We start from the raw sequence: 72,089 nt of genomic DNA on the forward strand, positions 1-72,089 counted from the left end.
ATTGTTGTGTTCCAGTTTGAAGAGTAAGTGAGCTAGTGCTACAGGGACAAGTGAAACGTATTAGGTGGCGTGTTGGAGATATAAATAATGGTTCAGTGCCAATGTCTATGTGTCGTGGTCACAACCACTTATCATCAGATGGCTCCTACCCGCTCGCCTTTTTGTATTATAAAAAAGAAATTAAATACACCTGAGACAGAAATTCATCACGTATTTCTTTTTCTAAGTGGAGCACTTGGTGAAACCTATATACAAATCAAGCAAATGCTATTTTGCCTGCTCGTTATGATTTACATCGTATAACACCTGGGCCATCAAATTTCAACCAATGGGCGAACACTAGCATTAAGTAATTTGTTTGCTAGTTAATTATCATTGGAGCAACAACGTCCAATTTTTATTGAGCCTGTCAGAATAAAGTGAACCCTAATACATTAACAGGCACTAATACATTTAATAGAAAAATCGTTGACAACGTTGTGATCTAAATTAATCGCAACTGTTATTTTCTGGGCACGCTAACGCATACACTCTATGCTTGTGAATATATTTACGCATATGTACTATTCAGTATAAAATAATAAATGAATTATTCACGATATGCAATTTATTTCGCATGTCGGTTTATTAGATAGTTGATTGGATTCCTCTTGAAGGTTGTGTTGCGAACTTTGACTCTCGATGCGCATGCGTGGATCGTTGTCTAAGTACACGCTTTTTTAACATTTATTTTTATTGCCGTAGATACTACAATTGATTGCTAATGTGTTAAATGTTTATCGTTTCATTAGGGAAAATATCCTACAAGTATAATAAATTCATATTATATTTATTCATAGACTTGTCCATGTTGATATATTGACGTAAGGATAGCAAGGTGATAATATATTCTATTTCTTCCTAGAACTTGTATATATCTTGTATGTTAAAGATAAGATTTTTTGTTACAATTTTTTATTTTTCTAAATATCTCTATATATTTATTGTTGTGCTTGCGGTTCATAACAAACTCAATTATTAAACTAGTAATTTCTTATAATATTTGCAAATCTCCTCATCGTGGTAAGTACCACCCTCATAGACTTTTGGGCTAAAAGAAATATTAACCATTCCTTATTTTGTCAATGTTGTTGACCTTAGAAACTAATAAGTTTGTATGTTCTTTGTTATTGGCTGGCTCAATCACCTATCAAACCGGAACACAACAACAATTAATTTAGTTATTGTTGTGTTCCGGTTTTAAATCTGATTGATTATTCCATCTCTACGTATGGAGCTTAAGCTTAAGGCGATATAATTTTAGACGGTTAAACAACAGCTTCACTAAAAACGGGATAACAATTATAGGCCACATATTATGGTAAATATACCGGTTTATTCTGTACCTATAAACCTCTTTACAAAAATTTAAGCGTGGGCGAATCAAAACGGCTTTGCCTGAATTTGATTTGCTTACTTTTTCCACCGATAACTCGTAAATACCTTCGTTATTTATGAATATTAACGTAGTTGTTTTTATCCTAAGATATCTAGCTCTATCTATAAATGGAAAATATTAACCGGAACCTGTTTAGCATATCTCAAGATATATTAATAAATAATTTTATTTTTTTAAATAAATTAATCTAGTTTTCCATGGGGAGTAAAATAAATAATGAGTCCTTAATCCCTGTTTTGTGTTGTAAAGCAATCGTACAAAACAATATACACTTTATTCGTGTAGATTTTTTATAGCATCTTTTGAATCGTCACTGAATATAGGTTCTACTGAGAATAAGAACCGGCACCTCTATTCCATATGCAATTATTCGGGTTGTTAAAAATTTTATTTTAATTGTCATACAGAAATTACGATTACCAAAAGTAAAACCGATTATGTCTGAGGTCGAAAACCGTACTCGATTGTAATTTGGCGTTGATATTTCCGTGCTTTAACAAAAATATAAAGTCGTTGGTCCTGCTGAACTTCTCGCGGTAGTATCAGAATTGCCGTCCTATCGGATTATGATAATGAAGAGAGCACACCTTTATTAGTTCAAATGCTTGTGCGTTATAATGTCTTTTGGGCACATGGTTAGTCTCCTTTGACGGCCAATGTTCGATATAATAACATAACGCGTTGCCATCCTGACATATTATTTATGTCATTTCCGCACGATTCTCGCGAAACCTAAAAATCTAATGGAAACATTATAAAAACGCTTTGTAGGAATTAAAATTAGGCACTTCCTGCGATTTGGTTTAGGAATAAAATAAAAGGGAAAGGTCGCTACGACCTGTTGAGTCATTTTAAAGGTGACTCGAAACGGGCTAACGATTCGAGAATATTTAATAGTATCTGCGATATTTTTAAGTAACAACGCTTTCTTATTTGCGAATTATTTATTGCTTCTTTTTTAATTTTTTTTTTGTGTGGATACGATCTGTTCTGCGGTTTGATGACTGGAATTTCCACTGCCACTTTTGATGCAGTATTATGTACCTGGAATGCATGGAATTTAAGTATAGTTTTGTTTAACATTTATAAATGTTTACATATTCCATAAACTTATCTAAAATAAATAATTCTATAAAACAAACCACAATAAAAAATATAAAAAGAAATAATAATTAAGAATTACGAAATTAATAATATATGAAAGCTTTATCAGTTTAGTTTCATTGCAAGAATCATTAAATAATTACGTGTATTAACAACTTTTACTAGCTAATAATATAGCTGATATGCCTGATAATGATTTTCTTATCATAACTAAAATTTATTAATACGATAACTCAATAATTATGCTTATTAAAATAATTGGTATTAATGAATTGAAATAATTTATAACAAGAATTTTAAAAGTAGGTATGTTCTTTATATTTTAATATTTCTAAGATATTTTGGTTAAATAATACAGTTAGCGTTTGTAGTGTAAATATTTCGAGAACTAACCGCCAATTCAAAGGTGAGCCGAGATAAGGATAGACAAGGCAGTGGATAGCCTTGCGAGACGAAAGCTCGTCGTAGGCAGCGCTGGAATGTTCACTAGTTACTTTCCACTGCAACCTTGGGCTCACAGCGGTACCGATCGCCCGAACTTGTGCGAATATTGATCCGCGATTGTGAGATTTATCTTACTTACATCTAGATTTCAGTACCAAGCTGTATCGTTATACCAGCGCTATCCGCGGGAAGACTGAGTTGGGCTATGGTTATCAGTAGAAAGATCTTCTAAAAATCTTTTGTACAACATCTAAAAAAATCGAGTATCTGTGACGAACAAGAAATCTTGTTGATAGAACTAGCTTGTAGATAATGGTTTTACAGAAATTAATTCGAAGATTTTGTCAGATTAAGCTTTATTATTAGTTATAACACTACTAATTGTTTAATATTTTTTGGCCAAGTTTTTGATCATACATGTTACTTCCATATCGTTTATCCTAAGACTTTATAATATATTCATTAAAAAATTATATATTTTATATTTTTTGACAGTATGATTTATAAGATATTTTAAGGAAATTCTGACGTGTACATGCAAGGAATAAGCATTGTTAAAACATGAATACACGGGTATAATAACTCATCTTTAATTTATATACTTTTAACAACACAATTTCAGTGTTGCAACCGTTCAATTTACATGGTTAGAGTTGTTGACGCGGACTGGCTTAGTGACTACTAAAACTAATTAAATAGAAGACATTTAAATTAAGAAGGACCGACATGATCAAGTTAATAAACATAGATAAACAGAGGTAGCAAAGATAGCAGGACTGGAGACCTATTATTTGTTCTTCTACAATAATCAGAACGACTTAAAAACTGTTCCACCGAGACCATTATAGTGAGAAAAAATTCACATAGATTTACTTCCAAGGAGGTCAAACATATTATGAAAATCTAAAATCTATAACAAAAATACACTTTTTTGGCTTAATATTGAAACGATAACCAATTAATAATTTTACCAATGTTATTGTAATTTTCTTGAAAATAATTTAATTATAAATTTTATATTAACGTCAATGTCACAATATAGGATTCTTTGTAATAAATATGCTACTTTTTATGCCACTTATCATAACAACATAGACCTTAATATATATTAAAGTAATTCGAATCAACAAAAACATGAATGTTAATTTTATTTCTAATTATTAAATTCAGAACTTGTTAACATTAAATTGTAAATCATAAACGATCGCTTCTCTCAATAAATTATAAAATAAAAACAAGTACATAGAAAAGAAACTTCCATTACACAATTAAAACCAACGTGTTAATAGATATGTAATTAAAGCTATTAGTGTTGAAAACAATTTAATAGCATATCAAACTACAGAAACGCATTACGCTCGAGGTTTATAAATGGCTTGAACAGTCGGGAAACAATTGATTACATCGTAGTAACGCCTCCAGCGCGTGCGAAACCAAAAAAATAGACCATGCCAACCGTGAAGAAGACATCAGACAAAGATCACACCATATAAATATATTCTTGAATGACAAAGATAGAAAATTACCTATCAAAAGAACGAGATAGAAAGCGTTAAATGGACCCGGTGTGAAAGGGACGGAAGTTGAAGAGAAAGATAGGGTGGAGAGTGAAATTGCCGCGGTAACTTTCGCTGAGCTCGTTTCGGTTACGTCAGACCTGCGCCAGAGTTGCGCAACAAGAAGATTATGACTATTCGTATGACACTGATTTGAATGACGGCTGGAAGTAATCAATTTCTTCACGTTTCCTTTCCGGTACCGTTTGGTGCTTTGATGTTTCTTAATACAGATGACCGATAAGCGCTTTATATTTATAATGCTGATTAATTGATGATAAAATTCATTGCTCGGTCTATAAATTCAAATTAAATCACGTTATTGAAAATAAAAGTACTAAATTAACTTCTATGAAATTGAATGTGATGAAAATTAATGAAATAGGTACGACAAAAAAGGTGATATATATGGATGTACCTTATTTTACTTCAAGGCCGTCACCGGCTTGAAATGAAAAGATTGAGTCTAATGATAATAAGTGGAACGGTGAAGATAGTTAGCATAGTATTTCTGAATACGATTGTATAAGTGGAGATGGTTCATTGTGTGGAACATGTAAATATTATACTGGAGCTATTGAACAGGCATCGTCGAGAAATTAAGTACTCAATTTGTATATACAGTATATATGTATATATATATTTAACGGGAAAGAAAATCATGAGTATTATTTGATAATGTAATTTGTAATGGATCTTACATTTTGCTTTATCAAATAATAGGCATGTTTTTATTTCCCTACTGTTTATCAATTATGTTATCTCATTTATAAGGCTCATGAGTTTTACTTTATAAATAAGTGCTGATTATGACTAGTTTCATCTCTGATTTTGAGAGGGGTCTAAAATTACTTTCGTTTGGAGTACGACAAAAATACTCCTATATTCATCCATCATTAGTGCATTTATGCAAATGTTAATTAAATTTGAATAAAATGTAGATCCTAGAATCTACATTTTATCCAAATAAAACGCCTAAAAGTTCTATCAAGAGGACCTACTTACGATTATACAAAGTTACGAAAATCTTACCCGTATCATGCTCGTTTATAGTTTTACTTAATGCTCTTTTGATGATTCTTATATTTTATTGTCATACAATGACTGAATCAACTGACGTACAATTTACTTGCAATTACAAAGCATTTCTTTCATCATTATTCTATGTCGTTTGAATGTCTAATACATAATTTAGCTGATAAAAGATTCAAAGGCACGAAGACGTCTCGTTTGGAAAGTGGGTTGGATTAATATCAAGTTCTTACGCAACTCTTGTCCACTTCAGAAATGCACAATTACTTTCTTGTGTTATAAAGTGGACAGAAATATGTACGTTTTAATAAAGTAATAAATGCTCACGAAATTGGCTTATCATCATCTAAATGTTGGGCAATCGACTCGGGTCAGGGTTAACGGTATTAAAAGAGGCGCGTGATCTTGGTTACTTGTGATGGAATCGTAAGTGGTTCATATGAATATTAACTTTAAATATTTATTTCAGTTCGTTCGTGAATTACACAAACTCTATTGAAGGCATTCATAAATCATTTTGAATTACATTTGTCATAATTATTACCAAATCTCCATTTGTCTTAATCTAAAATTTGCGTTGTCTGGGCCTTTGGTTTCCAGTCCTCAATCGATCATTTCTACATTCCTGTATTTAATTATAACTAGACAGGAATAATGTCCTAGTTCTTAAACGTTGTCTATATTATATTATACGTTTCTTCTCGCTCTAATGCCGAAGCACAATAGTCCACTGTAACTCACCCATTTGCAAACTGCTTGTAATGATTTTGCATGTGTGCGTATGAATTCAAACATTCACTGTGGACATGTGTGTTATTTTATTAAACATTTTGTTATAATCTTATCTAATTACTCCATTTTTCTATAGTTTTAATAATTTAATTATTTCCAAATTTACAATCATCAGAATCTGTTTTCTGTGCAATTTTAGTCTTGAACAGTATGCAAATTTCTTTTGCGTACTTGCTTATGGAACGTTAGAGTTGTGTGCGTTAAAGTAAATTCAATGTGTAAATTTGCAGATGTGTGCATGTTTTGTGAATGTAAGTATTGTGTGTATATTTTAATGTGTGCGTGAGGTAGCGTTCACAATGAAAGTACTAGCAGTTGCGGGGATTTAGGTCACAGTTCCAACTTTGATTATAAAGATTACGAGTCGTGTGAATCATCGCACATCTTCTATGTGTGTTGTTATATAGCATGTATTTTATTAATATATTTAGTTTAAATGTAAGTATTGTTTTGAAATCTGTTATTTTAATATTCATTACTTCGAAACTGTAGGTTTTTCATATTATAGGTAAAATATAAGAAGTAGGTAAAATATAAAACGATATCTTTGTTTTTTTTTTTATAATATAAATATATCCCCGACTAAATACTATAAGATTATTAACGATTATATACGATTATCGATTATACTTACAACTAAAATATTATCAAATATATGATTAAATAAATATCGTTGCCAAACAGAATTCAAAGTAAATTGAAAATTATATTTAAAAACAAAAAAAAAACTAGAAAACTAGTTTACCTTCTCCATCATGATAATATTTGATTTTACCAAGAAAACTCGTTTAAATTGCCGATGTTTAGGTATTCAGTTATTTTTTCAATAACAAACGTGATCAAATGTTTGTAGAATGTGTGAAGGTTGGCAGTCCAGGGTCAGTGATAACAAGGGACGATTACATAAGACGTGCTATCGATATATTTGTTAAGATATAAACCTTATGTAAAATGTTCGAATACAGTAATATTGACATGAATTTGAGAAATATTTGAGTAAATAACAGAAGTATTTTTTTTTTTTGTATTGATTATTTTTACTCAAATATGTTCCAAATTCTTACAGTAGTTTAATTTGTATAAAATTGGATTTCATCAATATATATATGAGGTTATGAAAATGCTATTATCGTAAAATAAGAGAATATTTAATAAATAATTTATCTTTTTATTAATGTCTATCTATTTTATGCATCTTTTTGTAATGTATAAATATTTTATAATTGCAATAATTTAGCTTCTTTTAAGGATTTGGAGGTAAAATGTATTCTGCATTGACCGATGTACCTACTCATATGCTAAGTTTGTTAATTTTTTTTTGTTTATTCATCTCATATCGACTTCACACTTCGACTTATTTCTTCTTCTTTGATATTAAATAAGTATCTCTAAATATTTAAAAACAATTGTAATTTGTGAAGGCCCATTTGTACAATAATTTAATTTTATATTTGAAACGGCTTAGAGGACAACATAAAACAAAGACCCCAAACATTCCTGGACTCGGTCAATAACTTGTTTAACCTTTACGCTACATTTCATCATTAATGCTAAAATTATCTAATGAAGGTTCAACTCTAACATATACAACGTGATAAAGTTTGAGTTATGAAAATGAATGGAACGAAAGTGAATGCGCTTGTCGCAATAGTCTTGCGCAACGCATAGCGAAAGGGGAATCGTGACCTATTTCATTATAAGTTCAACTTTGACTGTCCTCGGGCTGGGCTGATAAGACTATATAATTTGATTTGCTATTGGTTTAATAGCTATATTATAATGCTGCAGATTCCAGCACCTAGGTTCAAGTCCCGGGTCGGACCAATAAAAGTTTTTGGATTTTTCTGTCAAGAATATATTAGTAGCATCTGTTGGAAGCTGGCATTGTTTCATTTCCATGGTTCAAAAAGCAAGTTTATCGATCGGTCCTGCATTAGAACCCTCTTCGGTCGTGTTGGATTGCCATCCTGTCGGATTATAAGGGTGCACCTGTTTTTACGATTACACAATAATATCTCCTAACTACCTTTCTAGTATTCTCTGAGAACAGCCGCCTAGACTGGAATCGTTCAGCAAGATACAATCATTATTATATCATTCAATATGGTTCAGTAGCCAACGGTAAAGTTACTCAGTTAAAAACCCAAGACAATTAATTTGATTGTTTTTTGTCGTGACATTCTCAGTTGTAAACTGGTGTTAGGTAGTGATACACTCCCTTGCGTCGGAAAGAGTGTAACTCGTAAGGCCCTGTGCCTGATGTCTCTCAGTCGTGTCGGATTATTGTTTGCTTGTCTTCGCATTTGCACTAGTTGCACTAAAATCTTGCGTAGATAGCCAGTTTTTGAGATCGAGTTACTAAAAATTCGGTCGAGATTACAAAATTATAAGTATAATCAATATAGTACTTTCTAGAATATCAAATGTATGCTAGAAACTTTTTTAAATGAAATTTCTCTGACGTTTTCAAAATTGAGTAACATTTTAACACTGTTACCGTATTAAGTTTCGACACACTTTCGCTATCCCACACAAGTTACAAAATAAAATTAGGAGGAAACGAGACTTAAGTCTTTTTTAAATTACAACTGTATAACAAATCGCATTTTTATCATAATTATCTGTTATCAATAGAAAAAGGTAATATAAATTAGTAAGTAAATATAAAATGAAAAAAGTAATTATATTTTTTAACGTAATACAGTTAAAACTGTTCAAAATAGTATAATTTTATGATGATTGAATTTGATCAAAGTAAATACAAAGGGTCTGTGACGGAATCTTTGAAGAAGAAATCTATTGGGCGCGACGCTTGCGCAAGCGCTCAGGTAGCACACGTGTTCAAAGGGCTTTATCTATCGCATGTGTGCGTATACACTTTCTATAGAATTTATTTATGAGTGGACTCGTTTTGGTATACTACTTTGTTTGTTATATTTAATTTTAAATAGTTTTTAATATTTATACTTTTTCAATTAAGTACACGTCTAAAGTTTTGACAGAATATTACAAATATTAGAAATTTAGACAAAAGTAAGGATAGGATTAGCTCATTACGATCCATAGATCCAACATGTAAAGACAAACACAATTCGATTTTTAATTCAGCAATGTCATCTTTGTAAGTAATACTTTATTCCAAACAAAATAATCACTAAGTATCATGACATTTTTCTCGGTAGAAGCTACAGTCCGAACCGCTAACTTTACATTTAATATTTTATAAGAGCTTGACAGATTCGACTTGAACAAAAAATATTTTGATTTGATTTTATTTAATGCTACTCGTCTGAATTAAATCCGTTCATACTATGGGTAGTTATTAAGAGTCGTATGTATACTGATGAAGTTTTACTTAACTTTGTGTAGTATTTATTATGTTTGTTTTTTTTTTTAATTTGTCGCATAATGAAAGTCTCTGAATACAAAAATAAATCTGTTATATTATTTAAATAAGTAATTAATGTCATGGTATTTTGAATTCTTAATATGAAGGTAAAAAATAACTTATCTATGGGAATTACATATTACGTAACTTATACAAATTATTATTTATATATAATTATGGTTATCATGTCAGAAGTTTTCTAATTATTAATTTATATAAGTATTATCATGTAATATGCAGTACTGAGTAAATAGTAGTAATATTACAATCGGATGAATGGTATAGGAATATCTGCGTGACAAATTTGTACTGATTCATATATTTTGTGAATAAGACTATATTTGTTTTATTTCTAAACGAGAACATGTAATTGATTTTTATATCAAAGCGCGAACTGCGAAACGTAGTTACTGAAGTATAAAATATACTAAAATCCTCTCTTAATACTAATAATAATAATAATTGGTTTAGTAGTTTTCTTAGTTAGGCATTACAAAAAAACTCGTATTCATTTATTAGTAGATAAGTGCATATAGTATGTCGATATAAAACTTATGATAATTTATGTCAATTTAAAAAAATAGGTTAAAAGAAACATCAATATATTTTTTTTTGATAGAAATATCTTTACGAATATTTTCGAGGTTAAAATCGTTAACATTTTATAACATTTCAAAACCACATCACGTGACCTTGTAAAATGTAAAATGTCACTATCAAGGGATCTGGGTGCTTAGAGAGGTTCGTTTTTTGCCTCGCCTACCTGGGTCTATTATGTTATGGGGAAAGTTATGTGAAAGACGCGTACATTAAAAAAACCTTTCTATTTTTTTGGCTCTCGAAAATTTTGATTAAGGTTGGGAACACACAAGTAGAATACCGAAAATATATATCGTTGAATTTGACGTTTAAATACAAAAAAAAATTATTGACATATATAAAATTATTATTAGATAGGTTATATTAAATAACTAATATATCTCTGCTTGAATTATTATACCAAATAAAAAACTGATGTAACTGAGTGTAAAAAAAACTCAATATTTAGAAACTAAACAACAGAAAAATAATTAAACAACATTTCTATAAAATGACGCATGACATCGGCTTTATGACTTAAAAATAACGATCTCTCCTTGAGTTACACTAAAATGTACATGCAATATTTGTGTCCTCTTGATTGATATCGGTCACGGTGACTGTTACCAAAGGGGAAAAAAAAGTACATTTTTGTCAAAGGTAGGCGAACTAGAAAATTTTCCGCTTGATAATAAGTCATCACTGCCCATTTGTACCGTATCTGACTTAGTTACACTGGCTCACTCATCTTTCAAACCGGAACACAACCATACTAAGTATTGTTTTTTGGCCGTAAAATTACAGTAAAAGTACCTACAGAGTAATTGCGCAAGCTTGAAATTTATTTTTTTACGCAAACACTGTCAAATATACACTCATTTGCTACGGACTGCTACTTAGAGTGTTTTGGTAAAACTCAATCCACTGCTCTAGCTTAGACTTTGAATTTCGAACCTCAGCATCTTATAATAATATCATAACTTCACGAGACAGTCAACGACATCTAAAGATTAAGAAGCCAAATCTGTTTTATTTTTCGATTATTTCGATTATTCTATTCGAATCATATAAAAATGCAAGTGTATAACCAGCCTTAGATCTGTTTTTGTCGTAACACAATAAAGGGAATAAAAAAAATCGCGTTTTATTTTATAAATTGCAGGGTTCGCGTGTCTATTGATAAATAGGTATTGTACGTGTTTGATCGAAGTCTTTTGAAATTTAAGACCCGAATTGAATTTTCAGATTAATGCGGGTATGCAAAGAAATAGTTTTTATAAGACATTTTAAAAATAGAATAACCATTTATATTAAACAATAAATTTAGATAAGCGATGTTCACAAATTATAATCTTTTATATATATCGAATATCGATTATAATCCATAACAATTTTTGAAGACTAAGGCCTTCTTAATTTCGCTACATAGCACTTACCAATTTCTTTTGGTTAGTTTATATTTTTATATTTTTATTATTGCAAAATATTTGTTATAAACAAAGAAGTTCCAAAAGAAACATTTTTATCAATTCCAACGAAATCTAAAACATTAGATAAATAACTATATAAATAAATTCGATTATTTTTGTTCTCGTCAAGAATCTTCTTAAAACTTTATGTTAGAAATCTTGAATTTATGTAATGTTACCCAATAATGCATGTCATTTTTTCCAAAATGAAATAGAAGTACAATTTAATCAACAGACAAAGTGTTACTTTTCTAAAAAAAAAAACATAATCACCAGAGAAAGTATTCGAAAGAACAAAGCATTGCTTTTCACTTAAATCATTTCAAGCATAACAATTTAAGCAGAGAAAAACCGTCGACTGGTCATTGGATTCGAAAGTCGTTCGTTGACAATTACAACCTTAATCCTTCTTAAATAAGAATGATTATTTATACTGCGCACACATCATGGAAATATGATTAGAAGGTGCTTAGAAGTGGCATAAAAAACATGAACGCATTTATACTATGAAACTATATTCTAAAAGTTGAATATCTATATCGTAACAGCAACACAACGATATAAAACGCGTAACGAATCAATACCTAAATATTATGAATGTGCATGCCATATCTGTGCTTTTTATTACTCTGTGTTACAAAACTCTCACTCTTTCCCCGATTAATTAGAGTCAACGAATCGTACACGCGATCGAACTGGAAGAAAGTGATGTTACGACAGCGCATCGGAACAAAAAAAAAACGGTGATGTTTTAGCGCCATCCCTTTCTAATCCACAGCTTACAATGTCGCCTCTCTTTTTAAAGAAAGTGCTCGTATTCATGTGTTTACGTCATAAGCAGTATATAAAAAAAAGAGATCAATTCTTGACCGAAACATATTTTTATACGATATGTAAGTATGTATCTATAGGATTGAAAAATAAAGATAATTGAATATATGAACTTATTTTGTTTCAGTAGTTTTTTTTCAATATTTTTTAAAGTATAATCGATTGTACCTTTTTTTACATGTACCTACTTTTATAGATAGTGAGAGTGAAAGATGACGTTGAAAGTGGTTTCGTTTGGAGAGATGGTAATGCAATTCGCTGTTGAATGAAAGGGACAAAGAATAACGTGCCAGATGAAGTGTGAGAATGCACGCAGGTAACATTTCTTTTGCTTACTTTCATGTGAATTTATAGTTTTACTTCAGGAAAATATTTCAATGTTTCAATATGAAATTTAATTAAATAAATACTAATATGTCAAATGTCAAAAAATGTAGACGTAACAGTCATGCTTAACCTGTAAAAATACTTAGATTACAATGAAATAAAATACATCCATACACATCAGTTAATACTTAGTACCCGCGGAAATTATTCGGTATATCTCTGATATACATATGCAGAAGTAAAAAACATGAAATTTAAGTAATATTAAAATCGAATAATGTTAAATCAAAGTATGCGTATATATAACAAATATATCAAGATAGAAAGTAAAAGCATTCCAGTTGTAGGCTTTTGTTCGATACAAAAAAAATGCCTTTGTGTCGAAATAACAATGCTGGACAATACGTTACGTAACACGTGCAAATTAAGGTCAATAGATACGTTTGCAAAAATATAAGAATATTAAAAAAAAACAGATTCATTTACATTTTTACGTTTACTACATTTAATGGAAATATTTTATTGAATAAATTAATTTATATTATAATTTTATTAATCTTATCGTTATTTTTAATTTTCATTTAATTAATGTGCTATTAATGTTCATTTTATCTTTCAGCCGTGTAAGGAAAATATCGTGAGAGATCGTGAATATTTTACACATATAAAGGCAGGAACTTTGATACTATCAAAAGATGGTCTTAAGTACGGTATTAAGATATAATGAAGTATGCTTCTCTATAAATATTTATCTAATAGCATGCACTTATATATACATTTACTATTTAATAGTACATAAATTATTTAAATAATATTTGTTGTTAATGTAGGGATAGGTTTAATTACCTAGAATAATATTATCACCAATAATTTTCTTAAGAGTAAGAATAATTAAATATGTGTGAAGATATTTTTAGACAAGAAAAGAGTTTATCTGTTCAGTAATTATTATTAATAGGAATTAAGAATTAGGAAGTTGGAGCTAAGCTCTCGTGTCTATGGACTTATGTGATCAAGGGAATAGAGCGCTCATTTCCATCACTAACCGCTGTGGTTGGATTCCAGTAAGGAGGGATCTATAGAACTTAATTTTATGAATCAAAGTTGAAATTGTTCATAAATGTGTTAGAGATAAACAAAAAACATTAATCAAAAATACATTAAAAAAAATACTGGCATGTAAAATAAAATATGTTATTGAACTCGTGAGACCAACTGAAAGAGATTATGTTTATAATTAACTCCTTGTTTATTGTCATATTTTTATTTTTATTAAAAAATATTAACCATACTTGGTAGTAGGACTTTGTGCAAGTCCATCTGAGTAGATAAAAATTCACGCATCAGATTTTCTACCGCCAAACAGCAATATTTGTTGTTATTGTGTGTGGTGAGTGAGTCAATGTAAAACCAGGCACAACGGTCATAAAATCTTAGTTCCCAAGGTCTTATAGCGTCTATGTATATGGTGGTCCCAGGTGGTCCATTTGCCATAAAAAAAAAGAAAAATTATATTATTATGCAAAATATATTTTATTCAAAAAAGGAATACTTCAAGAATTATAAATCATTATTTAACAAGATAAATTACATTTAAATTTCGAACGAGGAGAACCGGCAAAAAATTCAGTTGTTACTCATTTTCATTACTCATATAGATGTAATAATTATTTAAAAGTAAATTTATTTCAAAATCACGATTAGTTGCGGTTTATACAGACTACATATCACAAATATTTAGTTTGGTTTGCCATTGGTTAGCGGCGTAAGATGTCAGGAGAGCTCTTATTGCAATAATCTATGAGTTTGAGAGACCCATGTTCTTCTCTCTCTAAATAAGTAATAAAAAGAAAAAAAAGATAATTTCATTATTTATTTTTGTTTTTCTAGAGTATTGACTTACTTAAAAAAGTTTTGTTACAATTTCATAACCTTAATCGCTAGAATTATATAATAAGGCTATGAATATTAAATATAAATAAATAAGAGATCCCTTATAATATTTATAAACCCATTGACAAACTCATATACTGGACTACTGTACTAAGTGCAAATTGCAAATTCTACGAATAGACGCAAGTACGTAGCTATTTTGTAATTAACTAATTAACAATTTCAATAAAATATTTAGTAATAGATTTCAATACAAGACGTTAATACCGAGATGTCGACAAATCTCTCAGTATCCATTAAATATTTGACAGGTGTTTCGACCAGTGGATATAGCTTTTGTATTATTGATTCATTATAAATAGGAGTCGCACACATAAGACATTATAAAATCGGTTAAACTTATTACGGAATGGTTTATTATTATATTAATTCATAAGAAATCATGTTTTTTTTGTGATGATTTTATTTTAGATGCATGTGGTATTCCATTTGTAGAACAAGTGATTTAAGCCGAATATTGCGAATGGAAACCCGGCCATCACAAAATTTTCACGTGTCTATGGAAAATATTAAATATTACAAGGAAACCGGCATCTGCATGTGTATCTGTCAATCCGCGCTGTCAAAAGAATTATTATTATAGTTTTCTGAACATAATTAAATTTCAATAGTCTATGTAAACGTCCTCTACTAAACTAAATTTGTATTCTTGTGTTCTGGTTTCAAGGGTCAAGTCAATCAGTCGCAGTAAAGGCACAAGATTAGTATCTTAGATCTTATATTTTGGAGCGCATTGATGATGAAACGAGTGATATGTACATCGTGCAGAGTTTCTATGGGCAAAAATATTTTTTTCTACGTATTTTTACTATTTCTTAGAAACTATATAAGAATATAAATGTTGAATACTATCGGAAATATTATGAAATAATATTATTAATTAATACAATTATCTTACTATTTAAAATAATTTAATCGTAACTTTCTCGAAATTTTAAAAATAGAATTAGATATTACCATATTTAATGTTCTATTAAAAATCATTTATTTTTACATATGCATATCAATAAAAATACATATTATCAATAATATTATTCACAAAATTATTAGCTATCCCCAACATATTTTTTTTTATCACTTTCGAATTTTTAATCAAAGCAAGTAATTCGCAACTAACTAAAACAAATATATATTTCAGCTCCATATAATTTTATACGGTATGTCTTAAGACTGTCTTGTCTTGTACATGCGTAGGCCGCTAATCCACTCGTCGGTACGAAGGTCAACGAAGTCATCTTTAGATGCACTTTAGCGCATCGGTGAGACAATACGTTGACCCCTATGTCCTTATACGTTCTCCATATTGCAACATCTTACACAGGGTCGAGTGAATTCTATAATTTTGTCTATTAGAAAATTTATCTTATTGGAGAATATTACCTCGTATTGTCTGCAATGTATGATTAATTGTCATATAAGAATCATGTAACAATAATTATTGTTTTTTTTTTTTAATTATTATTGGGAATTTAAATAATATTGTCTGTTATTAATGTAAGGAATTATTAAGAATTTGTGTTGTCAGGTTAAAAAATTGACTCAGTTGGTATTATGTATATTAATAAACAAATTATTAAATACTTAGTATTGTTGTATTCCGGTTTGAAGGGTAAGTGAGACAGTGTAACTATAGGCACTATAAGAAAATCATACAGTACCAACGGCTATAGGCAGTGGTGACCACTTACCATCAGGTAGTAAGTACATTTACCAGCCTACCTACGATATAAAAAAAATAGTATCTCACGTAAGAGAATGAGATCATTCTTGGCTTGAATATGAGGGTGTGGATGTGTAAATGATCTGACTCGGATTTCTTGAAAAGATTGATTCTGCATTAATTTTGCAAAGAAAGTCTCACGTAAAACAGGGCAATCATCTATCCATTGCAACTAAAGTAGTATTTTCACAATGTATTAAACGATTACAAATATACAACCTTTACAATATTAAATATTTTCGCTCTTACTCTACAGACGTACTACAGCAAGTAATTTTTTTATCCTCCTACTGCGATACTCGACTTTATCACTAAAGAAAACCGGTCGGAATTAAATAAGTTGTTTTTGGTTACAACTTTTATTAGCTAAGAAAAAGTAACATTAATTAACATAATAATTATTTACGCTGAGAACACGAATAATTAAAATAATTAAAATTAAAAATAGCTACTGTATAAATCTGAATTTAAATCGCAATTCCGATTTTCGAACGAAACATCAAAAGACAATACATAATACTTAGTTACTACTATACTTAGTAATTAGTGTAGATATAAGCGACTTGGTGTAAATACTGTGATGCTTATATTTTTTTTTTTCAAAAAAATATTATTATTATTATTATAAGACAAATGATAGGACGAAAACGTAACAACCTGTATTAAGCGACATCCGTTAAATACATCTGAGCACACATTGTTGGGATAAAAAGTAACCTGTACTTTCATTGTGAATTTCCCACTGCTGAGCTAAAGGCCTCCTGTACCTTAGAGGAAAAGGTTTGGAGCATATTCCACCACACTGCTCTAATGCGGGTTGGTGGAATACACATGTGGCAGAATTTCGTTGAAATTGGATGCATGCAGGTTTCCTCATGATGTTTTCCTTCACCGCCGAGCAAGAGACGAATTGTAAACACAAATTAAACACATGAAAATTCAGTGGGGCCTGCCTGGGTTTGAACCCGAAATCATCGGTTAAAATGCACACGTTCTAACCACTGTGGCATCTCGGCTCAACCTGTACTCCTAAAAAAATTTTTATTTGCCACTAATTGTCTCCCGTGGCTCCCGTCATCAGTTGTTAAGCGTAGAAAAGTACCCAAACTCCTTCCTTGGAGTTCAATCTTGCTTCATATTAAATTTCATCAAATTCAGTTCATTGGTTTTGCCGTCATAGAACAACAGACAGACTAACAATATAAGTAGAGTTAAAATGGTTGCAATATCCCATTACTTTTAGTATAAACCAAAACTACTAGCAATCGGTCAAGTACGCACGAAGTGAGACACTGGTACTATAAAATATTAAGCGCTTCTTACACTGGCAATGCACTTCTAGTCACAAAATCTAGATATTATCTTCATCGTACCTGTAGCTCGCATAATCAAACAGGAACACAGATATATATATTATTGCTAAATTGCGTCATCTAGTGAGTAGTAGCAATGTAGACAGGCCTATTCGAAATCCCACCCAGGTTTAACAACGTTTTACTAATAAAATTAATACTTTACTTAGTTTGTAGAAAATTTTATCAAAGATAAATTCTATTTCAATCATAACAAAAGTAAATGTCCCACTTGGGCTAAAGCCTACTCTCCATTTTGAGGAGTTTGGAACATACTCCATAAGATTGCTCCAATGCGGGTTGATGGATACTCATGGCAGAATTTCATTGAAATTAGACACATGCAGGTTTTCTCACGATGTTTTCCGTCACCGCCAATCAAGAGATGAATTACAAACACAAATGAAAATTCAGTGGTGCTTTCCTTGGTTTGAACCCGCAATCATCAGTTAAGATACACGCGTTCTAACCGCTGGGCCATCTCGGCTTCTTGAATCTATAATCAATCAATTATGAAATAAATAATTTAAGTTATAAAATAGGAACAGCCTGTACATGTCCCACTACTGGGCTAGACTTCCTATCCTTTTGAGGAGAAATATAGTTATTTAAAAAATAAATAAGAATTTGACTAAGTATTATATATTCAAGTATTTTATTTAAAATTCACGTGTGAAATCGTATTTTATGTACATAATGGAGATGTGTTTTGAGATATTTATATTCAAAGTATGTTAATTTTGTCTTGCCTGGGCTTGCGTTTTATGTTTAACATATATTCACTTGAAATGTCACGGAGAAACTTCTTGCGTAAGTGTCACTCTTATGCATAGTTAGAAGACCAATTTATGTTTTTAAACGATCAAAAGATAAAATCGTGAACACTACTTGAATTCTTATATAATCATTATTTTTAAATACATCAACTATGTCTTTTTAACTTTGAACTTCAATAACACATTTATAATAATAATAAAGTAACATAACATCACAATAGGATAAGACGTTTTGGTTTTAGGGAATATAAAATATTAATGAGAATTAAATTCATTCACAATTAATCTGTTTATAACCTTACACAGGATTACATTATATAGGAAAACAAAATTACATTTGATGTGAAATGATCTATCTAACTAGTTGTCAAAATAAAAATGTTCATACGAATCTATAGCGTATATAATGAATTAAAAGGTAGATAATAATAATATATCATCCTTATAACAATCAAACAAATTCTACAGATTATATTAGAATTATTACAAATAAAAAAAAAATCTAAAGTTATCAGTGGAAATACATTGCATTATTGATTGATGCGTTTATTTATTAAATCACTTCTAAAACTCACTGAACAGTAAGTATTTACAAACGTAACATTCGTAAACATATCCTTTAGTTCCCAACAGATTCTAATGGCGCAGCACACGTGTGGACACAAGGGGCCTTTCATAGAATGTGGGACAGCCTTCCCCTCTAGATTGTAAGTGTTAGATTATTTCATTTACTTTTTAGGTTAGTGAGATAAGATGTGACGTTGTGGTCTATTTTAGATGTATTTTAGTTATAAGGTTATGTACTATATAATATAACCTAAAAGTACACATGTATAGAAGATTGCTTTTATTTGTAAAAACTATTTGAATACATTTATTGAGATACTTTGTATTTAATATTACATTTATCAATATATAGTTAAATTAAAATTTTTGGGTAAAAAATGAATGATTTTGAACGAGAATGTTACGAGAATAGTACGAGTTATTATTCTACTATTTTTATACATATATGATGTATACATTTAATTATTTCTGATTGATGAAAAAAGTAACTACCTACTGAGTTTCTTGTCGATTTTTCTCTGTCGGCCGGTGGGTCAAAAGTGCTCGTAAGTCATTCGTATAATGTAGGTATATTTTTGATTTTTATTAGTTAATATTTAAACAAAAACGACTACGATTATTCATAAGAAAAAAATGTACTCTTCAAATGATAGAACATAATAAATGGATTTCATTATTTTATTTCATTTAAAAACTCGCAAATAAAAGCAAGCAAGCAAGTTTCCAAGCCTCCAAAACCCGAAACGTCTGAGACTTCTTAGAAAACTCATCACTTATCACGACGTTGACGAATCTTCTACCACAACGAAAGATGTTTTATTGTTTTATGAAGGCTCGCCAAAACAATTACACGACTTATATTTGGTATAGCAACCTTCTTTCGTCCTATCTATAATTGACTTAGGTTATTGTCCGGCTCAAACGTACTGACTTTCAAATGATCCTTGCAATACGAGAATCATTTCTCGGTTTGCTTTTATTTCGCACTAGTTGCTGTCTGCTGGTTCACTTGGTTTTTATTTTAATAAATTTTTTTTTTGTGTGATTTACTAATGGAGCACTTTGGGGATACGGCCGATTCGTATACCGTATCGGCAAACGGCATGACGCCTCTCTCATACATTTGATCTCGATCCGATTTTCGATTCGATTCAAACATCGGTCATTTTAAGTTTTAATATGAAATTCTTTAAGATGTAATTTACAAAGCTTATTTCGAGGTCAAATATAAGTGACGAATAACAACGTTTGAAGTTCTGACTCAAAATGGGTTTACTCCAATTAAGAGTTACACGAATACCGACATTTTGCCGCAAAACAGCAGTACTTAGTATTGTTGTGTTCCTGTTTGAACGGTAGGTGAGCCAGTGTACCTACAAGCATTGGACATAACATCTTAGCTCCCAAGGTTGGTAACGCATTGGCGACCAAAAATGTTTTGACGAGTGTATATGTCATAATACATAGATATTTTTGTTTCGCTTCGAAAAAGTTTTAAACATAAATTATTACATTTATGATATATATCTATTTATAATACATAATAAAAAATGTACAAATCATGATTCCATGTCACGTTAACATATTTTTTTAATCAATTAAAATTGATTTATTTTTATAATTTATCGATAATTGCGTTTAATGTTCAGACATACGAATTACATATTGTATTATATTCGAAGGTGAAATAAAAGATTTGCAACCATTTCGAACTAACTTGTTTGTTTTGTATTTATTTCATTTTCGGTATGAATTAGCTTTATATTTGATTTTTGTTTCGTCAACTCTTACTATTAAAAACGAATGTGCAATATTTTACTTCCTTATTAATTAATAATAGTAAGTTAAACTCAAATTCTAAATAGATATTTTTCAAATAAGCATTCAAGAAAATCAGTTAAATGTTATTTGAATTATCTGCTCGAAGATTTGTTTAGAAACAATTAACATGTACATTTTATGTATTTTGGGTAACTTTTGAATTCCTTGTCGTCCCTTCACTCAATACGCTGATAGTAATCTTGTAAAATGATATTAAAGGCTACTCATACAATCTTGATTTATAGAAAAAAACGACTAATAAGTGCTATAAATAAAACTCTTCTTGGTTATCTGATTAGATTTCTGTCGTCTCGTTAAAAGTAAATTAATGCAAGCGGATACGATACATTAAAATTTTGCAATTTGCGTATGTATATTTTTAATACATTTAATTTAATCTATATGTGTGTGTAACCTATGTTTGTTTTATTAATCATATTATTAAACAAAAATCTATGACTATTTAATTACGCTTTGGATTGAATAGTGTTGCCATTTTTAAGTAACAGGCGGTCTATCTAACAGCTTGTATAGCGGTGTGATTGAATGAGCTCCTAAACTTTTTCTTTAGGAAACAGGCACTGGGACATTTAAAGGCTCTTATTACTACATAAATAAAAATAAATAAACAAAACTAAAATCAATCATTTTAACTGTTTATAAATAAAAAAATATAAAATTAACGATTAACACATAAAATTAACGAATTATAACACCACACTTTTTTAACATAATATATGTTCTATACCTACCTATATAAATATTTATTTATTTATTACTAAATATTGAATATTGAAATTATGTAAGTATCCCGCTTTGTATAAGTTGCGTGTTCACTATTGTTAAATAAACGAATACAAGAAAAAGGATGATTTTCTCAATTCGTCTCTATATGAACTATTTTGATTTTGATGGTTAATCTTGCTTTCGGTCCAGTACAGCTCTTAACTTAATTTGTATTAAAAACTATTTTACCAAAGTATTATCATTAAAATTATACATTTTTACACATCTAGAAAATTAATTTTAAAATATATCTCAAGGTCTATTTACAGTCGTAGTTAATATACACTTACCGAAATTCTACGGAAGCTCAATACCATTATATAAAATAACTAATAACTATAGGGAAACTTTGACAGTCCTAATAATTATCAAATCTCTGGGATTTACGAATACATACATCAGTGATGTCAATGAACATTTCAATGAAATTGTGAGTGTCTATCAGAGCAAATACAAAAGAAAAAGTTATTTAATAATTCAAATATAAGATATACTATTGAAAGTTACACTTATAACTCTTAAGCTATTTTATTACTACACTAATTGTATTCAAACAAAACCGCGCATTAAGCTCAAATAAATATCGTAATAAAGTATTTAAAACGACTATTCCGTATTAGGGTTCAATTTAAATGCAAATGATTGTATTTTCATTGACTACAAGATATCAAGTACAATTGCAGCCCGATTGACGTTTCTCTACTAGCGTGCTGCTTATAGATCGGTGATATTAGTCCAGTTTAGATCTAGGGTCGAACATGAACAGCGTATTATATATATTTAATTTGCTATATTTGTTCGTAAACGGCTATGATTCTAAGTAATTATTTATATTAAGTAAATAACAAAATATACAACGATGTCGTTCTGATTGATTTATTTGATTTCAAGCCTTAAACATAACAAGGCAGTGAAACCATATATAACAATCACACATAATTAGCTGATTTGGCCCAATAGTTAGAAATCAAATCTTAGTTTTCACCGTTTCCATTGGAGCAGTAACCAAACTTTCTCCTCAAGAGTGCTGGAAGCTTTTGACTACTTTACTATGACAATGTATGCACTGGAAAGCATACATATTACAAACAAACAAATAAGATCGAAGTGTCTGCTTGTGATTTATACAAAATACCCTTTAAGTTAGAATAAAATATTGAAATTTTAAATATAATAAAATCGACAATAATTGAAGTACAGAACATATTGGAACAATTTATGATTTCTGAAGAGGTTTTATATAGATATAACTAGATCATAACGGTATTAATCATTTCCAACGTTTGGTGCATCTGCCGTGGTCACGAGCTGGCTGGTCAGTATAATAATTATATTAAATGGATAATATACATCGTGAAATTTTAATGTGTACAATTTAGGAGAGTAATTTATAAATTCATCCTTGTTTTACTTTGAATTTTTTTAAATGTAAAATAAAACAAGGTTCTACGTTAGCAAATTATCAATTGATAAGCAATTTGTAAAAGAACGAGGATGAATATAACTTAAAAATATATATATTTATTTATGGAACAAATGGTATTTTACATTTAATAATAATACATTTATAAAATGTAACAAGTATTACTTGTTAACGTTTGTATTATAATATTAATACAAACGTTAAAGAAAAAAACATGCAAAATATACGTAACAAGTAATATAAAAATAAAAACTAACAAATTAAATAAAAGAGAGTAATAAACTATAAGAATAAAATAAATAAATTAAAACATAGTGACGTCCCGACTGATGCCCACCTCTGCGGGCCATCAAACTCTATACCTACACTAAAAATATAAAATTTATTAAATATAATAAATATTGGTAAACAGAAAAAAATTAAATTTATTCATGTGCAAGTGAATCGAGAAGGCTGATTTTCAAATATTTCTTGTGAGCTTTCTTCACCATTTATGTTTTTTCTCTTACATCCTGTCTGCAGTCAAATGTTTTATAATTCAATAAAAAGAATATTACTGGCTTAGATACATTTAAATCAAGACGTTCAAGGCTAGTTCTCTGACACCACTCTAAGGTCACTTCTCATAAATCACGCTCGAATTTAATAAAAGTGTAAATAAGTAAAACTATATTTATAATTAATAATCCTCTGGTAAAAATTTTTGCAAATTTATTATATTGTAACCTGCATAGGAGAATGTCCAAAATGCCACCATTTATATACAAACTCAAATATTCAAATTTTCTAAAAAAGAGTTCCAATGTTCTTACTATGCGGTGGCCCATTTGTTACTCTGCCTACCTATTAAATAAAAAAAAAAAATTCATTATCAAAGTGAAAACGACCACTGGTACGGAAAATAATTTCCTCGGTGGTTCTCAATACAACTAAAAAAAATAGCTAACGTTTCATTGCCGAGGTTTGCTTACTAATTGTTAAAAAACAGTGTATAAAAATGTTCCTTAGCATTTTTTTTAACTTAAAAACCGTTGCTATTGTAACTATTTTTCGAGTCGAGTTGTTGAATCATAGGTAGGGCAACATGCCCTACCAAAGAATTGCTGACTCCATGTACGTGAGTAACAGGAGTAATGAGTTGTTATTTTTTTTATCAATGACATAAGTAACACATGTTTGTTAATATTTTTCCGAACAGCCATAACGATAAGGAATTTGCGTTGCAAAATATATAGATTAAAGGAAAAGTAAGAAAAATATATATAATATATAAAAGTTAGAGGGATCTTGTATGCCTAACTAGATGGATAAGTGAAACAAATGATATTTTAGTTCTTTAGTAATATGTTAATCACAAACAATAATACATAAATTTTATTGCTCTACTAATAATTTAATCTTGTTGTTAGGAAGCCTACCAACTACGATTTTTCTTCATTACCATTAAAAAAACCTTGTTTGTACATGACGAATATTATAGTTTTATTACGATTTATCTAAACATCTGCCATAGTGCCATCAACATATCGGATATAATATGTTGTTTCTCAAGAAAACAAAGGGATTCTATTAGATAATATATCTTAGTAAGGTGATGGATTTCAAATAACTTATACACATATATATATATGAAAAATATTGTTATCTCGGGAAATACAAACAATCAATAAAAAATCGGTAACATTTACCATTTAAAACCTCCACGGTGTTCTTTATAATGCAGGTACCCTATGAATATTATAAGAAACTAGTTCAATCATTTAAAATATTTATTTTAACTTAATTTTATTACGAACCAATTAACTACTAAACATTTTTGTAACCAGGATCTGCATCTAAATTCAATAATTATCGTAAGGACAATTTCTCATTGAATAAAAATATCAAGGCCAAGTAACGTATATATAAAAGGAAGCGTATAATTTTAGTCATTACCTTGATTTTATATTATATTACAATATTTCAGTGGTTAACTTATAAATTATATAAATATTCCATTAAATATATTAGGTATGACATTGCCATACATATTCAAATATAAATACAGTATAAAAATCATAACTGCGTGGAATGCTGACAAGAATTGTAGCATCATTTCCCCTATTTGGTTTTAAACATCTCTTTATATTACAAAACTACTTACTATAACTATACACATGTAAAAATAAGGTTTTACCGCGTGATCAATATATACATAAGCAAGTAATTTTATTACGTTTATTTAAATCTCTTTAAATAATTACTATTAATATACTAAGTCTTTAAGAAAAAACTCGAAACTCACATTCGTCACATTGAGTACTATAAATATAAAATTAATAATATATATAACGTAGGGTACGCGCATGAAACTAGCGTATAACCAATAGTCCAAAAGTGCGATTCTGTAAGAATTCACTTCGTATGTATATCTCATTCGTGGAATATTGCGCCACTTACGATGATGCGCCATTTGATACCTGTATTATCCTATAAAATTTATAATTATTATTTCAATGTCGCATATCGTATTCGGACATTTTACGCTCGTTTTCTGCGGTGAGTTTCGAGTTTCTTCTTACAGAATAGCTACTGTTATTCAAAATTCACGAGTGACATATGAAATGAGTTCTTATCAATACTAGGTCTTATATTAAATATAATCTTTCAAGATATTCGTGTCTTTGGTAGATCTTTTTAATATTTGAGTTAAGTAATTTGATGCTCCTTCATATTTTTATTTCCAGACAGACAGGCAGACATTGTTAGTCTAAATTGCAAAGAGGTCATTGTGATAAGAATCAATAGTATGAAAAATAAATTGTACTAAGGTTACCTTCTATTACATCAGAGTTTTTAAATAAAAAATATACATTTGATTCATATTGAATATTCTATATGTGACGTATTTTTTATGTTCATTTTCAAGATCTAAAAATCTTACACACATATTTATTAATTATCTGTGATGTTTCAGTTTGTCCTGGATCATATTATATTTCATCATAAACATTAAACATGTGCGTATAACCCTCCCGAAGCGTTAAACTATCATAACGTGAAAAGTTACAAATTATCAATCAGATATGTAAGGCAAAAATTCATAAAATAAACTAAAAAAAAGTACTCTGTATTGTTGTGTTCCGGCTAGAAGGGTGAGTGAGCCAGTGTAATCACAGGCACAAGGGACATAACATCTTAGTTCCCGAGGTTGGTGGTGCATAGGTGATGTAAGGAATAGTTAATATTTCTTACAGCGCCTTTGTCTATGGGCGGTGGTGACCACTTACCATCAGGTGGACCTTATGCTCGTCCGCCAACCAATGCCATAAAAAAAAAAGAATAAAAAAAAAGGAAACTTACCTCTTAATATTAGTATGATAATTTGGTGCAGAACAGCATTTAACGAAGATCGACGCCAGTAAATTAATGTGTCGTTTATACTTGTTTTGATAAGCTAAATAATAGCGATATGCCACGAGTAATTACGTTTGAACGATTAATTTAAAGTATGCGGTATTAGCATATATCTGCAAAAATATATGATAAATTGTCCATGTGTAGCGAGTTTTTATAGCGATTTATTATTTTTGTGCTTAACGTTTTCTAGGAAATTATGTTTCCTCAATATACTTAATGTTAGTCAAGTTTTAATAGGTAAGGTTCTGATCACGTGTATTTTATAATATAACGTACTTGATAGAGATTGTATATAAGTTTTATTTTTGATGAAGGAATACATAATTTATATATTTTTTAATCTTAACAGTGAAGCAATGAAATAGAATATAATTATTCTTATCATCTCGGATCATCTTCCATAGCGAAAAGGTTATTCATAATTTTATAGAAAAAATATGTTTTTTTTTTTTTATCTTAAATTTATATAATTAATATAAGTTAAAACATTTTTTTTATATTTGGAAATTTTATTATTTATCATGAACAAAATAATAACTCGTTTCGTGTTTATTGATTCATTGAAAAAAATAATACTATTGGCAACCCTATGCAGCAGCAATAGTAAATCCATTAGGCACACTGGACAGGTTCGGTTCTATTGTTGTCTGTTACACACGTGGGGTTATAGGTTGGACTATGCATGTGTATTATTCGCTAGATTTCAAATAAAAATTCCAATGTGCACAAGCTCATTACTGTATACAGTAACGTAATAGACTGACATATAACATTTTTTGCACTTTTAACTTAGAGTAGTAACTGAACAGTATTTATTTGAACTAACTTTGTAATCTATACTAATGTTATAAATCCGAAAGTAATTCTGTATGTCTGTTTGTTGCTCTTTCTCGGACAAAACACTGAACCGAATTCAATGAAATTTGACATGAAGTGAGCTTAAAACTTAAGGAAGGACATAGCCTTTTTATGCCTGACGATTAACTCCTATAATTTGAGCGAAGCCGGGGCGACAACTAGTATATGATATTGTATTGATTACCCCGTTTTTCAAGTGGCTAGGTCGTAGAACTTCAGATACTGTTCTCGTATTTAATCGCCGCTCGAACTAATAAAATCTTAGTGAGATTTCCTGTAAAATCTCAGTAACGGCCTGAAGTTACGAAGTTTGCAGTGTTAACATTTAAAGAACGCGTAAAGCATCTTTCCTAATTACATGACATGATATATCGTTTAATCATGCTGTTGTGTATACTCAATAAAATCGTTCAATTAATTTTATAAAACATATACACATAAATAAACATCTTTATAAGGAAATATAATTTCCTAAGGATTTACAAAAGAAATATCTAGCAAAATTACGAATACCTCGTCCCACAAGCCTGAGAAGTAATTTTACAAGTGACATTTCACAGTTTGCAAATCGCTAATTTCGTTTTGCATTCTACATCTTTTATATATTTTCCGTCACAATTTGCCACGCTTTTAAAGATTACGTCAGAGCTATGTAAGAATTTCTAAACGTTTATTTGTGTGAGATAATAATCAGATTGTTCGGAAGAATCAGGGATTTTCCGTATGAGTATATTGTAAAAGTTTATAATGATCATTCAAAGATTCTTTATGACAATTTATTGTTGTTAATAACTTTACATTTTTTTTTTCTCAATTGGTAATGAATTATTGACTCTGCAATAAGGGAGATATAGATTGGTAGTCGTTTGCAACCTATTAGTTAGACTAGATCAAAGTGACAATTAGATATAAAGGCTAATAGTAGCAACAGTAGAAGGTTAGGAGCATATTCCACCACGTTGCTCCAATACGGGTTAGTGAATTTACATGAGGCAGAATTTCATTGAAATTAAACATATGCAGGTTTCGTCACGATGTTTTTCCTCACAACCGAGCACGAGATGAATTATAAACATAAATTAAGCACATGAAAATTCAGTAGTGCTTTTCTAGGTTTGAACCTGCAATCATCGGTTAAGATGTACGCGGTCTAAACACTGGGCCATAAAGGCTAAACCCATATGATATATCAACAGCACAACGTTAATTATTAATAGGTCCTTTATACAAAATAACAAATTTTAGTTGGTTTTTCTTGTTATCAATGGAATGTACCCAATTCAAACAAATAGCAACATTCCAGGTGGGCCTTAACACAGGTCAGTCTTACGACCTATGTCTTATAATAACAAAATGGGATAATTCGGTATTCTAATAAAGTATTCAAGGGTACACCTGCTTCCTAAAACGATTATGAATGTGTAATAATCAGCTGTATATGGTACAGAAATGAAGTGGCTGTTACATTATCTTAATATTATTCGATTAGACATTAAATGTAAAACTACTTTTATTTTTAAACTCTCCCCATTATATTGAGAATCATATCGTAGTACAGCGACGTAACTGCATATTACAGTGAAGCCTCTTGAAGTTTTGATATGGGCTGAGACTGCCATAATTGTCTAATGTGTATCTATTAAATAAAAACGTCGAGAAATATATTAATTTTTTTTTTAATGCTTAGAACAATCTTTATACTACATTTATTAAAAACCTGTAGTTGGATTTTAATGATTTTATTGTCTGTTTTATACCAAGATGTACTTTAAAAAAAAGCTTAGCTCTATGAGTATGTTGATCAAAATAGCGCCAAAGTAATTTTACATTGCCGTATACCTTTCCTGTCGATAATGGAATAAATGAAAGGTTTATCAAAACCTGTCTAAACCCAAGAGATAAAAAAATAATAAAACATTAATTGGTTTCTTAAATGGTGTAGACTAGGTTTTACTGCGGTTTTGTCTGCTACAAAATTGTTTTTGATTTTTAATCATTGTTTAAATTTCGAAAAAAAAATTGTATTATCACGTCGTTTTTGTACGGAGTAATAAAATGATTAATTAAAGTAAAGCTTAAACCAGTATACTTATTGTCTTATTTAGAAACCTTATTCAGTAGTCGTTGAGTCAAAAAAGATTTTTCTCTCTTTGTCATCATTTATTTGACATACGAAAGAAAGAGAAACATTATCGTAAATGTAATGTTGCTTAGTTAGTGACCACTAATCACTACCTAAGCGACATTTACATACAAAGTCGTTAATTTATGTTCCATGTATTAATGTTTAATAATTTATTTCCTTAACAACGGCGAAAATAATAAACTTTGTCGCATTCAAGTAATTTCTTAACGATAAGACAGATGTACATATAAATATTTTAATAAAGAACCACTTGAAAATCAATTGAAATCATATACAAAGAATGACATTGTGACGCGAATTTAAAATGCTATCTATAACATTATTTACCTTTTAAGGGTAACCGCAGTCATTAGTACTAACGACACAGCTGTGGACTGCAATCGTTCTAACGCGTTAGAACTAAAAATAGTGGGCAGATGCGGTTTTAATTGGAAAGGTCAACATGCATTTGTCTTCATTTATATTCATATGTTTGTAATAAGCGTTAAATATATGATTATAATAAAAAAAAAAATGTTTAACGCGTCTAATGAATTTATGGTCCAGTAATGTAAGTTAATAAGCCTCTAACAAGTTCTAGGCGATTTAAGTATTAAGTAATAGCCTCAAAATGTTTAACTGCTAAGCGAACGCCTATTCTCCTTTTGAGGAAAAGGTTAAGCGCTTAATCACGTAACCCCAGTGCCAGACAAAAATGTGAAAGATTTTCAAACAACATAATATGCAGGTTTAACCACGATGTTTTCCGTCGTCACAGAGCGCGATATAAATTATAAATATAAATCAAGCACTTTTAAAATTAGTGGTGATTTTGTTTTGAACCCATAATCTTCGGTTAAGTTAGAGTTATTCTCACCACTAGGACATCTCGGCCAATTAGTTCTCAATACTCAGTAAAGCTAATATAATAGTCGATTTCACATTCCAATACAATGGAACGCAAACATAAAATGGCTTCATATAGCCGTGCGAAAGGCGTATTTATATACAAAATAAAAATATGGTCCATCAGAGTCAGACTATACATTTAACGGAAAGGGCTATTAGTACAGGTTTCTTAATTATATTTCTCTTTTCATGCAACCGGTACGGGTTCGACGGTCCGTCAAGGCTGCTCGGGTAACGGCCGGGATCATTTCTCTTTAAAAACGAAAAAAAGCATAAATGAAAAACATGTTCAGTTAATTTATTATCATTAATAATGTGCTACTGTAAATAATTGTGCATTAAAAGCTTTTAATTAAGAATCAAATGCAAAACGAATTTATTTAAAGGTTATGTATGTCAAATGTTGAGACGAGATATTTGCCCAGACGTGAGATATTTAAGAGCTGTTATTTTTTTTTACATGTACGTATGAAAAATGGAGATTATTTTTGTGACATATTTTTTAATAAAGTACAACAAGAAACGGAGATCGTTTTGCATCTTACTTTATGTTTTTGTAAAGTGATTGTATGTATATTTTTGAAATTCTGTAAAATATTCTTTAATTGCTTAATTATTTATTTTGCATGTTTATTTTATAGAAGTCAAATTAATTAAATAATAATATCCTTCTGTTGATTGAAAATGAAAGCAATCATGCTCAGAGAACGGTAAGCTAATTACCAAAAACATGATTATAAAAAAAAACAACTTTATATAACTTAACTTTATAATAAATAATAAACATTCCTTACAACGAAAATGCACCAACTTTGGGAACGATGATGTTACGTCCCTTGAGTTATACTGGCTCACTAACCCTTCAAAACAAAACACAACAATACTAAATATTAGTATGGGTGAGAGTACTCATCACTAAGTCTAGAATATGTTGAGTGGATATCTATTCAGAAGAGCTTGCAAAAACCTTCCCACCTAGTTAAGCCCATATAAATAGTTATTTGTATTAAAGTTATATTAACTATCATACTGGAGTAATTAAAGAAACATATTTATCGATAGTTTTAATACTAGATTCGCGTGTTATCGAAAATAGATAAAAAATTTTTTACCATTTTCGTTCATATTTATAGACAAATGATATTTAATTTATATAAATTCAATTCACCCCGATCGGTTTCATCTATTATATAGATAATTGCAAATGTATATTATTTGTAATTTATCATTGGTTGTTACGAAGGTTTAATTTAAGTAATAAATATTTCTTGAAACATGTATCTTAAAAGGGAACTTATATACCACATATAGAGCAGGTTCCCTTACCATCTATTGACTGAAACAACCAAAGGTGTTCTTTGAAGCGATAGTTTTTCTTTTTATATTATGTATTATTCAAGGCTTAGCTATTAATTGTAACTATAAATATAATTATGTGCTTCCACCTGTTCGTAGCATGTGCTTAGGATGTATCGATTATAATATAATTTAGATGAATTTTATATAATGATTTTTAAAATATGAGCATATTTTTATATGTATTTGTATAACATTGGTAGGTGGAAGGGAAAATAAGCCACATGATAGTCGTTTCGTTGTTCGATTTTAATTTATTTAACGTATTAAAAGAACTACGTATGGTAATGTACATCATATATATTTTTTGGTTTTATCATTCTCTTAATTTAGAAGTTACAGGGGGCACACATTTTACCACTTTGGAAGTGTCTCCCGTGCAAACTATTCAGTTTAGAAAAAATGATATTAGAAACCTCAATATCATTTTTGAAGACCTATCCATAGATGGGTTTGGGTATGGGTTTGATGAAAAAAAAAGTATGGGGAACCCACAAAATTTATTGTTATTTTTCTATTTTTGTATGACAATCTTAATGCGGTTCACAAAATACGTCTACTCACCAAGTTTCAACAGGATAGTTCTTATAGTTACGGAAAAATGTGACATACGGACGGACAGACAGACAGACATGATGAATCCATAAGGGTTCCGTTTGATACTAATTTCAATCGAAGTTACGTTAATAGTAAGCATGACATATATTATAATCTTAATAAATTAATATGTATATTTTCATGTTTATACGGAATGCTTTCTAAACTATTTCTATGATTTTAATGAAAAATTGGTATGGGATTGTGTATTTATCTTTCAATAAAAGCGTTTTGGGTACATAGATACTACCCGTGCGAAACTCGTACGGGTAGTTAAGTCATTAATATTCCAAGAGCATTGAAAAATTATAAATTATTTTTATAAAATGAATATAAAAAAGTAGACTTAGAATGTATTTATATACTAACTAATAGTCAATAATATATGTATTATTTTTTTATATACATTCAAAACATTTTATTTATTTGCGTAAAATAATTAACACAACGGATCATCACCAATTTATATTCCTATGTACGATATATGTTATGTGTTGATCGGTCAAACATAAGAGATTCATAAATATTGATACAAATACAAAAGGTAATATATGTCACAATTCAAGCGGCTTTATTGACTTCGGCTTCTGCCCAGTATTATGTTAATGACATGAAGCCTTTATACTAATACGTATAAGTTTATTTCCTTCCATTCAATAATGTAGACCTCTGACAAATGTCAACAATAACTAATCAGAAGAAAAACAGTCGAATTTGAATAGTAATATTTTTTCATGAGATAGTCCGTTTATTGAGATTCAGTATTGATCAACGCTACATCTCTGTACAGAATTAATCATAAATCTCAATCTATACAGAAAAAAATACAAAACTATATACTCGTGTAATGAAATTTAACGCAGGTAAATCCGAGGGGCAAAGCAGGAGCTAGTATTAATATAGCCGTTTAGTTATTGTTGGGAGGCACGTCAATGTTCTTCAGTGACAGGCCAACTGTCGCATAAAAAGTTTGACAGCTGATATTATAAGAACATATGATACTAAGTAGATCAAAGGAAAAAAAAGAAAAACTTATTTCCGTACACATCTGCGTAAGCTACCTATATGGAAGCAGCCCATAGTAAAGTACTATGAGTGAATACATATTAGACATAAACAATTTTAGCATCGATACAAGCTTATATTCATTAAAATCTTAATGGATAGAATTCAAATTGTATGTAATTTTTTTAATAAAGGTACCATGGGAAATTTTCTAAATAAATATTTATAAGATACCAAATGTTCAGTAACAGTCTGTAAATGTCCCACGATTGGGATAAGCCGTCCTAGTCCTTCTAAAGAGAAGGTTTAGAGATTATTCCATCACGCTGTTCAAAAATAGGATACATATGCTCTAGATTTTAATCCAAAACACGCGGGTTTCATCACGATATTTTCGCCGAACACGACTTGAATTATATAAACAAATTAAGCCGATGAAAATTCGGAGCTACTTGCCCTAAAACTAAAACGTCTCGACTCTCATAATAATGAGATATGAGATGAATAAAGTATTACATAAGTGCAATTTTGTTATACAAAGTACACAATAGTTCGTTTACACAAATGTATCATTGGTATAAACAATTTTAATCATATAGGTTAATACTAATTACCGACTGAGTTAATAATGTTAACTATGTCGCTAATTCTGAAAACGTGCCACAGACTTATACATAAACTTTCTTGCAACCGCAATGAAAATATTTGTATAAAAATACAATACGTATTTTAGAAGCAGATAATTGCTCTACGTTGTAAATTAACCGTGGATTAATGTGATCGCATATTGCGTTTTGTTTTTTTATTATAAGCTATTTTTGTAGGGGATTGTAAATCTTCTCACGATTTATGATCAATTACATGTAGTTGTCATAATTTTAGACTATCTATTATTTCTAATTAGAGAGTGAGGTGTAATTAGAGGTGGTTAATAAATCGAGAGACGGAGTGCTAAATTTGCTTATCGTAAATGATTTATTAATTCAGTTATAAAGATGTCTTTCAAATTAAAACATAAACTAAGGACAGGCAAAGTCCACCTGACAGTGCGTTGACATTTTGCTGACGCTCCTTTTTAACGCAAGAGGAGAAATGAAAACTGAAGCTAAAAGATCAGTCTGAAAAAGCGGTCTCGACCAGGTTAAGGCCCGTGGCTGAAATGTCTCAGTAATTGTAACATCGGTAGAGGTGTTCAACATTTCGATTTCGTTTAATGATGAATATTAAATTATATTTATTATCAGTTCGTCTCGGTATTTATATTCCAAACCATTAGTTCATTTTAATATATATTTCCTTACTGTACCCGCGTGAAGACGCGAAGGCTAGCTAGTATATAAAGTAATTATGATAAAAAAACACGTGTAAAATTTTCTACAATTAATTCTGGAATATATACTATAAACATGAAGAACATACTATCAATTCAGACAGGTGATATTCCATATTGGTCTCGCAATATGCCTAGCTGTAATTAGCCTAAGCGGTTTAATCCTGTTAAATGAGGCTGGGATAACGGGATAGTGGGAGAGGATACGGGACAAGAGGAAGCGGATGGGAGTATAAGAATATATTTATATATGTATTCATATCATTATAATTAGTCATAAGTAATATATTGTAAGGAAACTCCTTTCAGCAATTTAAATTACTTTAAATTTATTAAGAAGTCTCAAATATTAAAAAGTTTTACGGTTCTTCATCAATTTGTGTTTTGTATTTATATTTGTGGTCAATTCGAAAACACACAAAATGTTAGTCCAACCTTGTTTTCAATTCCGCCAAAATTAGTTGTCCTCTTTCCACAGATAATAAAATTTTAAGTTTGGTAATAAATCGATTAAAAAAATCAACGTCCGATTCCAGTAGACATAAATAATTATTGGTATGAAATATAAAGTATAATTAATACTGTAAATTATTGTATTATATTATCATTTGCTTAAAATTTAAAGAGTGGACAAATAAATCAGTAGACAAATAATTTATTTATATTCAATGTATAAAACTAAAATAAATTAAATAAAATATACAATAAAATAATGTTATTTAATACCTTTTTTCCTAATATAAATTAGATGTATATAAATAAATTACATTAACTATGGATGAATGGAAATTGTCCGAACATTTGTAAAACCCTGACATTTCTATATATAGAAATTATATGATATAAATTATCTCACCGAATGTTGCTAATATCTTTCCAAATATTAAATATTTTAAGGAAGTCACATAAACATGATAAACATATATATGATTATATAATTCATTAATTTTTAATAAAGGTCTTGGTCTAAGGTAAAGAGCCGAGATGGCCCAGTCGTTATTTTTAAGCGATGATTGCGGGTTCGAACCCAGACAAACACCACTGAATTTTCATGCGCTTAATTTGTGTTTCATTCATTTCGTGCTCGGCGGTGAGGTAAAACATCGTGAAGAAACCTGTATGTGTCTAATTTCAACGAAATTCTCCCACATGTGCGCATTGGAGCAGCGTGGTGGAATATGCTCCAAGCCTCCTCCTCAAAGGGAGAGGAGGCCTTAGCTCAGCAGTGGGAAATTTACAGGCTGTTAATGTATTGTAATATAATAAAGGTCAATTAGAAACAGTTAAAATTAATGTTACTTGTAAAAATTAGCTTGTCATTAGAGCTTTGTGCATGGTGTGGTCCCTGTCATCATTTATTCTACCGCTTAACATGATTCAGTTTAAAGGGCTAGTGAGCCAGTGTAAATACAAAAGACAAAACTTCTTAATTTCCTAAGCTCAGGGCACATTGGTGATGTAAGGAATAACTTATATAACAACAGAAAAAAATAGCATATAAATAAAATTAATAACGTACAACAATTGTAGTACATATTATATTATTATTAAAAATACAAAATTCACAAAAAATATAATTTCTTATAGATACATACATGACTTTGGCATAAAATGTAATTAAACGCAGAACAGATTTTTGGACTAACATAATTTTATACGTATTATATACGTATTATTACATTATAGGTAATATATTAGAATTTAAAAAAAAAAACCCTAAATCTTTATATTGAATAAATATTTATATTTTTATCTGAATGATAATTTATGATTAAAGATAACGATGATTTAATCGGTTTTCTTTTTTGCTTGTATCAAAATCAAAATGCCGTACAGTAGAAATTCGGGTATTCTGAAAAAGTCTCTCCGTATCTCACTCGTGCAATGTTGACAACCATGAGTGATACACTATTTTGATACATTATCCTATAAATTTAAATGTCACATATCAAGTTTTGACATTGCCCGCTCGTGTTCTGCGTTGTGTTCAGAGTTGGTTCTTACAGAATGACTCTCCAGAAAACATTTTTTTTATGATATCGGTAGTAGGATGAGCAAATGGCCCACCTGATGGTAAGTGGTCACCACCGCCTATAGGCAATGGCGTTGTAAGAAATATTAACAATTCCTTACATCACCAATGCGCCACCAACCTTGGGAACAAAGATGTTACGTCCCTTGTGCCTGTAGTAACACTGACTCACACACCCTTCAAGCCGGAACATAACAATACTGAGTACTACTGTTTGGCGGTATAATTTCTGATGAGTGGGTGGTACCTACCTACCCTGACAGGCTTGCACAAAGCCCTACCAATTAATTTCTCCTGTTGGGCAGGATTGCCTGGGTCGGGTACCAACCTTTCCCCATTTCCCTTCTGACTGTGTAACGGCAATACAAAGTATTGCTGTATTCAGGTTCGACAGTCACTAAGTGAGTCAGTATAATTAAACGCACATAAAAAAGAAAATTTTAGCAGTTCCTAAAAAAGATCGTAACCTTTTACGGTCATATATCCATATATCCAGCCGTGGATTAGCTAATGATAACACAAATTATTATGATTACAAAATCTATAATAAGACGGCGCTGTATTTTCTGTTGATATAAAACAGTAATCATGTTTAATTTTTTTATCTATATTTGAAGTAGCTCTCTACAAAAACGTCGATGGTCAAAAAATCATTATCATTTAGTCATTAGCAGCCTGTAAATTTCCCACTGCTGGGCTAAGACCTCCTCTCTCTTTGAGGAGAAGATTTGGAGCATATTCATATAATAATAATCAAGGTTATCTTTCTGCCTCCGTAGTAGAGATTTAAAATTTGTTACATGTTTGAGTGTTATTCCAAATAAGTGTAATAAGATATTTTAACTTATAACAATTTGTACGGAAAAGGCTTACATATTTACCGTCAAAAACAAATTCTAAATTCAAAATCACTATAAGTCATATAAAAGTGTGTGTAATGTACAATCACGGTCGGTTAATTTTTGATTATTTTTATCGCTATTGTTTTCCGCTCCGCTTCTGTTCTATATACATATTCTAATGATCAAAGGTTGTCAATCGCTCGTGTCGTCACCGGATGCGAGAGACCATCTGCGGAACTGGGAAAAATAGAAGAGTTTATTTACTGATGAATAAACCTATCCTCGTGTCACCTTTGCACGTGCAAACACCTTTTTCTATATACAAAATATGTTGAGAGCTACCACTGTTATCAGATACGATATTAATTCGAAAAAAAACCAGACACCATCTGAATAGCTAACGACAATGTTGTATTAAAATAACTTTACTTGTTTCTTATTTAGTATATTTTCATAAACTATTTGTTTAATTTACCTGTTAACTTCATATTTATTATTGAAGTCACTTCCATCCATATGTCTATCTTTAAACATTCAACAAACAAATGTGTTAAAATAAGTTCAACAATTTCGTGGACAATACACTGGATACTGTAGATAAGTATGTTATAGCTCTCATAAGTGTTAAAAGAATAACTTTCATAAATGTTAATTCAGACAATAGCTTGCCTCGAAACTAATTTATCTTAACGAATTAATTATTAATTAACGTAACGATTAAATAAATTAATTAAAGTAACGATTATTAAAAAAACACTTGTCTATAGCAATACAAAATATATAAATTGCAAATAATAAAGTCTGTCTTTATTTTGGAAACCGTCAATATGAGTAGCACGTGATTTTTTATCGGAGATAACGTGTTAAAGACCAGTTATCACCCACATGTATATAAACTGTGTTTTCATGTGCTTGATTTGTGCTTATAATTCATTCCAAGTCCGACAGTGAAGAAAAATATCACGAATGGGGTGAAAGTCTCCTTCAGAAAAGAAGCCTTTTACTAGTAGAATAATTTTAGACGAATAATCAAATTTTTATTTTGTAGTAGAATCATTATTAAAAAGTAATATAATTATTAATAAAAAAAACTTTATAATTGATAAATATTTTTTACTTTGGTTGTTTAAAGGTTTAACTATAATAAAGCAACAGAAGCAACCTGTACATTCAATTTAGAAATATAAATGTTAAGATAATTTTACGACATTCTAAGATATATCATTAGACTTAAGTTTCTTACGTTATCAAAATATGCATACATACGATGCTCGGGCTCAAAGTAGATGAAAATAAAATAAAACTAAACACACCTTTGTTTACCGAACAAGGAACGTATGTACATAAAACATCTTGTTTAGATCGTACACTGAAAAAAATTACTCATCATAATTTTATTACAAGATCGGTGTTATAAATAAACAATAAAAACAGCTGTCATCGTTTACTTCAACAAGTAAGCACTATTAATTACTTTGGAAGAAATGAAAAGAGTATAACAAAAAGGCTATTACTTCTAGATGTCAAATGAAATCTTTAATACACTGTGTTTTTAGATTTTACATGGATTGGTCTTATCATGACAAGGGTTATATTATACAGATTACTGCTAGGCAAACGACCTTTGCTCCTTGTGATTTCAAATTAATTCTACCTTTTGTACAAAGTTAAAAACAGTTTTTATACTAAAGTAGCATTTATTGCTCAACCTTTTCCTGATTAGTGAACTAAATTTCTATGTAAGGTAATCCAGTCAGATTGTACTCGTAGTCTGTTGTGCAGCAATATCGTTCTATCATTTGTTTCTTTTATTTCTAAAATAAATACAAGAAAAGGCCTTGATATATTCTTAATATTCTTTTACATGATTTATAAAATATATTTTAATACAGCAGCACTTATGTGGGATAATCTTTTTTCAAGACAAATTCATATTTCATATTTTATTTTTAATTGTACAAAACAAAGTCGTTTCGTGCCTAAATAATATTACGATGGTATAACTTGACAATAAGTCACAATCCTAAATATTTCAAATGCTCACTGTATGACCCTTAAATGACTTTCTTTTCCGTAATGAATTTATGTCCGATCTCACTCGAAGCTTACATGTAACCGGCAACGCTGTGAAACTTATATGTAAAACTATAGTACGACATGGACTTCTGCCCTTTGGGATTTATCTTAGATAGCATTAACGTAAAATCTCTATAAATGTTTGTAACTCTACATATGTAATAAAATGAATGATTCGTTTATCCCAATGCGGTCCTACACTATTTATCTGAATAAGTTATCACTTTCTACATTTGTGGTTGTTTCTGCAACATCAATGGAACATACAATAAATAAAATAAAAAAGTATTACAACGCATGTCAGGCATAACCTACTTGTATATTAAAGTCTAGAAAAGCCTTCAGAAGTTTGATAGCTGGGCAAAGATAACTTCTATGGTTAAGATGGACCACGACTCGCTCATTAGTCCACCAAAACGAATAACTCATATTTTCTCGTGATATATATATATTCATGACATTGGGGACAAATGGGCGGTAAGCTTACCTGACGGAAAGTCACTACCACTGCAACACTGAAAGTTTGCAGGTGCGTTGCAAACCTTAAAGAATTGTGTGGGCTTTTCTTGAAGGTTTCGAAGTTGTTTATGTATTGGATCGGAAAAATCGCCGGTCGGTTGCACAAAAAAAAAATTAAAAATCGCACTGCTTTAGACTTCTAAATGGCTGTAGATATATTCTGTTGTACGCAGTTTTTTTTTTTAATTTACCTTGATTTCATTTGACGAAACATGAACGAAATGTGTTCATTCAAACAACTTGATACGTTATTCATTTCTTACGATACTTTCGGTTGAAATCTATAACAATTATTTCTTAGTATAAATCCATATCTATAAATAAATCGATCGGCGTTTATATGAAAAATAAAAGTGTAATTTATAGACATTGCGAAGGAAACAGCTGACATCAAATTCATTTTATTTCTCTAACGGTGCTTTGCCTGCATCCTCCACCCATAAAAGGGAACATCAAGAGGCATGTGTCTCATTACCAAGAAGATCATATTAATTACTCTCTATCAATATTCACACAGGTGTGGATACTTTTTTCTCACGTGACGAGTAAAACGACGGTGCTGGTGCCAGGTGGTGGTATAATTAAACTCCAATAATCCAGCTCTTAATATTCTCATTCGCTAATATAACGGTAAATATGATAGTCATGCGCAATGGACGCACTTGAATTTTATTAATTATATTTATTTTAATAACTATTTTTTTATTTAGTTATTGCCTGACTACGGCAAAACAAAAATGAGGGTTGTGATTCCAGCTGTGTTTGTTACGTAGGTATGTTTATGTTTACCCGTGTAGGTACCGAGCAAATTATCTTACTAGTTTTTTGATTTAATACGAAATAAAAAAAAATTATCAAGTCTAATAATATCAATAAAATATTTTGTCATATTCTAAAAGTTTATAATAATTTTACTCGTTTTCACGTGGTATTTTGTAGTTATTTAAACATAGACTTTTAAGTTTACTAGTATGGTTTTGTAAAGGCCTGTCTGAATGGTTACCATCCAGTCAATGATGTATTACTATGTACCGACTTGAAGAATGAATAACGCACTATAATTACAGGCTCAGGTGACAATATATCTTAGACGCCATGGCTGGCACATTGACTTTGTAAGAGAATTAACAAATGGAAGGTACGATAATTATTTATATAGGTATATAATAATATATATGTATGTTATAGACCATAAGTCTATTTGTTATATACCTCTTAAATGTTCTATTTAATTTAATTATTTTTAGAAATGAAATTATAAGTTATAATAAATATAAATATTTGGTCAATCAAGTTATTTGAAACGATATTCGTAAGATACATCTTAATAAAGTTGAGAGAAAATTAAAATAATTTAATAACTATATAAAAAAAAAGTTAATATATTGTTGAAAGGTTTAAATCGTTACTCTTTATTATTATATCAAGCTATAATACTATTAGACCATTATGGAGTGCACTTGGATTTACGCACACACTTGTGCACTATAAAATATACTGCGCAGATGGTTTTTCGCCAACAGAACGCGCCGTGGCCGAAATTGATTGGCAAGTCTTTATCATCAACTTCTCTATTATATAAATGCGTTATTTAATGCAATAGATATTTTTAGACCAAAGTGGTAGATCCTGAGATTGTCGCGATTAAACAAACACATTGGCTTTCTAACAATATAAAGAGGCGTGCGTTGCGTTAATTTATAAAACATTAAGTATATTATACAAATATATACAAAACAATCGGCGTATGTTGTCGTCAATCTATACTAAAAGCTTCTCCGAAACGTTTTTGTCATTTTTTCAGTAATGGAAAACAGAAGAGCGCTTCAAATTAATTGATCTAAATCTGATGAAATGAAATAAATGTCTATAACATTAGACGAGAAAAAGTAATAATACTAATATCGTTAATACGCTTAATAATGTCAAGATGAAGAAGAAATAATAAAATGTTTTGCCTTACGAAATCGTTTCGAAATAAATCAATGAATGTATTACTTGTTAAACTTTACAATAAAACTTTTTTTAATTGTCAATATTTTAACTCTACTCTACCTTTTCTGAAAGTATCTTCGTGGCGTTGTTACGCGAGTTTCTTGCCGTGTATACTCACTAAGCTGTTTTTAAAACAATAATGTTTTACGTGTAAAATATATAATTTACAATTTCTCATCATCCTCGATCTATTTATGTTTATTAATATCTTAATACAAAATGTATTTTTATCTATGGAAAAGGTGTGTTAATTTTATTTGTTTTTCTCATGCAAATGTTCCATGAAAACATGTTTAGAAGACTTAAAATAATTGCAAACAGCGGGCGTTAACATAGTGCTTAATGGATGTATTATTAATAATCTTCAGATACATTAAGTTATACTAACTTAGTTACGTATATTTTCACTTTATAAAATTTTGTATTGCAATCCAAAATTATATTCTGCTAGTTTTCAACCGCGGCTTCGTTCGCCTTTTGGGAGGGGGAAGGAGGTGTTAGAACTTCTTTCAGGTTCTTTGAGGTAGCAAAATTTCATCAAATTCGGTTCAATAGTTGAGCCGTGAAAGTGTAACAAACAGACAGACATCTATTTTCGCATTTATAATATTAGTATAGATTAGAGAGATCATGGTTATTAAACAAAAAATAATTAAAATTAATTACACTTATGTTTTTTTTGTAGATATTTAATTGACATTAAAATTGAAAAAGATTGAATAAAATTCGGTTGAACTTTTCTTTTTTTATGTTTGTTATTTCAAAACTCCGGCATTTATAAATCGATTTGGAATTATTTGTTTGGGCGGGTATACTTTTCGCTTGGTTGGTTGGTACTTCAATTTGTACGTTAAAAACGTTTTTGTTAAAAATGTATCTTATTCACAATCAATTAAGTGTAAGCAAAGCCGGATATTATTGTATACACAAAATAAATCAAATGAAATTCGAGCTGCTTGCGCGGATTTGAACCTGTTGCTTCATCGGAACATATATTAATACAAATACCTACATGCTATTCATTTCATATTGCATTTTTTTTTTACTTCAGAGAGCAAGCAAGCTTTTTCGGAATATTTTTTGTTTGCAAAGATTAAATTGCCTTGATTACGTTAATTATCTTGTTTGTATCTTTAATGTTCTAGAAGAAAAACTACTAAATATTATAAAGATTCTTTATATTTTTTATGTAAAAATTGGAGTTTCTTTTTTAGTTTCGTTTATTTTAATTATATAGGTTACAATGACTTGAGCTTATCAAATTATGATATAAATCAAATATTTATATAATATAAATAGGTAGCCTAGGGACCTGTATAAAACTTTTATATTGAAGGAAAAACATACAATGAAATATATTTAATTTGTATATGCCAGGAACTTCGCTGGCTAACGCAGAACACCACAACAAAGTTTAATTACAAGGGGACGAATACTACTCTAACTTGGTTATATAACAGACATACATACATTCATTGTTATCTATATACAAGTTAGAGTAAACGCATTTGTTTTTTTTATTTTTTAAAGTAATTCTTATTTCAAATATGAAACGGTGTTGTGGATACTTTATGGTGACTAAAAAGTTATGATTCTTTTGTTTATAATAAAATCAGCCAACATTCCCATTAAAATACTTTGTATTGCTGAGTTTCTTTAATTAAAAAGATATGAAAAAATATTTCAAAGTTAACTACCGAACGAAGCTATATATTATGTTAACCATCAAATGATCCGATAATTCTGAATATTTATCCGACGCAAGTCTTTTTAATATTTATAATTACACGTAAAAAATAAAATAAAATCACTCGTCACCCCCACTGAACCAAACTATAAGCAATAGCTTATAGTTTGGTTCAGTGGGGGTGACGAGATAGCCCAGTAATTAACACGAAAATCTTAAAAACGTCAAGGAAATATCAATATTTAGTACTACCATATGGATATCCACCAACTCGCAATAAAGAACCTACTTGTTGGTGGTCGTTGTGCTAGCTCGTCTGAGGGTATCTGAGTGTGTCTGAGAATATCTTGTGAGTGGGTATTATGTACGTACAACCCACTCAACAGATATTTTATCGCCAAATAGTAGCACCCAGTATTGTTCCTTATATTCCGGTTAAGGGTGAATGAGCCAGTGTAACTACAGACACAAGGGACATATCATGTTAGTTCCCTCGATTGGTGACGCACTGGCGATGTAAGGAGTGCTTAATATTTATTACAGTGCTATTGTCTATGGGCGGTTATAACCACTTACCAACAGATGGCCCACTTTCTCATCCGTCTACCTATCATAAATAAAAAGAAACCTTTTCCTCAAAGGGAGAGAGCAATTGGCTGCTGGGCTAAGGCCTGTGTATCCCAGCATTACAGTCTGTTACCGCAAATAATATTGGTACTTATTTTATACTAAAACGATTAAATGACATATAATACATAATTCAATGTTTGGACGACATTGTCAAGTCTGTCTATTCTTGTATGTTAGTATCTACAGCTGCGCTTTGGAATATAGTACTACTCATACAAAGCTGCGCTTTTAAGTCTAGTACACAAATATCCTATTTTATGAGCACAGCACAAAAAGTATATATATTTGAATTGTCTATCGTCTTTAAATTTTATGAACACAATTTTAGATTAAAAAAGGAATTTTCCATAGAATAGGCAATATCAATAATTCCAGAAGTTACCAACATAAACACAATGGCGCTTCCATTAAATGGGTACATCGCAATGCGAATGATGCGTTCGATCGCCAGTGCGAGTATATTGTTTATTAGCAATGAAAGTCTCTCCCACATGCACGGGAGTATAGAATTGATATAAAAAGAAAGAATCGTAGTTCAAGATCAAGGTACGCTTCCCACGGTTAAGAACACCTGTGTCCTGCTAGACTTACTACTAAAGGATATACTGCAAATGTTATTGCAACTATTTTACGTTTAATTATTTTTATAAATGATTTATTTGTATTAATACAATTTTAAAATATGTTAAAAATTAAAAGCATATAATTTTTTAATATTTAATTTCGTAATAATTTGAGATTACTCTTTTTCAGTTATATACCAAGGACGTTATGAATGACATATATTCGACATTTGGCTTATTTCAATTTACGTAAATAGTAGCTATCACTTATTTTAATTTTAATTCTTTAATATCCAAGATTAAGATCAATCGGTGTCCGTGTTTGTCTTTTCTTGTACTCAATAACTACGGCGAAATCTTTGATAAATATATTATTCTGTATATAATATGTTTGTATAAGATTGTATTTAATTTAACCTGCGGTGGTTTAATACGCGGTGGTCAAATATTGCAACTGAAATCAGTTCTTTTAAATTTAAAATTAGAACGAAGGAACCCATTGAGCAGTATTTTTATAAATAATTTTGGTCCTGGTGACGGTACAGAAGAAAATGATAGTGTGTACAGTACACAGATTAAAAATAAACTAAAACATGTTTTAAGAGTTTTTTCTGAGGAAGTGTTTGAATATTTTTTTTAATTATGAAATATTTCAACTAGTATTACATTAATAAATATTATGAACGTTATTAATAATGAATAAGACTCGTGTATTTTATTTTTTCTAATCTCATTAGAGGATAATAATTCATTAGCAATGTATTAGTAATGTCCAAGAAAATTATTATTTCCTGCATCTAAGTGACAAGTTATTGGGTTATGATTTTACAATTAATTTAACATAACCATTACATAATTATTGATTAGAAAAACATATTGTACGATACAAGATATAAAAATATATATATATAAAGAATTACTTATACAGTTGTTTTTATACTCGAAGAGGTTTGTTTTAATTTTTTATTGATCCATGACATTTCAAGTTTATATAATTTAAGTAGTAAGTAATTTAAGTTTATGTTACAACGATTTTGGTATCCAAGGTCAAAAACAATTGAAGAAATATACAGCAGGAGCAGTTTATTGATAAAAAAATTATATGGTATAAATGTAATTTATACCCAGGAACTCTTTAGTACTCAGGAATTATGTAGCTTACTACCAGTGAAAGATATTTAGCATTCTCTAGTTCAGGAGATTACGCCCAATATACAAACAAACAAATTTTACTTCTTTATAATATAAAAGTATAGATAACAACAGGAGCTACACGATTTCGGTTTTACAAAGCAACGATGAAAGCAAATCGTATTAATTAGTAAGAAATTACTAATAGATAATATAATTTAGCCATTCAGCGTATAAATATCTATATTAGGACGTATACGTTTACAATTTTCTACTGGGTTTGGCAAAAAAAAAAAATGAAAGTAAAATATTTTAAGTAAAGTTGCATCAATGTTTTAAGAACGTAGTGTAGTCGCGAATAGCTCGATGCCGCATTAACTGCAATTATAAGAACAGTACAAGCAACCAGATCTTCCAGTTACTGTAACGGTACCACCTCATGAAGCCAGCGGAAAGTGGTTTGGTGTAAGTGACGAGCTTATTGAGTTATTATTACGATACGATTAACTAACATCTGATATTTTATGTCAATCTAACTTGATAGATAATTTTTGTAAATAAATAATATTATAAAGTTGAAATTAATACCAAAGACCCGCAAGTTTGTAATGTAAGATACATTTTTAAAAATCATAATATACAATTTGAAAGGAATATTATGCCTTGTAGAAGAAAATTAAACTGGTTATCGCCAGTTTTCTCTCACTTGGGTCACTTTTATTACCAATGTGAGGCAAGAACAAGATTTTGTCAGGCTGATCATTAAGGCTCAGCGGATGCGCGGGCGCTAGTAACGTTAATTGGAATACTTTTTCATTTCTCCTTTTTTTACAACATTAATGTAAGCTGTACTAGTGTTGGCGATTTTATCGAGATCAATATGTCGATTCGCAATCTTTAATAATGCTAAAGAAATAACATCTGTTATTGCAAAAACGTATGAATTAATAATATTCGCATCGATTATTATTTTTATAACGAGGCAAATTTCAGTCTTTAATTTTATTGAACTAGTTCGTATTTCAGCTGTGCGCCATTTGTAAATGGAATTATAAGTTAATTATAATACACCATTATACAACACCGCACTCCATACTATTTACTGATAACGAGAAACTTAGTAATTACTATTGTTCCTAACTAATCTCAGTACATATATGTAATTTGACCATTTGACACTGGTCAAATTTTTGGCAAGTCGAACTGTGCTTGTGTGTGAGCTAAATGTGTGCTTATATTTCATCTCGTGTTCATGGAAATTAATGACGATGACATTTAATACATATAGTAATATACGTATTCGCCAATATGCACTGGAGCAGCGGTGTGGATTAAGCTCTATACTCTCCCCTTCATAAGAGACTGGTCTTTGGGAGCAAGATGACTTTACGTTACTTCTTCTTCTAGTTACAAAACTTTGAAGTTGCAAGCATATCAGTTCTCCACATATTTAAGTTTATCTAGAATTACTCCAGTATGCTTTGATACTATTGTCACAATACTATGCATATAAAATATAATTATCTTACAACCACCAACAGATTAATGCTTATCACATGAATTCTCTATTTTTTATATTATTGTATTGATTGTATTGACAAAAATTTAACGTTTTATAATCTTAAATATAAAAAAAATAATATATCAAATATTATTTAGAACCATAATGAGGGTTTATATTATGTAACTTTAAAAAGTGATCATAAATTAGCTAATTAAATTGATATTTATCTGTCAAAAAAATATATATTTTAATTAATTAAAATAAATGTAAAATGTATGTATAAAATTTTGTTATATTTTTAAGTCATAATAATTAGTTAAGCAAAGAAGTCTTCTGTCATATCAAAAAAGATGACTCCCTTTACACGATAAACGTTGTTTATCAAAGAAGTTTATTATTAGTATTATAATGATCGTGTGACTTCACAAAGTTAATGAGTCAAATAAGCAATATCGATAAATTGTAGCAAGAAAAAATAAACCAAAATTTATTTGCTGTAACACGCACCTACATTACGTACGTACTGTGTCTGCTTATAGCAATATTATAGAGATCGTTTAAGTGTCGATATTACAGTGATTATAGTCAAATAAAAGTTAAACTTGATGATTTTCCGCGTTATTCAATAGACCAGGAACTTAGTTATGAAACTAATTGAATCTCAATGTGACATACACTCGAGTAAGGTAAGATTGGATGAGTAACTCATCGAATCTTGTTTTTTTCTACAACGCATTTGAGGCTCAACATTATGACTATGGAAAAATATCTTGAAAATTCTACAAATGGAGGTACGGCGTTTTGGTTGCCTCGACCAAGGAACAGCATTAATACTGATGCCAATTTATCACTTTAACAATTATGTACGATTTTATTGAAAGTGTATTGTCAGCCACGTGAACTCTTGTCGCTCGACATTTTTTCCAGTGCAGACTCTTTAGGAAAAATGAACAAGGACATCGCAATTGTAGGCATTATAACCACAGACAGATAACAAATTGAATATTACAACTTTTTAATTTATTTCAATCGCCAACAAAATACATCCAAATATATATAAGACTTTTAAGTATAAACTAATAAGGGTTATCTTAATTGTAGGTGAAACTCCATAAACAATTTAGATGAAAAACAAGACATTACAATAACCTACGTTACCAAAAATCCTATGTATATAATATAATAATGATTCTCAAATGAAATATCTCTAATATATGGATAAGCTAAATGTGACAGGAGTATTAAAAATGTATGTCGGTCTTTAGTATTACAAACAAAACATAAACAAACAAAAGAAAATCAAACTGCCATAACTAAATGAACATAGAGAAATTATAAAAATATCCCATTGACGACAAAAAAACCGAGTTAAGAAGCATCCCTCATTACCCGTATCTGGTTTGAATAGATCAATATAATAACATGCCAAAATTAATCCAATATAAAACACAATATATAATTTGAACAGGAATTAAGTCATTAATTAACACGCAACAAATGTCTCACGACGAAACCGGTTCTTAAACCCCTATTATCGTAGACACACAATATCAATCAAGTACACTATAGACAAAACATTGACAGAACCAATAAATCTTTCAGCTATTAAAGTTAATCCTATTAAATTCAGACATTATACCATTAATTTACTGTTCTATAAAATTATAATGAACTTTGTTTTTTTTTAATCTATCATATAAAGCGTTATGGTCTATATATATCGAGGCTGACAGTTGCCTGACATGTGTCGAGATTGGTCGGATCGCGATTATTCCTATTATTAAGTTAACACGTGTTTCAATGTATTAGTTGGATGTTTTAAACTTTCGTAAATTAGTCGTTTACGTCATTGCCCATTCATATGCATAAACATCCTTTATTGTTAAATCGTGAAAAGGTTGGAAATTTTGAATCTTGAAATCGAATCGAAAAAGCCGGTTTAATTCCGGGTAAGCTCCGCGGAGTTTTCATGTGCCTTATTTGTGTTTATCAATGTTAAGCCTGCATGTGTCAGATGAAATCCTGTCACACATAAATAGTGCTAGATTATATAAATGGTGATTATAGATTGAATCTGATACATTGTGCCCCATATCTCCAAATAATTTTAGAGGCATGGCTTTGGTACATATAGAGCTGCTACTTTGTTATTATATTTTAAATATAAAATTATTGGTGGTAGTGTTTCTTTTCGAATGTCTGTTTGACAGATTTAAATCCAGTCATAAATTTTTTTTCTTTGGTCAAACATCAATTTTTTGAATAGCTGTTTTATAAAATAAAGGATTTGAAAACGATTGAATAGTATACATACGTACGTTCTGACAAGTTTATTATATTTTTTTATTTACTTTAACAATGATTCTCTAATGCGCATCGTCTCTTAAAATTTAGAGTAACTCCTTGATTTGCAGCTGTAATCTTACTTTACTTACTTAATATATAAAATGTATTCAGCATTATGCAGTTTTTTTTTTTTTAATTGTAATAATAAATACAAATCATTATATTCATAGAGACATTGATATTTTAATTTAATTCAATACAGTTTTTATTGTTTCGTTTGAAATAATTATAACTTAGATATCCATAAGTTGTAACGTTTAAGTAATGAATGTGCTAAGTTATACAATGTTTAAAAAACTCAAGCAATACCTATAAGAATTTATTGCAATTATCTGCATTCCGATTGACAATAAATACTCAAGTAGTCTAAGTTAAAAATGTTTATTGTTTATTTCCTTAACTGTTACATGTATGGACAAAACTAATTTTACTTTATTGTATTATCACGATGACTGATAGAGTCGGCGCCTGTACTACTGCAGTCTGTGCATAATCATCTACTCTTTCCATAAAGTGTTCGCAAGAAATCGATATAAAATTAAACCTGATATTAAATACTCGATAAACTTCTTTCTATCTTATGGGTAGTGAAACTACAAAACTTCTTTGTTTTGAGTTATTTCTTTGTCATAAAAGTTATAACGTTATACGTTTACGTTTACGTTTACGAGAGGAAACATACAGTGATATTCGTAGAAAGCTTATAAAGTTATGTTTAATATTTACAAATGTGAATTAAAAATAACATTACATAACATTAACAGTCTGTAAATTTCCCACTGCTGGGCTAAGGCCTCCCCTCCCTTTGAGGAGAAGGTTTGAAGCGCATTTCTCTGCGCTAAAAACGAACCAGCCCTCCTGTCACCAGTGGAGGCAATAAACCGAGGTGTTATACTTTTAATGAACCTTTTTGCACTACTACTCCAAGGTCCAGGTGTTTCAACAGCAAATGGGACAACTAAGACACGAATATTTAATAGTTGTGTATTTATATAATGCTTTGCTAGTGCAAACGCGTCAACTAACGTTTGAATTCAACTATGTACTAGTTAGTGCAAATGAATGTACACGATACATAATGTGTAATGGTCTTTATTTCTTAATAGTTATTTGTATACTCAACTTTACATTTTTTACGTAATACGTGTTTAGAATTAAAATAAATTTTGTAGAAAAAAACATTTAGAAACAAAAACTTTTTTAAAAATGTAGGTATTGTCTATACTGATGACCGTTTTCGCTTCTCGGCCTTTTGGTTAAAATCAAATACGTACGTAAACACAAACTATGTACCTACGTAGTTAAATATTTAGTTGGTACGTAAAACTCACAGGCGCTGAGTGCTTTGGAGTACCCACAAAAAACCAGCGATACTCGCTTCGTATTTTTGGAGGGCGTCACGGAATCACTTGCGCCTACCACCGCATACTCGCGATATGACCTCCCTCCATACTTGATTTTCAGGTTTTTAATTATTCTGTTCAGAAATGAAATAGAAATTGTGTTTTTATAAATATTTGGTGCCCTTGAATCTCTAGAATTTGAATTGATTGCTAGAGCTATTTCAGTTAAAAGGAACTAATACAGAGAAGTTTGAATATGTTTTGTTTTTTATGGAAGGAATCCTTAAGTAATGTATGACTAATTTGGTTTTTATTCAGATTAATCAACGAAGTTGTAATGCATCGTTCATAGCATTAATCCGGTCATACTAGCCAAAAAAAAATGCGTTAAGCGTATATATTTATTTTTTTGAATAATTAAGCGGACTTGCAAATAGGTCACCTGTCGGTGAGACGAGACACTGCGACGTTATGTCCCGTTATTGTTAAGATTCTATGTCCTTGGTTAGAAATATAAAACTCTTCGACCTTAAATCATCGCTAGATCTCAGGATATCGTATTCATGTTTAATAATTATGGTCTTCCTATTTCGATTACCAACAATTGCTCCTCTAATTATTAGTCGTTTATTTTTCCTCCTAGCATTGATCGTATCGGAGGATGTGAAAATATTTACTCTGTGTTAGGTATAGTAGTAGCTGATGGTTGGGCTTTGTAACAAGCCCGACTGTCTGTCTGTAGGTACCACCCAGTCATCATATATTTTCCGTCAAACAAGTATACTTAGTATTGTTGTATTCCGATTTAAAGATTGAGTGAACCAATGTAAACTACCTACAGGTACTAGAGCCATAACATTTGAGTTCCCGAAGATGGTTCATTGTTTACATAGGGCTACACTAGGGTTTACATTAATATATTTTACAGAATTAAGATCTATGGGCAATAGCTACCTACCATCAAAGGGCTCATTTGCCAGTCTGCCTATCAATGACGTAAAAAATATTTGTACATTTGAACCCGCCATTGAACATTAAAAATGAATGTTATCCTAACTAACACGCCAATATCACTCGCTGTCTTCACTATCATTGAACATAGATGTATGTACGTTTCGAGAACTTTGGGGCTTACAGCTTTTTAACTAGTGCGCCGAATCTGGCACAAGTTTTATACGTAATGCTTCATACGATTAATAAATAGGAATGACGTTGCCTTGTTTCACAGATAGGCAATTGTTTGATGCATATGACATTGAGAATATTTGATTGAAATAATATCTGGTAAATACTAGGTGATAAAAATTATGATTAAGAAATTATACTTAATAATTGTCGAATAAGCAAAGATCAATTGTTATTTACATGATGACAAAAACATTATATTTTCTTTTTAATTTTCATAACGTAAACATACAACGCCCTCTCAAATACAGTATACAAGGGTTTATGTAAACACAGATGTCTTCCTTCATTCCTTTACTAGTAGTATAATGGAATGGCAATCCGATACGACCAAAAATAAATCATACATAGAAAATCTTTTTAATGGCTCGCCCCCTGGTTGAAGCCCTTTTAAGTTCTGCCACTATATAAGCTAGCCAAATTTTTCGCAGGATAAATAATTTACATACTCGGATTTAAGACCCGGAAACAGTGTCTTACCCACTAAACTCCATGCATCGCTCGTGGCTCGGCGGAGCTCTCTTATGAGTATAAGGTAGACCAACGAGGAACGAGTAATATGTGATACACGCTCTTGATACAGTGTTGACAAAATGAAGAATGACTAATGTCATTAAAATGCCATGGAACTTCCCATCATAATAAATGTGGACGCAAAAACAGATATCAATTTACGACTCAGTTCATTGTTTTGAATTAATTACCCACTTTTTCACTTTCAAGAGTAAGGAAGCGTGTTTCTGTATATCTAATTTGCATGAACTATGATAGAAATCAAACCGCAAGGTCGAATCAGTAATAACATTAATTGTACTCGCATTGCTTGTAACGTTTAAGATGGACGATTACAACGATTATTTTATATGTTATCGGTAAATCGTGGTTCGTTCTATGTTAATTAACTTCTAGCAGTGTTTTATTTTAAAACTTTGTTATATCATTTTAAATATTTTTACGTAATCTTGTGTATTTACATACTATTCGTTGTAATTGTATCCGTCAGTCAAAATATTGTACCAGCTTAAGAAAATTTTAGTTGGATATCATTTAACTTTGCAATAATTGTGACCTTTGCTCAGTACTAGCTTATTTACGTATACAATGTATTATATAATTGATATTTGTTGTTTCGTAACATATGAATTTTTATACAATAGCGTAAAGGTAGGTTAAGTGGTTGAGATAAGTGCATTTTTGGACGAAATTCGACCAAACTTTTTGTGTAGTTTTCTCAGTGAATTCCTGTTCTTCTGTAATAAATATTGAAAAATGTAGTTTGCATTATTTATTCATACAAGGAATAAACGTAGAACCTTTTACGCCTATCATTTGACTATAATTAATTTTATGATGGCTAATAAAATTGTTTACTAAAAATATAAACCTTTGTACTAAGAATTTTATAAAATTTTTTAAAAAATAAGTAAGTTACGAGGTACAAGCTACTTAACACTTTATGTATATATTGACTTACTTACCGACTTTAGGCCTTACGATATTAAATCTATTTATGATAGATAGGGTTTTTGATTAATATTTCCGATTCAATTTTGTCGCGGGATGCTGATAGTGTAAGAACGACCGTTGTGGATACCCTTAGGGAAGTGAGGCCTTTGTCCAGCCAAAGTCCAGTGCCGAATATAAAATATATGTATATTTCGGTTATCTCTTATCACTGAATGTGAATTCTACGAATTATAATGTGACGATTTTTTTTTAAGCAATTACGCAATTACAGTCCAACGCAGCATTATATAAATGACAATTATGTAATTGTTATGTATAGCTCCTTGTATCGCAAAACGTAAATAGCTGATAGTTTAACGCCCGATCTCTTTCCCTTCCCCGATTTCTTTCGCAAACACACATATGATCAATCGAATATTTCCTATGTAGTTGTTTAGTCTTTCATGATTTACTTGGCGGGCTTTGTGCAACTGCGTCTGGGTAGGTACATTTTTTCTTCCGCTAAATAGGAATACTCATTTTCCGTTGTGTTCCGGTTTGGATCTAGTGTGTGTGATTGACTGTAGTGTAGTGTGTACAACTCAAGGGATATATTAACAGTCTGTTAATTTTCCACTGCTGGGCTATGGCCTCCTCTGCCTTTGAGGAGAAGGTTTGGAGCATATTCCACTACGCTGCTCCATGATAGGATACACAAGTGGCAGAATTTCGTTGTAATTAGACACATGCAGGTTTCCTCACGATGTTTTCCTTCACTGACGAGCACGAGATAAATTATAAACACAAATTAAGCACATGAAATTCAGCGGTGCTTGCCTGAGTTTGAACCCGCAATCATCGGTTAAGATGCACGCGTTCTAACCACTATGCCATCTCGGCTCTTTATAAAAGGGATATGCAACATCTTAGTTTCCAAGGTTGGTGGTGCATTGGCGATGTAAGGAATGGTCAAAATTTTTACGCCAATGTTTATAGGCTGTGTGGACCACTTACATGTGACCATCTGCCAGTCGACAACACTTGATATATTTGCCATACATATTTAATATGTCTCTGATAAAAACTTATTTGCGTCAACTTACTTAATTAATAAATAATAAATAGGTAAGCAAAGCAAGAAATCTTAAGAAACTATTTCATGAAAGGATTTCAAAATCTTCATTTTATAAGGAAATTATTTTATTATGTTAAATATACTATTGTTGCATACAATAACTGCTAATTAACACGCGATGCTCATAAAGAAAGCCAATTAAATGCCATTTGCATGATGACCTAAGTCTATATCTAGTTTACATAATCTTAACATAATATATGTAATTAGTCTATTCTTTTAATAATTATATTTTACACAGTATTATTATAAAGTTTGTTTATTTTTCGGATTTTAAACAAAAACATCTAATTAATATGAATATTTTATAGTAGATATATTAGTTATGTATAGTTGTATATAGTTTATAGTTTCAGGTTATGCAAGATATATAGTCCGGTCATATGTTGCATACAATTTTAAATACAGTATTATATCCGCAGACTGAGTGAAAATTGTCGATTTCATTTAAGAAGCGAACGATAAAACGACTATAAATAATAAACAAAAATTTTATATGTATAATTATATCAAGCCATACAACATTCTTAAACTTCGAAAAAGGAGAAAATTGTTGCAACGGTAGTTTAGTTGAAGTCATAAAAAATGAATACTGATAATTTTTTTTTTTTTATTAGCTTTAGCAGCCTGTAAATTTTCCCACTGCTGGGCTAAAGGCCTCCTCTCCCTTTGAGGAGAAGGTTTGGAGTATATTCCATCAGGCTGCTCCAATGCGGGTTGCGGAATACACATGTGGCAGAATTTCGTTGAAATTAAGACACATGCAGGTTTCCTCACGATGTTTTCCTCCACCGCCGAGAACGAGATGAATTATAAGCACAAATTAAGCACATGAAATTCAGCGGTGCTTGCCTGGGTTTGAACCCGAAATCATCGGTTAAGATGCACGCGTTCTAACCACTGGGCCATCTCGGCTCTTAATAAAAAAATATTATTAACTTTTTCTCTAAATAAATAATGGCTTTTTTACTTTGTAATAAGACCCGTTTTAGGATTATTGCGAATTATTTAAATAAACGCATTAAATAATATAAGGGGCGTGTTGTATTAACACCAAAAGGTAAGGAATAGATCAGCATGCAAATATATCTTCCATTGTAATATATCTCGGGTTGAAAAAGTATTTTTTTATTCTTACAAAAGTTTGAAACGGCAGCTATAATATAAAATATCAATATGTTATGCAATATGCGCTAAATCAATTTCAAACATCCTATTATAATTTTAGTAATTACTTATTGTGCATTTGAATGCAAAATATACTTTATTCTTAAAACAATTTTAATCATCACTCTACTGGATAAAATGTAAGATTTCGTTTACTTGGATTGTGTTCTAGATAGATTACAAATCATATTATATTAAATACCTATCAGCAAACACAGCATGTTGAAGAAGATGGGATCTGATTGGATATAACGACAGCGAGAACCGGGATCGCTTGATTGCGATTGGCAAATAATGATGAAAATAATCATTTAAAATATATTATTAAGCAATATAACAATATTTTATTTACATAAGAATTATTAACAATAAGTCCTTAAATATTATACAAATAGTTACTGTATAAATCATGACCGCGTGCAATGATGGCAAGAATGCTAGCAGCATTTCCCCGTTGAATCACAATTCCTATCCTCTGGGCAAAAAATATATTACGCAAAATTATATTTTTATATCTCACATGCAAATGTTGAATACTTACTCCATTCCTTTTGATCATCAATCATCTTGTATAATAATATGTCAATTATTTTAATGATTTCGTAACGATTACATACAGTTTTAAATACACGAAGATATAAGATAATATGTATCTTCTTAGTAATAGTATGTTCTTTGTTCTGTTTAAATGTCATTTTCATAAGCGTGTCATAATAGATTTACACTATATCAATGGTTATATATAACGTAGTGAGCTTACGTCTATAGTAGTTTAATTTTGGCAGTTTTAGGCTCTCCACTTTAGGTATGGATCCTTTACCATCACGTTGCTCCAATACCTTACCCTTTATATTAATACTTATTACTTTATTAATATAAATAATATAGAAGCGATATTTTTAAATGTATATTAACAAAACACGTCTTCATATATAATAATAATAAAACCAGCTGTCAGATCTTAGCATAGCTATGAGCCATCGTCTCGACAGAACAAATATATTGTGAGAATATGACCTCAATCGTTAAGTCGTTCAGATATTATACGATCACTAACAGATGCACCAACGATTAAATATCATCATATAATAAATATTTGTATCTTAAAAAGTGTTCCTTTATACCGATTAGAATAGATTATATAGTATCCTATGCCCATAAAGGTTAATTGGTTTTGTAAATTTTGATTTTTTTTTACTCTGTTCTAACTAAAGTTGTAATATATGAAATGTGCAATACCTGAACAAACTAATGTCTAGTTTAAGCGTTCTAAGAAAAAAAATATAATTGTAAACCCATTTTGAAATTGATTAATTTAAAAAAAATGTGGTTAGGCAACAAGACTGATATACGAAGTTTCTTTCATAATTATAATCTTAGTCTATTAAAGCTATATTAACACGTTTAGAATAAATGAATGTATATCGGGCTATACCCAAACTATTATTATAAAGCTGAAGTTGTTTGTTTTAACGCATTAATCTCATTACCTTACATTATACATTATCCCATTACCAGGTCAATTTGAGATAAGAAATTTTGTATATTTATTGAGAAGAGAGATTAAATACCATACTTTGACATTACACTATGATTCGCGGGGCTTAAACGGTGGTTACCGCGCAGAGCAGCTAGTAGTACTATATGATTACTATAAATGAACATTTGAATTTGTGACATTTTTCAATATTTTATCGTTAAAAGATAAGCATAGAAAGGTACCTACTGTACCATACCATACCTACCTACCATAGAAATGGAGTATCACTAAAAACATATTTGTGTACAATAATATAATAAAACATGACAGGCCTGAACATATAAATCAATTAATTTATTATCAGTGTCACTCGGAATGATCCAAAGGTGCCCAAAGTTACGGTGTAATAAAAAACTAAAATGCATACATACATGAACCCGACATTACGCTCCCCGTATTGGGACAGTCGCGGAAAAAAATAACCGAATTTAGTCAAAAATTGGTCGAATTTCGGCTACACGCGATAATATTAATAAAATATTGTAAGCAAAGCTTACTTACACGCAAAGGTGTGTTAGGAAACGTCGATTGACGGCTCTAATCACAAATGCCTCTCAGAAGGTTAGCTCACAGGGACCTTGGATGCGAGCGGTTTTCACATCAACTACTTGTACATTAACGAACACGTACTATGCTTATATAATTACATTGTTACTACTTTAAAAGCATTGTTTCGATGCTTTTTTAAATTTTTAATGATACTTTACAAGGTTTCTTTTGATAATTCATATACTATCCTATAGGATACGGACAATTATTCTATCCGATAGCACTAATTGATCGTCTTGGAGTGGTTTAACAAATTTAACATTACCTTTAGTTAAGTTTTTAAATGGAACAATAGATTATAATATTTCAGAATTAAAGTTACAATTTATTAGTAAGACCTTTTTTACCATCATTTAAATTATCATATAAAGTTCTAAAAGATATTCTATTATATATAAAAAGAAATATATAAAATATATTACATATATATTATCTTGTTCTTCTTCCTTTTGTTTTTTTTTTGCTCTTTTTGATGGCTGTCCTCGATTTTTAATCGCTAAGATGTTATTTATTGGGTTGTATATTTTGAATCTGTAGGTGTGCCCGTTACAGATACTTGTGCACTTAAGATCCAGTGTAATAAAGTAAGCACAGACACAGGGGAAATAACATCTTAAGATCTCATGGAAAGGAGAGAATTAACGCTATGATAACGTAACGAGAAAGTGTCAATGTATATCGACAATGGGAGTGACTAGTTACCAGATTGTACATTTGGCAGTCTGTATATACCTAATAAATAATATATATATATATATATATATATATATATATATATATATATATATATATATATATCATACTACAAGTACAAAATGTATTACTTCATCATACGACCGAGAATCGTCAAAGTCGATTTGGTAATTTAAATTTGAATTTATATACATAAACAAATACAGTTACGCTATAAAATATTAGCATAGATTTGTGTCTGAGTGTTTATTTGAACGATATATTTGCAGCCTAAGTCGGTATTCAATAGCACAAAGGATCTCCATGAACTAAATTACTGCGAGCGCTGAGCGACCACACACGGCCTCGCTCAGAGATTTTAGCTACATAGCCATCTTTACAAGTTGTAAATTACACTGAGTTATGTTTAAAATATAACTTATATATTATATATTTATAAATAAAATATACTTTATTTATATAAGTAAATATAAATTGCGTATTAACATCTGCTTTAAATTCTTATGCGATTTAAATATTAATATAATTAATGGCTTGCATGTATATTTACGATTAAATTTTGTAGTTAAAATGTTAAGTAAAATTTGTACATTAATTTAGAATAATTATATTCTATTTTTAAATAGTAGGTACTTTTTTTCGATCTCGTGGGATTGCTTTAACGATAAGTAGTATTATTTTATAATAAAATAAATATATTCGTATGAATAATATGTTTATATAATAGGTATAGACCTATATATATTTTTGTAACCTATTTCAACTTTTTTAAGGAATAATAAGAATAAGAATATTTATTTATTTTTATACCATAATTAACAAAGACACGATAAAATTTAATTTATATCATTGAGGGTGACGCTGAACAAGATAAATATCTATATTTCACACTGTTAAATTTAACAAGTTTTTTTTTTTAATTTTATTTATTTAAATAAAATATTAAATCTTGTTTTTGTATAATGAATTATGTAGTGGGAGTATTTCCAAAACAAAAAATATATATTTTTTTTATAATAATGAGATGAATTCGACAAAAACTTAAAGTATAATACGTAGCCTATGACGTCCATTTACACCAATAAATTATGTACAAAATTCATAACTGTTAACTTTATTTAACCTTTACTTGGCGTTGTACCACCCACTCATCAGACATTCTATATAAGTTGTGTTCTGGTTTGAAGGGTGAGTGAGCCAGTGTACAGGCACCAGGGACATAACATCTTAGTTTCCAAGATTGGTGGCGCATTGACGATAAAAGGAATGGAATATTTCTTAACTATTGTATATTTGAGGAGGCGACCACTTACCATCTGGTGGCACGTTGTGTGGCAGATAAAAATAATGACTACATATATTTTATTTTAAAAATTGTTTGATTTTTATTCGTCAAATACTTTATTTTTGTAATAATTTCGATAATTGAGTTTTTAAAACTGTACAATGTGAATTATATTTTCATAACGCGGAAAAATACAAACAAATTTAACCTTTAACTGTTTTCCTATTTGTATAAACAATAAACATTTTCACATTTTCGTTTTCCAAATTCTGGCAACATAGCGATATAAAAGTTATCTTTATCTTGTTGTCAAATAATGTTTAATTTCATTTCATTTAACAAGAATATTTTTAACATAAAACAAGTAATATATTTGAGGTTTTTTTTATTTGTCGATAGGCGTCCCATTCAATGACATATGCTTGAAATATAATATGTAAAACCTTTTCTTACCCTTTTAATACACTGGTACAAGATTCATCAAGATAAGATCAATCAATCTAGATAAGATGTCCCTTGTGCCTGAAAATACTAGCTATAAAAAAAAAGTATTGCGGTATGGCGGTCGATTAACCAATTACAAATACAAGATTAATATACAAACATTTTTCATACAACTTTTTGCTATTTTGATTGTAATATAGTTACTTAATATCTATTTAAATTAATAACGCTTGAATCATCAATACAAGATTTTTCAAGTCAATAATTTTTCCTAACAGATATATCGTGACAACGAGCTAACACAAAAATAAAACTATACAGCCTTAAAAATATTCCAAGTAATATTATTCAGTTATTTCGATAATATAAGTGTTAATCCGAGTTAATACATCTCTTCCTACGCCAAGTAATTTGCGTCAGAACAACAATGGTTCAATGACGGAAAACTACGAATGAATTATGTATGACATTTGTCGTTATATGGGTCTAATTAATCTGGTGACAGTGTTTAGTGGAATTATAATTTTGACAATTATTGATAGAATAAATTCTCACCTACATACATTGTAGCTATTGGTATAACTATTTTTAGCTTGGATATATTTCAAATAATATAAATAAAATAAAATAGCACTTTATTGGTTAGTATTTTCATAACTGAAAACTATTTTATGACTAAATTTTTTGTCCGACACGTGGTAACATTTACCATTATTTACCATAATTGCTAAACATCTTACATATTTTATAAAATAATAACACAAAATCATATCAATTATAATTTGTACGTATTGTGATTTTTTTAACTTTATATTTTGTAAATAAACTAACTCGTTGGTAGCCTTCGTCTCTAATTGTCTTGTCTAATGGTTGATCTAGCTTATAGAGCTGCAGATATTGAGGTACTAGATTCGATATTCGGGTTAGGGTATACAGTTATATCTTTTCTCTGTCAAATATTTTTTTCCAGATTTCGGAAGTTATCGGTAGTGTTTAACTTCGTGTCTCAGATAATGTGCTCCTGAACTCACCGTGTCCGTCCGTCTATATCGGCTACTCGTTAACCAACCTATTACGGCCAGAATCAGTTAACACAAACAATACACCATCATTATAATAAATTAATAAATGTTAATAAAAAATGGATTTCATATATTCATAATATCGTTTTCAAACAATCAGCTCTTCTATTGAGCGTGCTGTGTACATTCCAGTTAATGTATCCGCGTTAACACCATTGGTTTGTGCCATAATCAGTCACGATTCGGATTCTGACGTTAAGATATTAATTCATTGGTTAATTTAATATTTAGATTGCGCTATCAGGGAATACGATCTTTCGTACACGATTGAAAGGTGCGTAATACGAAGCTTAATCGGAGTAACGGTGAGGACTTGATACGCTCTTATTGGTTACTCGGAAAGGTTATGATTTTTGTATTCTAAAACGATATGAATGAAGGATTTCGTAATTTTTCTTGTTTTTTCAACTTGTGTATCTAACATGTGTACGATTCTTAAAATATACAAAGATTTGTGCTCAAATTAAAATAAAATTAACAACTGATTCAAAATGTTATAAACATTTTTAATTCATCATTTAACAATAGCTTTTGGAGAAAAATAAAACAATAATCGCTCAGTATGTGTAATTAAATGGACTGAGAACGCACGAAGCACTGCATAGTATTTTGAATTAATATAATATGTATATGCTCTATATAAAAAAGTCGCTTTATTTAAATTTTCTTAGAAATATTTCTAATTAATTAGGCGACCTTTTGAATATCGGTAGTCAAAAAGGAGATACATGTTAGCGTAAGCGGGACCGCCTATAGCAGATCATTATCTCCATAAAATTATGGCATCTAAAAGCCATACGTCGGCTATAATACCGCCAAGAATGTATTACCTAAACCTAAACGCCGATTCTAAGAATTGAAGGCAAAAAGTTAGGTAAATTCACCGGACGAGTATTTTTTTCGCGCTAAAAAATCGTTCATCACTCCCAAGGTTGTCGGCTAGACGTACAAAGAATGCTTGTCTGCCAGTCTGTTTGGCGTTTTTTTTTGCAATGTCATACGTGATACTAAGTTAAGTCACGCTAAGGTCGAATTTTGTTTGATTAAGATTATTTTTTTTTTATTTGACAACACGGGAAAGAGTACTCGTCGAAGCGAGGTCTTTCTCACACTCTTAAACTATTTTTTTGATAGCTCAAACGATTGTATAAGCAAGGTTATTGAAGTGCAACTATAATAATGTATTAGGTACATACGAAATTTTATGTCGAGTAATTAAGATTAATGTTCATTTATAAACTACGTTGTTCGATAATTATATCTGTCAGCCATTTCATTCTATGATGTATTAGTACAAGGATTATCTTCAGCGTTAAATCAATTAAAAATTATAGGAAAGAAATCGTGATTTCATTTATAACGAAGCGATGAAATTTTAATAACGTTCATGTTATTTAATTTAATCTGAATGTATTTTCTCATGTATCTATACAAATATTATTAGTGTTAAAGTAACTCTGTCTGCCTGTGTGTCTGTTGCTCTTTCACGGTCGAACCACTGAACCGAATTCGATAAAATTTCGTATGAAGCAAGCTTGAATTTCAAGAAGAACATATTATTTGTGCCTGTACTTGACGACCAACACTCGAAATGAGAGCGAAGACGCAAGCGACAATTGGTTGCATAAAATGTTACTCTATACTATAGTAACATCTACATATTAACTAATAGTCAGATTCTAAAGATTAACTATTATTGTTAAATTGTTTTGATAAAAGCACACAATCAGCACAAAAACTTGATTTAATTGTGGATGTTGTTTAGATTTACAGAAAGTAAAAGATGGATTATGATGAGAGTCGATCTGTATTTCCTCTTTCCTGGGTTTTTATTTAAAAGAACAATAATATGTAAAGTTTATGTAATTGTTTTTGTGGTCAGAACGTGTACATCTTAAGCGATGATTATAGGTTTGAACCCAGACAAGCACCACTGAATTTTCATGTGAAAACATCGTAAGAAAACCTGACTATGTATAATTAAAATGGAATTCAGATACATGTGTATCTAACAACTTCCATTGGTGCAGCGTGGTGCGATTAGCTCCAAATTCTCTGAATGGAGAGGAGTCTTAAATTCAGCAGTAGGAAGCCGCGAGCGATAAATCACTATCTACAGTAATCTTTTATCAGAATTAAAATCCCATTGATTTCGGCTCAATATTTAATGTTTACTAAACACAAACAAACCAATAATATCATTAAACATAATAGTTGTATCGCTTGCCTACATCCATTAATCATTATATATATAGAAGATTTAATTATTGTTTTTAAAACATTAAGTTTCCTTACCACAGACTTATCAAGGTCCGTAAAAAAGACATGTGAGTCTAATTCGATTTCATAATTTTGTAAGAAGTTGTCTTGTCTGTCCGTTTTGATATAATCTGTTTTATTATTATGACCTTACTTAAGTAGTACAATAATATTTTGTTGCGTGTTAGAGCAATAATGTGTAATCTTTCTCACGGTTCGCTTTGTGTAGAGATTCGGAATTGAATCAGCGTATTGCGGCGTATGTATCAAAATCATGTGTTTTGGTGTAATCTTAATAAATTGAAATTATAAAATATTTAAGATGCGACTTTGTTAAGATGTTCTCCGGACGCCAGCGAAGTACTGCGTTAACCATATTCCGTGTCAAAAAACGAGACGTTTTCCTTTTTGTGTTTGTATTTTGATATAAATGAAGTTTCTCTTCCCGTGCGAAGACGATACGTTTAATACGAAAATTATGATATTTAGATGTTCAATCATTGCTTGAAATTTAATTGCGTGATCTGGTTAAATATTTTAAAGCCACATAAATTCGTTTATGAGTAACTTTGGTCATGGAGAATTTCAAGGACATTACGTTTTGGTACAGTAATTATTACATTTTTTGTTTGTTGAAATTTGTTAAATTCCCTTGGTGGATATTATTATAACGAACACACTCTTCCATCGACGAAGTAATTTTAGCTGTGATAGTCATTTAATAAAAATGATTTCATAAGTTCCTATAGATTTTTTTTATGGCATAATAAATTGCAACATCTGTTTCGAAAATAAATAAAAAATAAAAATTATCTTTGCACAGAATGCACACTTTTTTAAATAACAACATCCGTTGCCATTTCAGTTAACTTAAAGGGTGTCGACAGACACACACCGATGTTATCTCGAGAATAAACATATAGCTGTGATCACGATCGAACGTAGGTATATAACAACGGTATAACTAAGCATTTACGCATTCATTATTAAATAATTATATAACGTTATATAATAAATATATTAGACAAAGAAATATTACTAAAGGATCCTTTACATATTGTCTTATTTGTGCGATATTATAAAGGTAATCTCTTTCAGATATAAACAAAATGGAATCTGTATATATTATGTTCAATTAGACACAATCAAAATGTCAAAGAAAATATAAGTAAAATATATAAAAAACTGTCCGTAGTTTTATTCAAGTGTTTATCTATATCTCGAAATTTAACAATTGTGATAAAACATTAACATATATCGTAATATAATAAGTGAAATGAATATTTGAAAATAAGAGCAAGTAGCTGACCCGATGGTAAGTATGTACTTACAAAGACCTATTACTTTCAACGTGTATGCGTTGGTAATTAGTTACCCATACTAGCTTTAGGTTCCGTAAGAAATATTAACCACTCCATACATCGTCAATTCCTTCGGGACAAAGAAGTTATATTCGTTGTGCCTGTTCGAGCAAGAACACAACAATACTAAGTAAAAATAGTTCGTTGGTAAAATAAACTTTTACGAATATATTTTTTTTTTCGATAGAAAAACGCGTTCACGCCTTTTCCTCACATGTAGCGGTACCCACTCCGTTTCTTCAAGGAGTCGTTTGCGCATCCTAACTATGACGCCACGACGGCTGGGCGTATGCGGGCCTCCAATACCTCAGAGTGCGCCTGCTGGACGCTTATGACAGTGACGTAGCACTGACAAATTTATATCCTTGAAATGTATAAATATATGATGAAATGTGTATATATATAACACGAGTATAATTATATATTATTTAAACGATGTTTTGAGAACAAGTTACTAAATAAAAAGTAAAAACATTTTTACTAGCCAACTTTTTTAATAATTACAATAAATTGTATATCAAGTATGATATCATTATTCTCAGATGATCTTTGCATGCATAAAAGTATTCATTAGATGTTACGAGAGTGTATACATGGATATGTTGTTTTATTATGCTAAGCATTCGGTAGATAACCTTGTGGGTTGTAAAAAACCGAAGTAGGAAACACGCGCTGTGTTACTTCTTTTATTTAATTACAAGTTTTTTTTTTTTTATTAAAACTATTTTTGTTATGTGCCTAATTAGGAGGAATACGTCGCGCGTGTTATTTGTGATGCGTTCGTTCTATCCAATAGGTAATAATAATTATACCGCCTTACTTATAAAAGTCGCTTAGTGAAACATGAATTTGTCTCTTTTGATTATTATATGAATTAGCTGTCGAAAGACTAGGACAGATATGTTTAACGCTCACCTCTAAAATCATTTATAAATTATTTTAATAAAAATATATACCTTGTCCCTTATTTCGCCATTATAATGTTTTGAAAATCAATTTATTTATGTATAAGTTTATTTTCTTGCCGCAGATCACACACTGATTGACTTAATATTATATAGGTTAGGCATAAAATAGATTTTAAAACAATATCTTTATAGATTTTAATATATTATAAATCATAGATAACAATTCAATAGACAAGAAAACTGAATAAGTTACATATTTCTTTCTTATTAATAATTTCTATTTAACTTTATTTCCTTCATAAACGTTAAATTGGGCGTGAGCGACACCTAGCGGTAAATTTTTGTACTATGACACAAATTTTAGTTTGTGGTGCGTATATTGCCTTCTAGCGGCAAATATATGAATTTGATAATGTATACTCTTTAATTTACTTTGAACAAAAAGCAAAACTTTAATTTTAATTGTATCAAAAAATATTCTTGTTCTCCATTTTAGGTTTTGAAAATCTTTAAATAATAAATGAATACAAATAAAATTAAATGTTTTACGCGCCACCTGTTGAAAACTCAATGAACTACATTGTATTTTTTTTACTTAATATTTAATTTTCCCATCAGATGGCTCTGTATTAAACGTCAAAACTCAATTTTATTGTTATTATAATTTCATTTAATATACAGTTTTATTAAAAACAAAACATTTAACCATTTTGTTATGAATATGTCTGAATAGACTGTCAAAGAGATGTGTAAAGCTATGTCAAGGATATGTCGAAAAAAATGGTGTACCATTACTAGAACATTACTAAGATAATAAAAATTCGCTCGTTTGATTTACTTCTATTGTAATGTTACATTCTATTTAGTTATTGATCGGTATATAATAATCGATAATTTATACGCATAATTATTTTATAATATTACATCAAAAGAATAATAGCAATTTAATATAATCTTCATAAAACATTAATATTTATAAACCGCCTACTTAATAACTACCATATTTATCATTAATACATTTATTTATTAATAACAGCATTATTATTTTGTGTAACAAGTAACCTCTATACATATTACATATCAAATAAAATGTTAGTACATTGCCCATGTTATAAAACTGATTTAAATAATTTAATAACATCTGAAAAACACATTAAAACTAGATAGCAGTACGAATATTATTTCGCAAAGTTTTAAGAAAAAAAGCTTACTTAATCAAAATTTATAGTTAAAGCTTAAAGTAGATACAGAACTAAAAGAAAGTTTGCTCAGCCAGTTTCATAACACAGGATAATAAACTAAAAGCCTTTGAAAACCGCGCACAAAGAGCTAATTATGTTAAAATTATCTTTATAAGCGCTGCCTGCAATATACTGCCACTCCACTGCACCGTGAACGCTCATATTATCTGTTGAGACTGCCTCTTAATAATTTTTGACTCGACTGCGCTGTAGCCAAGGAGACTTATATTGTTTATTACAATAAATACTTATATATGATTTCTAACTTTAATGAATAATATTTTCATGTAACGCTTTATAAAAACAGCTATATTGAGCGAGTGACCGATAACGTTTTTCAAGTTTACTTATTTGTGAAAACATCCACAACTCTGCTGTTTCTCAACTTAAGATAAGTTGTCTTAGGAATTTTGAGTATTTTAGTAGAATTAATTAATGTAACATATTCCTCATAAATATTTAATGGTTCATATCTAAAGACAAAATTTTGCAGGAAAAGTATACCAACAGCTTTTATAGATATACCTCTGATAGATTACAAAATAATACCGGTAGATTACAAATAGTTCAATCTTAAATTATTTAAAAGTCCATACAGAAACTTTATTTGAATAAAGTATATTACCATTATTACTTAGTTTATATTATTGATTATTTAATGATTACTATAAAATATGTAACGGGTCGCCCATGAAACTCTTTCTCTCGCGTTTATTCAAAAGTTTTTTAAAATTTAATTTCATTGTATACTGCAAGTAACTCATCAACATTTTGCGCCGAAATCATGAAACATTATTAAAATGAAATTTTTAGTAGCAATTAGTATCATAAGTTCATTAGTTAGAATTGGAGTTTTTCGATAACAGTTAACTTTAAATTTGTTAGATCGAATGAACTAATCGCTTAGACGAAATTTTTAAACTAATAAGTAAGAAAATAATATATATCTATGACTGAAAGACTAAAAAGACTAAATTAATTAAATAAAATAATATTTTATACCCAATATACATAGTTATTCGTTTACTAGAACACATCGCTGATCATTCGTTTACATAAATTTGAATGGCGTTCAATATATGTGTACGGCAATACGTACATATACATCAATATCTGCATAGGCATAATATAAACGAACAAAACATTTTGTAGCTCATAATTTCCTTTCTCCATACGTGTGGACCAGCAACGGAATATTGTTTCCAAATTTTATAATAATATGCGTAAAAAACCAAAGATTTAAATGTAAAAGCATGCCCACTAAAACACACAGCTATTCATTATATATTGTCACCATACAAAGTCAGCCCGCACCTTTCGCCGACAGCCCGCAAACCGCAACGCTTTTAACACGCGGCCGAAACGCGGGAAACAATTCAATTTTCCCTGCATTTAAACTTTAAAAGCCTCTTGATTACTACCAAACTAATAATACCAAGCCGAACTACGAAACAACGCCTTATATCCATGACGTACGAACCAAAGATTGCAATTTAAAGTTCATCTTTGTTTGGTCCTGTTCGTTTTCTACAAACACCATTTTACGGAAAACTCATTCATAAATAATGGCTGCAGGTGACGCGGCTCTTTGATCTCGACTTCTATATTTTTTCTAATATTCCTTTAAGATTAGGGAACGAAAACGTATAGCCGAGTAATGTTTGATGTTTCGAAATGCGATTTGTTGTTTGCTATCGTCTGAACACATATTAAACGTTTGAAAGGTTGATTTTTTTTCGTTTTATTTACCGAGAAACTTATTATTTATGGTAAATGTATTTTTTTATTTTATTTGAGTCAATAAATAGCAATTTATGTATTTTTTTACTTTCAACAGTTCCCTAAGGGATTTTTTTATATAAGAAATAAAACTCTTATGAATTCAACTAAAATTTTATTTAGGGTTGAACATTAAAATAGTTAAACATTGTTATTAATTCTTTTTTCGGATGACAAAAATAATGAAAGTAGAATGAGAAATCATTACTAAGCAATCGCTAAATATTGTTTATAAGTTTACCAGTTCAGATCAATACAGTAATATTTTTCGATGTTTAAATAATACAATTCAAAATATGGAATATTTAAAAATATTTTTTATTTTATTTGAAAACAGACTACACTTAAATGAATAAAAAGGACTTATCTTTTTATTCAAATGGCATACAAAACTGTTTGAATTTGGTGTTGGAGAATAAACTGAAAATGATTTCGAAAAAAAAAATATCCTTCAAATTTAAATGGTACCAAAGGGAACCCTAAACAGTTAAATCGTTTTCGAACTTAGTTCGTATAAATGACGGAATTCTGAGATAAAGAAACACATCCGTTCGAAATGTATGAAATAAACATACACTTCGAACTTAATCTTCGAAAATTATTATTATATTTTTACTACTACACAAAAAAGTACACAAACCAATTTTTGGGTCAGGAATGTTTTTTTTTTCTCATATTAACTTTAAAATAATATAAACCAAATGCGCCTTTTACTCGTTTCGTAATTTATTTTAGGACTTGCGACTCGCTCCGGCTACGCACGGGTGCAATGCTGATAATAAATATACTACAGAATGTCTTACAACGGTCACAGGTTTTAGTCATTAGACAACACAAAACGCTATGACCCTGCATTTTAAATCTGTAATATCTTCGAAAAAATTCTTTTAAATTAGTTACAATATAGGGGCCGAAAATTTGATTCAAGAAGCTAATTATAATAATACTTAGGGAAGTTTAAATATCTTAACAATTTTTTTGCGAAATTGATGTAAGAAGTCATTGTATACATCCAGCACATTACTTAATTTATTATAAAGTTCGGCCAAACGTGAAACTGGCAAATGTCGTGCTAAAACCATTCGTCGCCTAGGTACAGAAAAAATATCTTTAACCGTCTTATTTACGAAATCACTTTAGAAATATCTAAAATAATCAGCGTTTCTTTACTGTAACGTGCATGTATTAAACATATACACCTTCCTCTTGAATCAATCTATTTATTAAAAAGAAACCGCATCAAAATTCGTTGTATAATTTAAAAGATAACACAAGATACACGGGGACACAGTGATTTGTATAGCCACCATCGAAAGTAACTACACTCCTTACAACGACAACGCGCCGCCAATCAAACAGGCTAATATACTATAATTTTCACTTACGCATGTAATAGCACGGTATTGATAAACTATAATTCTCTTGCCTTGAATTCGTGTATATTTGTTTTATAAAAATAAAAATATATTTATATATAGTGAACTAACAATTAGCGAGTAAATAATGAAAATTGTTTTTCATATAATGGAGCAGCGAACGAAATTGTTAATTTGAAAACAGTCACACGTTTCGCGAGACTCGTACGTTTTGTTTGAGAGGAGTCTGTGCGAATAATTTCCATATGGCGCGGGTATTTTTTTTAACTTTATTGCGTGCGCGTTTTTTAATTTCAACCAACTATACGATTACGGTTCTCTAGTATGAATATTACAATGAATTCAGTTTTATATATATAAAACTGAATTCATTGTAACAAAAAGTAAAAAGATACCAATAATTTTAACTAAGCATTTCGAGATCAAACTTTGTCAAGCTTTATGTGTTTATAAATTCATCTCATGCTCGGAAGTAGGAGTACTGCGAGTAAAAAGTGTCGGATGAAAGTCTGCTTGCCTTACCTCAGTCTCATTCGAGAAGCGTATTGGAATAAACTCCAAAGCTCGAAGTTGTACTTTAGAATTATTTTTTATCAATATTGGCAATTTAGTTACAATTAATAAGAATTATTATTAATTTTATATTATTTAATTGTAATCATTATTACTTTCGTTTATCGATTCATTATTATAAGAATAGAATTTAACAAAATATGAGAGTATAATATATAATGTAACTACTTTTGTATATAATTATCTGTCAAACAGTATTCATTGAAAAAATATTCAACATTCATAACGTCGAGTTTTAAATAGATTTTAGATTTTTCACACATGATTCCGTATGTCGTACAATAAAATAACTTATTTAAATGTAATTAAGCTCGGTATTCGCTTAAACCGTTTGCAAATTTTTAATTTCATAGGCTAATAACTTTCGTCTCAAGAGCGAAAGGTGTAAGAGCGGCAATTAAAACGCAACATCGCTTTGATCATAATAAGTGTACTTATTACTGGGTACGGTAAAAAGACTT

Source organism: Vanessa atalanta, chromosome 1, assembly GCF_905147765.1.
Source record: "Vanessa atalanta chromosome 1, ilVanAtal1.2, whole genome shotgun sequence".
In the NCBI taxonomy this organism is placed as follows: Eukaryota; Metazoa; Arthropoda; class Insecta; order Lepidoptera; family Nymphalidae; genus Vanessa; species Vanessa atalanta.